Here is a 72,089-nt window from a genome sequence, read left to right as displayed (position 1 = left end):
AACTACTTTCTTGTACACGCATGGTTCCTTCGGGTTCTTGATGAAACCAAAATCTTTTATTGTTTCATCAAATTTCTGGTTCCAACTTCTTGATGCTTGTTTGAGACCATAGATCGTTCTCTGAAGCTTGCATACCTTATGCTCGCTTCCTATGGATGTGTATCCCTCAGGCTGCGTCATATAGATCTCTTCCTTAATGTTTCCATTAAGAAATGCAGTCTTCACATCCATTTGCCATATCTCATAGTCATACCAAGCAGCTATGGTAATAAGGATTCTTATGAACTTGAACATTGCAACTGGTGAAAAGGTTTCATCATAGTCAACTCCTTGTCTTTGAGTATAACCTTTCGCCACCAATCGTGCCTTGTAGGTCAATACCTTACCATCAGGCCCAAGTTTTCTCTTGTAGATCCATTTACACCCTATTGGAACAATTCCATCGGGAGGATCTACTAAAGACCAAACTTGGTTTGTATGCATCGAATCTATTTCCGACTGCATAGCTTCAAGCCATAAATTTGAATCCGCATCAGAAATTGCTTCCTTGAAGTTTCTTGGATCACATCCAACGTCGGGTTCATCTTGATCCCCTTCAAGAAGAAGACCATATCGAATAGGAGGTCTAGAAGTCCTCTCGGATCTTCTAGGTATAGGCGTGTCCATTAATGGTTCCTGAGGTGTAGGATCATTATTTTGTATTTTGGGTTCTTCTCGAATTTCTTCGAGTTCCATCATCACGCCTTTCTTATCAAATAAGAACTCCTTCTCCAAGAAGGTGGCATTCCTTGAAACAAACACCTTTGTTTCAGCAGGATGATAGAAATAATATCCGATTGAATTCTTTGGATACCCTACAAAATAACATAAGGTGGATCGACTATCCAACTTATCTCCCACTGTCTGCTTCACGTAAGCAGGACATCCCCAAATCCTCAAGTACGAATACTTAGGAGCTTTGCCATTCCATAACTCGTATGGTGTTTTTTTCACTGCTTTGGTGTGGACGTTGTTCAACAACAACACCGTCGTTTCAAGCGCGTAGCCCCAAAACGAAGGTGGAAGCTCAGTGAAGCTCATCATGGATCGAACCATGTCCAACAAAGTTCGATTACGACGCTCCGATACACCATTCAGCTGAGGTGTCATAGGAGGAGTCCACTGAGAGAGAATCCCATTCTCTTTTAGATAGTCCAAAAACTCGGTACTTAAGTATTTTCCACCTCGATCCGATCGAAGTGCTTTAATACTTTTACCTAGCTTGTTTTCTACTTCAGCCTTGAATTCTTTGAACTTTTCAAATGCTTCAGACTTATATTTCATTAAATATAAATACCCATACCTAGAATAATCATCAGTAAAGGTAATGAAGTAGGTGTGGCCGAATTGAGTACCAATTCTAAATTGACCACAAACATCTGTATGGATCAAATCCAACAGATTTTGACTACGCTCAGGTTTCCCCTTAAAAGGAGATTTAGTCATTTTTCCTTTCAGGCAGGACTCACAAGTAGGTAGAGAGTTAATATCAGACATATCAAACATGCCCTCTCCCACTAGCTTGTTCATCCTCCTTGAGGAAATATGACTTAGCCTAGCATGCCAAAGGTTTGCCGGGTTTTGACTATCGATTTTCCTTTTGTTTGTTGTTACCGGTTTATCAACATAATTTATTGGAACGTCTTTTAATTTTAAGTTATATAGATCATTTTCAAGTTGTCCATTTCCAATCAAACATTCATTCTTGTAAATATTGCAAATCCCATTCACAAAATTGCAAGAATAACCATCTCAATCAAGCATAGAAACATAAATAATGTTTTTAATCAAATCTGGAACAAATAAAACATCTCTCAAAAGTAACTTAAAACCGTTCTGCAAAATTAAATAAATATCTCCCACAGCTTTAGCTTCAACTCTGGAACCATTTCCGAGCCTCAGCTGGGTCTCACCCATTCTAAGCTTGCGACTTCTTGTCATCACCTGCAAATCATTGCAAATGTGAGATCCACATCCGGTATCCAATACCCAAGAAGTAGTATTAAGTGAAACATTTATTTCAATATAGAACATACCCTTCGCAGTTCGCAACTGCTCTAGATATTCCTTGCAGTTACGTTTCCAATGACCGGGTTTCTTGCAGTGATGGCAAACATCCTTGGATTTTTCCATGTTTGAAGCCTTTGTCTTGTACTTCTTCTCGGGTCCGGTTTTCTTGGGTGGGGCAGAACGTTTCTTACCCTTTGTACTTGGCCCCTTCTTAGCAGAAGAAGAGGAGCCCACCAAGAAATCCGGTTTATCCTTCTTTAAAGTGGATTCATATGTTACAAGCATATTGACCATCTCTTCAAGGGAGGCCTCTATCTTGTTCATATTGAAATTCACCACAAATCCGTCAAACGAAGAAGGAAGAGATAGAAGTAATAAGTCCACGTTGAGTTCATGCTCCAACACCAAATCAAGCGTTACCAACTTCTGTATGAGCCAAATCACTCGTACCCCATGATCACGGACCGAAGTCCCTTCACGCATGCGACACGTCATTAGCTCTTTTACAGTAGCGAACCTTTCAGCTCTCGATTGAGCCCCAAAAAGTTCCTTGAGTTGTACGTGAATGTCAGCAGCATTCACGGTCTCCTCAAATCGCCTCTGGAGTTCATCAGACATCGAGGCTTGCATATAGCATTTGGCCTTGATATCATGGTCCCACCATGTATCAAGTTTGGCCAACTCTTCCGGACTTATATCAGCTGGTGCTTCCTTCGGAGGAGATTTTTCTAACACGTAGAGCATCTTCTCTGAAGTTAAGACAATCTTCAACTTATGGAACCATTCCGTATAGTTTGCGCCAGTCAGTTTATTTTGTTCGAGAATAGAGAATAGTGGATTGCACGAATTCATCTTTATGAAATACTGAAAATAAACAGACAATTATCAGTGATTGTTTAATTAATTTACTAAGACATAAAATAAGCAAAATTTATTTTATGAATCTTACTCCCACTATTTTAACGATTTCACTACCCTCTAGTGAAAACGGGAAACTATTTTCCTTAGTGGGAACATGGAGTCCAATTGACAAACTATGGTCCCGAATAATATCAGCCAACCATAATTTTCAAAAGGTAGAGCCCAATTGCTTCCAAAGCAACCTCCACGTTTTTACCTCATGTCCAATAAGGGCCCAATAATATGACGCCGTTTATTGTGACATGTCAAGATGACCCATCACTATTAAGTTGTGATGGACGGTCGCCATGTGGATTCCCCAATAATATGAGCCGATCCCATGGGAGTTCCACCCAACTTACAACATGTGTCGATCCAATGTACAGCTTTCCGACGAACGGGCCCCCCCAATAATATGAGCCGGACCGTATCTGCGGGTAGCATCTCATACATTGATCGTTGATGGAAGGTAGGAACATTTAAACAATATTTAAATTTCCTTTATTTATCTTGATATCAATTTTAAATCATATTTAAAATGAGGGATTTTAATTTTGAAAATTTGTCTCATCATTTTAAAATTTGTATGCTTGCGGGATTCATACAATTTTGTCTAAAACATGCATACAACTATAATATCATATATTATATAGGATGATCGATTCCATTTCTAATCGACCCGTGGTTGCCAATCACGAGTCTAAGTCCAATCCTAGGTAATATGCAGGTATGCAATGCAATCCTATTACATTGAGCTTCCAATTTACATTTCTTCAGTCTTTATTGTCTGCTGGGCCCACCTCCGTCTTCAAATCTTCATCTCCCACTAAGTCTAATGTATTTACAATAAATAACCATGACAAGTAGGGGATACATTTTAAGGGGTGGGAACGGGCCATAAACCAGGCCCACTTTTATTACATATGACAATTCATATTGGGCCATAAACCAGGCCCATTAATAAATCCAACAACAATAAAAACAAATGTAAATTCCTAACATACACCTACAAAATTGGTCATGGCAATCGATCATCCTTATCCAATAATATTTAATTCAAAATTAATTTATTGGATAACATGCAATGACAATTTAAATTAAAAGGATAAAATCATATTCCATATATAAAATCTTATTTTACATACAAAATCATATTTTATCTTTTTATCAAATAAAATCATATTTTACATATAAAATCCAATTTTATACATAAAATTATATTTTACTCAATATTTCCATAAGATCATATCTTATCATCAATTGTACCAAAAATAATTAATTTCATAAAATCTGATTTAACGGATAAAATCTATAAATTTTCCAAAAATTCAAATTTATCCAAAAATCAATTTTAAAATTTTCGGACTCGAACAATTCGATCCGACGCCTCGTGGACCAATCAAAAACAATTTTTGATCGGACCAAAAATAGAATTTTAACATATTAAAATTTTAATTTAAAATTAAAAATTAATTTTTCCCGGGCCGCCCGGGATGCTCCCGGGCTGCCCGCGCCCCAAAGGGGCTCGGGCCGGGCAGCCCGTCGCTGCACGGCGCTGCCCTACGCAGCGCCCAGCGCTGTCGCTGCCCGTGTTTTGCCTGGAAATTTTTTTTTTTATTTTAAAAAAATTTATTTTGTTTCAAAAACCGAGGCTTAAAATTTTTTTGTACAATCGATTAATTTAATCGCTTGATCTGAGCAACCTGGCTCTTGGTACCACTGTTGGAGAATGGTGATCAGATCAATCAGGATTGATACCCGGTGCAGCGGAAGTTTAAAATTTTTATATGGAACGATTCCATAATGGGTATCAAAACTTTACGATTAAATTGTGCGTGTAAAAATTAAATAACAATTAAATTTTTACCTCCAATCTCGAATCGAGATTATGGACACCAACAGATTACTCTGCTCTTGTTGTGTATCCCAGGAACTGATGGACGAACAATTCTTCAATCAGGTCCACGAACAGAGATTTAATCCCTCTGATAGATTGCACTAAAAAATCTATCAGAAGTTTCTACGAAGAGAATTAACGAATTTGATCCGTTAAACCAGACTGTAAATTCAAAATTCACAGGCTGGATTTTCCCGAGCAGAGAGGGAGAGGGGGGCGGCCACTTATTAAAAACACTGCTAGGGTTTTTCGAAAATTGTGAGCCTCTGTTGTATAATTTCTGTACTGTAATAACTTATTTATAATGTGGGCTGCTAATAGCTTAGGGCCCATTAGTCATAAGTTCAAGACTGACAAGCAAAGCCCGCATGTTCAGAAATTAATATAAAATTCATCGTGACTCAGATTTATAAACCAATTTCACCAATGTTCACAGAAACCATTTCTGCATCTTTTAGAGTCAAGATAAATTTTTTGAATCCGAATTCAGTGGTTTCCAAAAAATGCCCATCCCTATGTCATTTTAGGAAATCTTACTCCTCTACTCTTAAATAAGAAGTCCCACTTCTTTGTTCATTAAATTTAACTCTTTAAATTTAACTATCTCAACGGGAATTAAAAATCCATTACTCTGTGTGACCCTCAATGGTTCAGGGATATAGCTAGGCGTGGGCTCACAACTCCTTGTGACTCGGAACAACAATTTCCGACTTGCCCATCGAATCATGGTAAGAGCGCCTAGCAACATCGTTCCATGATTCCCTAGGTATCACTGATAGTGCCTGCAAGAACCAATAGATTTTGGTTAGCGTACAGTACGGTCCCTTTATCCATATATCCCGATCAAATCAACAACCATTGGTAAATCGAGAGTCGTTCTAGATTCGATAACTATGCAATGCATCTTGAAGATCAAATAGTGACATCGCATGCATTACTAAGAAACCATTTCTTAAAACACATCATGTACTCTGGCCAGAGATTCGTCACACTAATATCTCCTCAGATTGCATAGGATATCCACACTCGCAAGTATGTGGTGAATCCTTGACAACAAAGCATCGACTCCTATATGTGTCGTAACTGTACCCAATCCCGACACCTGATGACCCCAATAGAGTCGGTAAATGAGTCAAAGCACAGTACTAGCATATATAGTCTCAATGATGTTTCAAGTAGTAAGGACTAATGGTGTACAACCAAAACCGCGGACTTTATCCACTCGATAAGTGATAACCACTTGGAAAGTATGAATAGGGTAGTTCGATCATTCATCATATGAATATCCATTTGCATGCTTTGAACATCTCTATGTTCCATACCAATGAAACGTGGTACTCGGCATCGCAAATGCTAGTCTCAATCTCGAGCGATCCTTATCCTTATTAACGGACGGCTCAATCGACTAGGAACTGTTTAGAATATACAGTGACTATAAGATGTGTTTCATGATAGTCATCCCCATGTACTACCACATCTTACATACACTATAGTATATTCAAGGTCTTTATCAAAACAACAACAGTATATCACAATATAACAATATGAAGAAAGATAAAGTCATTGCCATTAATAAAAGTTTAAATTATATTAAACAAAAGATTGTTTATACAAAGAGTCATCAAAGCCCTTAGCCACAAGTTGGCTCACCGGGCACCCACTCTTTCAGACTTCGGATCCCTCAAAGTCCCATCAGTGATGTCACCAATGACGTAATATCTTCGGAGCCTCCGATCCGAGTTCGGATCCTCCGAACTCGTTTGGATCCTCCGATCCAGTTCGGAGCCTCCTAACCCGGTTCGGAGCCTCCGAACCATCCGAACCCTCGAAACCTTCCCAGCCATTTTTGAGTGTCCTGGATCCATTTCTGGACTCCGTTAACCCATTTGAAGTTTTCTTAATCATGTTTTACTAAATCTAAACATGATCACATGATTAATTACTCATTAATCGTTAATTCTGGATACGGGTCACTACAGTCCTTCACTGCTTCAGTCAAATTGCAATAAAATTTACGAACAAGTGTCCTGCGATACGGACCACCAGTGGTAACAGTGGACAACATGTTTCTTACCTCAAAGAACTTCACCATGTTCTGAACTTGATAGCTTTCCACATCAATGTTGTGTTCCTCAAGGAACTCTCCATTAGCATACTTATCCCATCAGTCAGCAATTTTCTTGGAATAAAAAGTTGAGGAATATGAAGAATTTACTCGGTAGTCTTCTCCTAAGGTGTTGTCCAGGGTGTCGGCAACACCTTCCTTGGAATCTGCTTCTTCTTCCTTAAAGTCACCAGAATCTGACTCTTCATCCAATTCTTTCACAGCATCTGAGTCTTCACTTGAGTCAGTGCTGGAACTATCAGAGGGGTGAGGACGGTTATCAGCAAACTCTTCCAATATTTCTTCATCGGGTTCATCATCGGATTCATGATTAGGTGCAGTAGCAGCAACAGTAAGCTTCTTGATTTTGGACTTCTTCATCTTAGTCATGAACTGGGCTATTGAAATTTCCTCATCATCAGAGAACTCAAGAGGAGCAGCAGTTGATGGTTTCTCAACAGTAGGAATAGATGCAGATGCATCTTTCTCTTTAGCAGCAACAGATGGAGTCTCTGACTCTGTAGAATCATCACTATCCTCAGACAAATCACCTGCTGATTTGCTTTCAGCAGCAAACGGAACCGGAATAGCTTCTCCCGAAGGTTACTGGGTACTTGATTTTCGCCTTTTTCGGCGTACAAGTTTGAAATCTTCATAAGAGCTTTCATCACCAGAGGAGAATTTAGTGTCCACCAGAGAAGGTCTAGATGATTGACCCTTCCCTCGAAATCTTTTTGAAGCGGTGTAATCTGGATTATAGCCAGCCTGTCTCTTGGATATACGGGTCAAGGGTTTCAAAGGAAACACCTTGTTCAATACGCTCATATCTGGCAAATTCTCTACATAAATCTCATTGTCTGGCTATCCTGGAGCGATGGAGTCCAGGGGCACTGGTTCTTCAGCAACAGGAACTATGGCTTGCTCAATCAGAGGGTATGATGACGGAGGTGTTGTAAAACCTTCAGTAGCATCCTCTACGAAACCCATCTCAGAACGAATATCTTGAGAGTCAAATCCCTTTCCTGCCATTTAAAATTTTCTAGAGTGAAAATACGAAAAAAAAATTTAGGGAATTGATAAACAGGGAGCACTGAGAATAAGAAGGTGCGAGATGAAGCAAGGAAAGAATATATTTCCATAAACAGATAAAAACCCAAATATATAACACACCAAACCTTTTCTTATTCTAACTCGGATTCTCAGTAGGCCCCAACGGTAACAAAATCCCAATGGAAACACTCCAAAACGGTAACAAAACAAATTAAATTTGGAAACAAATCTCTTCGATTTTCACTGATAATCTAGGCTCAAAAACTTCAGAGTTCCTGCCGTCAGGTGCTGCACTCCCCATATCCCCTCAGACTGTTTCACCAAATATTTCCAATTTTAACTCCTCATTAGAATATAACACCACTGAAACAAAATCCAATCCCATTCAAATTCAAAAATTCAAAGGATAGGGCAAATTTCAAAATTTTTGTTTGATTAGAATTCATAACCTTTCGGCGCAAGATATTCACAAATTAAAAATATGCATGTCCTAATTATGTCTAAAACAGAATGTGACAATAATTAAAATGCAATCACATGCAAAATTATATGTTGACAAATTGAGGTGTTTTCAACGATGTTGGCAACATCTTTCAGCAACACTTCAGGATTCAGAAAAATTTTGGTATCCAATTCATTAATACAGAAGTGGTAGCCTGCACACTAAATAAAACGATCTTCAATGGACCTCTTTAGGTAAATTTTTCCATTTGCTTCTGATTTTCAATCAAATTTGATGATTGATACAATTCAAGTTTAATCATTCTTGTTCTTCTGTGATTCTGATTTTGCAAAGTCACTTTTCATTTGGAACAAGATCATGTAATACACAAACGTCCCTCCACTACTTCATGACTTAGTCAGAACTCTTCTTCAATTAATCCAAATTAAACTGTAAAATATTTTGCAAAGAATCCTGAGTGAAAAATAGTAGATGGTTACAAAGTATCCAACACTTGTAACGCCCCGTTTTTATCTTAATTGAGCTTATTTGAGATAATCAGAGTTTCCAAAGTTCAAGAGCCGACTTGATTTTGATCAGGGTCTATTTTGCAAATTTTGGAAATTTCAGGGACTAAAACGCAAATACTAAAATTGTTATATTATCTGGCATGTGTTGACTTGTCAAAGCACTCCATCTTCCTTCCCCAACCGAGAACCTCCATTAGCAATGCCCCTTTGGGTTTTTCAAGCTTTCAATTTCAGTCCGAGCTCGATCGGCCGTTGGAATTTACTTCTAAAGGCAGTTTAGCGATCACTGCAGCGAGAGCTCCGTTTTATCGTAAGTTTTTCTACGATCAGATACAATCTATTTTTGGGATGTTCTTAGAATCATTCGAGATTCGAGTATGTCATTTTTGACAGAGTTATAAGCGTTTATTATCTGTCGGTTTTGAAATAGAGCGACGTTCAGAATTGTTATGATTTTTGAAAGTATATTTTCGAAAATGAAGTTTTGAGATTTGTTGGAATTGCCTTGTTATTGTTGTATTTGCATTGATATGAGTTGATATTGATATTGAACTGTTGTCTGCGTTTCCGGTTTGTTCAATTATAGCCATTATGCCGCCGGTTTGAGTTTTTGGAGTTTGAACCGTTTAGAGTTGTTGATATTTGGCTTGTGAATTGATCGTCGTTGTTGATATTTTATTTGTATCTAAACAGTTTTTTAGGAGTTGTCAAGCCCGGTGTTAACAGCATTTGATCGTCAAGAGATTGGACGAAGAACGGTAAAGAGATCTACCTTGAACCGTATTTGTTGTTTAGATTGTATAGTCTTTGATACAATCTTTTGTTGTAGCTTTTCCAGAGTTGGAAATACTTTCCTTGAAAGCTAAAAGCAGTCATCGTTAGCGGGATAGCATACTCGGGACAGTTGGTTCTCGAGTTTCCCTTAAAATCACATACTTGCATCAATACTTGTTCTAGCATGTGGAACTTGTATTTTGTTGATTGAGTGAGCTTTTGTTATGTGGCTTATGTTTTATGTTTTGTTATGCATTCATCTTGAGCCAACTTTCTCGAGTTTCCCTTAAAATCACATACTTGCATCAATACTTGTTCTAGCATGTGGAACTTGTATTTTGTTGATTGAGTGAGCTTTTGTTATGTGGCTTATGTTTTATGTTTTGTTATGCATTCATCTTGAGCCAACTTTGATTTCAGCGGGCAGAACAGCCCTTTTTGTTTAGACGTTTTGGGGGCTATGTTGCGAGTGGCCTGGGTTGTAGAAGTTCACTTAGTGTCAGCATACTCCTCATAGTCGCACCAAAGTTTAGGGGAGTGGGATACGTGGCACCACCTCGATTGGGAGAGTCGGTGAGCCGCTACGTAATCTCATCCTCGGGATCCCAAAAAGCACAACTCCAATCCCTCGTTTATCAGAATTGATATCCCGATTTAAAGACATGCATTTCATTACATTGATATTGGTTACGTTGTTACCTTGAAAGCATGTTTGTTGTTGCATTACTTGTTATGTTGCTTTTACTGGGATTATCATTCTAACCGGTTTATCCGGCTGTTGCTTTGTTTTGTATGTGTACTTGGCAACAGGAAGGGCAGGATCAAGTCAGCGTAGACCTGGTTAGCATCAAGAGCAAGGGATAGAAGTGAGACTCGGTTTAGAAGTCGAATCAGCATGTCAATCTAGTTTATGTTTTGCGAGCATGTTTAGAATTTCGAACTTCTTGTAATTTATTTTTTAAGCAAGAATTGATGTAGGTACTACCGAATCGAATGATTTTCATCACTAGACTCTCCTTGAATTGTTTTTGTTTTGTCAGATATTTTATATACAAGTGTTTAGGTTTGGTTGGGTTTCTTTTCGGTGTTTAGGCCTTTCTGGGCGAGAGGACGGCGCGGGCGCGCGGCCTTTTTGTGAGTTCAGAGCGCGGGTGCGCGCTCTGAGAGCACGGGTGCGCCTGGATCGGCGCGGGCGCGCGGTCTTGTCTTTTTTTTTAAAAAAAAAAACTTCTTGCTTTGTTTTTAGCCTTGGATCTTGTATGCTTAATTGTTGTTTAATCCGAGATTACTTGTTTAGAACCGAGGTCTCACATTAAGTGGTATCAGAGAGTTAAGATTCTTGGGTTGAACTAGAGTAAGCGGGGTAGTTCGAGTCCGCATGTATTGGCTCCTCGCATATGTTTGAATTAATTAACTGTTTATTTAATTCCATGCGAGCATGATTTATTGGTGGAGAATTAATTGAATTACAATTTTTTGTGATTTAATTTTTAAAGCATGAACTACTTGAGATATAACTGCTTCTGTTATCGACTGGTATCCGGTATTCTGAGCGGTTGAGATGGGCACCGAATTGTAGCGATTGAGATATCTTGTGTCCTAACCTTTGATTATCAGATGGGTCCCCGTCGAGTAATAAACAGAAACCCACCGCCAGTTATTCCTACGACTGAGCAAGCTAGCACTGAAGTTGATCAGTTGGATGCTACAGCGACGCCAATGGAAACCTTGCTGAAGAGGTTTCAGTCATTTAATCCACCATTTTTTTTGGGTACAGAGAATCAAGTTGACTGTGAGAGTTGGTTGGACGACATTGATCAGTTGTTTGATTCCCTTGATTACTCTGACGACTGCCGAACCAGGTTAGTCATTCATCAGCTTCGTGGTGTTGCTAAGAACTGGTGGATCACGACGAAGAGATCCATGGAGAATCTAGGTACAGTTGTTGATTGGTCTATTTTCAAAACTGAGTTTTATAAGAGGTTTTTCCCTGTTTCGTACCGAAAGGACAAAGAAGCAGAGTTTTCCAATCTGAGGCTAGGGAATCTGAACATTGAGGAGTACGTAGCCAAGTTTGACAGTTTGCTGCATTTTGCACCACACATTTCCGACAATGAAGAAGACAAAGCCGATCAGTTCATCAACGGCTTGAACCCCGACATCTTCACATTGGTAAACACTGCTAGACCTGATAACTTTGCAGATGCCATGAATCACGCAAAGGGAGCTGAAGCGGGTTTGTGGAGGCAGAGAGGAAATCAGATGGTACATCAGCAGCAGAGACAGTCTCAAAACCAACCGTCTCAGTATCAGAATCAACCACCTCAGTATCAGAACCAACATCAGAGGTATGAAGGTGGAAGCAGTGGGGGAAACAGAAATGATCAGTACAAAGTAAGAGGGAAACAGTTCAAGAGGTAGGGGAACAGTTCTTCTAGTTCCATTGGTTCCAAGCAGTTCGGTTCAGGACAGAGTTCTGGATCGTCATGCTTGTATTGCAGCAAGTGTGGAGGTAGACATTCGACAGATCAGTGTGTAGGAGTCTTTGGGAACTGAAATACCTGTCAGCAACCGGGACACTTTCCAAGGTGTGCCCTCAGCATAACAGAGATCGAGCTCAGAGTGGAAGTTCATCTCGACCTACAGCACAGCCTGAGAGACAGTCTTCTGCAGTGCACTCTTTCCAGCCACAGCAGCAGAACAGACAGGGAGGTAACTCTAGTGCAAAACCAACCTCCGAGACAGCAGGCACGAGTCTTTGCTCTGACAGAGGATCAGGCTCAGGCAGCACCTGATGATTTTATAGCAGGTAACTGTTCGATTTTTTGTTATTCTGCTCATGTTTTGATAGATACAGGTGCTTCCCATTCCTTTATCTCTGAGAAATTTGTGTTGTTGCATGCTTTGCCTACTGAGTTTTTACCTACTGTAGTAGCTGTTACTTCACCTTTGGGTGGAGGAATTGTTTCTATTAGATTAGTCAGGAATTGTGAACTTTGTTTTGAGGGGAATCTGTTAGAGTTTGACTGTATTGTGCTTGGACTGTCAGATTTTGATTGTATTGTTGGTATAGAAGCTTTAACCAAGTACAGGGAAACAGTCGATTGTTTTCTGAAGGTTGTCAGATTCAGACCTGAATTGGCAGACGAGTGGAAATTCTTTGGTAAGGGTTCTCGATCTAGAATTCCTTTTATTTCAGTGTTATCTATGACTCGTTTGTTACAGAGAGGTGCAGAGGGATTTTTGGTTTATGCATTTGATGTACTGAAATCTAGCCCTGAATTGGTTGATATACCAGTGGTTAGAGATTTTGCGGATGTGTTTCCGGAAGATGTTTCTGGATTGCCGCCTATTCGAGAGATCGAATTCAGCATTGATTTGGTGTCAGGTACTCAACCTATTTCCAAAGCTCCTTATCGTATGGCACAGATTGAATTGAGAGAGTTGAAGGAGCAGCTTGAGGATTTGATTGCCAAGGGATACATCAGACCTAGTGTATCGCCTTGGGGTGCTCCTGTTCTGTTTGTTCGGAAGAAGGATGGTTCTATGCGGCTCTGTATTGACTACCGTCAATTGAATCAGGCTACAGTCAAGAATAGGTATCCTTTACCCCGAATAGATGACCTTTTTGATCAGTTTCAAGGTTCTTCTGTCTATTCGAAGATTGATCTGAGGTCAGGTTATCATCAGATGAGAGTGCAAGAGGAAGATGTTCCTAAGACCGCATTCAGAACGAGGTATGGTCATTTCGAGTTTATAGTCACGCCGTTCGGTTTGACTAACGCTCCAGCAGTTTTTATGGGTTTCATGAACCGTATCTTTCAGCGTTATTTATATGATTTTTTTATTATCTTCATCGATGACATTCTTATCTACTCGAAGAACCATACTGACCATGCAGAGCATTTGAGGACCGTATTGGAGATTTTGCGAGTTGAGCAGTTGTTTGCCAAGTTGTCTAAGTGTGAATTCTGGTTGGATCGAGTTGCCTTTCTCGGTCATATTATTTCTGGAGATGGGATTTCTGTCGATCTCAGCAAGATTGAAGCGGTTATGAATTGGCCTAGACCGACATCAGTGCTTGAGATCCGAAGCTTTATAGGTTTAGCTGGTTATTATCGCCGATTCATCGAGGGTTTCTCGTCAATTGCCAAGCCGATTACCCAGCTGACACAGAAAAATGCGCCCTTTGTCTGGACTGTAGAGTGTGAGGCTAGCTTTGTTGATCTGAAGAGGAGACTGACCAGTGCTCCGATTCTTTCTATTCCGAAAGGTACTGGAGGTTTCACAGTCCATTGTGATGCTTCTAACCGTGCTTGGGATGTGTTCTTATGCAGCATAGGCATATGATAGCATATGCATCGAGGCAACTAAAACCGCACGAGACTCGTTATCCGGTTCATGATCTTGAACTAGCTGCGATTGTTTTTGCTCTGAAGATCTGGCGTCACTATCTTTATGGTGAGTCTTTCGAGATTTTTTCTGACCATAAGAGCCTTAAGTATTTGTTTTCACAGGAAGAACTGAATATGAGACATAGAAGATGGTTAGATCTGTTGAAGGATTTCGACTGTGAAATCAAGTATTATCCGGGAAAGTCGAATGCAGTTGCAGATGCCATGAGCCGTAAGCTTTGTTCTTTATCTCTTTCTACTATCGGTGTTTCTCAGTTGATCGACGAATGTTGCACTTCTGGTTTGGAGTTTGAAACATATAGGAAGACTATCAGAGTGTTTTCTATTCAAGCCGAGCCGGAGTTATTTATTGCGATCAAAAAAGCACAGAAGTCTGATACGAGCATTCAGGTTTCAGTAGAGAAATTTAGATCTGGGCATCAGTTTGAATTCCAGGTTAGAGATGACGTTTTGTTTGTGAATAACCGTATTGTTGTGCCTGATATTTCAAATTTGAGACAGCGTATTCTTCGAGAGGCTCATTGCAGTCGGTTCAGTGTTCATCCTGGAGGTCGTAAGATGTATAACGATCTGAAGAATCAGTTTTGGTGGAAGAGAATGAAGAGCGATGTTGCGAGGTTTGTATCTTGATGTTTGAACTGTCAGCAAGTGAAAGCAGAGTGGAAGCGTACGGGTGGTCTATTGCATAGTCTATCTGTTCCTGAATGGAAATAGGATCACATTTCTATGGATTTTGTCACGAAGCTACCGCGATCTGTTAGAGGATGCGATGCTATTTGGGTAGTGATCGACTGATTGACGAAGTCTGCGTGTTTTATTTCGTATAGGATGACGTATCATCATGATCAGATGGCTGAGCTGTATGTTAGCAATGTTGTGAGATTGCATGGTGTGCCAAAGTCGATCGTTTCAGACCGAGACCCTAGATTCACTTCGCACTTTTGGCACAGTCTTCAGGAGGCACTTGGTACTCTATTGCATCTGAGTACATCTTATCATCCTCAGACCGATGGACAGTCAGAACGGACTATCCAAACGTTAGAGGATATGCTTCGAGCGGTAGTGCTAGACTTTGGCACTAGTTGGCAAGATTCTTTGCCTCTTGTCGAGTTTTCTTACAACAACAGCTTCCAAGCGAGTATCGGTATGGTGCCTTTTGAGGCTTTGTATGGCAAGAAGTGCCGATCTCCGTTGTTTTGGGATGATTTGTCCGAGTCACCTGATTTGGGGTCGGATTTGCTTAGAGATATGGCAGAGCAAGTAAAGGTCATTCAGACTAGAATGAAGCCAGCTCAAGATAGACAGGCGAAGTATGCGAATGTCAGACGTAGAACTTTGAGTTTCGAGCATGGAAACCGTGTATTCCTTAAGATTTCTCCGTTTAGGAGTACTGTCAGATTTGGGAAGAGAGGGAAGTTATCTCCAAGATTCATCGGGCCGTACGAGATTCTCAAGTAGATAGGCAATCTTGCCTACAGACTTGAACTTCCTCCGTCTTTATTTGGTATTCACGAAGTTTTTCACGTCCTAATGTTGCGGAAGTATCATCTAGATCCTTCTCATATTCTTTAGCCTGACGAAGCCGAGTTAGATGAGACTCTGAGCTATTTTTAATGGCCTATTCAGATCCTTGATCGAAAAGAGAAGAAGCTCAGAACCAATTTGATTCCGTTGGTGAAAGTGCAGTGGAGCCATCACGGGGTCGAGGAAGCGACTTGGGAGACAGAATCCAACATGAGACAGTGTTTTCCTGAGTTATTCAGATGACGTGAGTTCTTCTTATTGTCTTTAGTTCTTTATTCTATCTTATGAGTTGTGATTCTGTTTGATTTTGGGGACGAAATCTCTTCTTAGAGGAGGAGAATTGTAATGCCCCGTTTTTATCTTAATTGAGATTATTTGAGATAATCAGAGTTTCCAGAGTTCAAGAGCCGACTTGATTTTGATCAGGGTCTATTTTGCAAATTTTGGAAATTTCAGGGACTAAAATGCAAATACTAAAATTTTTATATTATCTAGCATGAGTTGACTTGTCAAAGCACTCCATCTTCCTTCCCCAACCAAGAACCTCCATTAGCAACGCCCCTTTGGGTTTTTCAAGCTTTCAATTTCAGTCCGAGCTCGATCCGGCAGTTGGAATTTACTTCCGAAGGCAGTTTAGCGATCACTGCAGCGAGAGCTCCGTTTTATCGTAAGTTTTCCTACGATCAGATACAATATATTTTTGGGATGTTGTTAGAATTTTTTGAGATTCGAGTATGTCGTTATTTACAGAGTTATGAGCGTTTATTATCTGTCGGTTTTGAAATAGAGCGACGTTCGGAATTGTTATGATTTTTGGAAGCATATTTTCGAAAATGAAGTTTTGAGATTTGTTGGAATTGCCTTGTTATTGTTGTATTTGCATTGATATGAGTTGATATCGATATTGAACTGCTGTCTGCATTTCCGGTTTGTTCAGTTATAGTTGTTATGCCGTCGGTTTGAGTTTTTGGAGTTTGAACCGTTTAGAGTTGTTGATCTTTGGCTTGTGAATTGATCGTCATTGTTGATCTTTTATTTGTATCTGAATAGTTCGTTTGGAGTTGTCAAGCCCGGTGTTAACAACATTTGATCGTCAAGAGATTGGACGAAGAACGGTAAAGAGATCTACCTTGAACCGTAGTTGTTGTTTAGATTGTATAGTCTTTGATACAATCTTATATTGTAGCTTTTCCAGAGTTGGAACTATTTGCCTTGAAAGGTTAAAGCAGTCATCGTTAGCGGGATAGCATACTCGGGACAGTTGGTTCTCGAGTTTTCCTTAAAATCACATACTTGCATCAATAATTGTTCTAGCATGTGGAACTCGTATTTTGTTGATTGAGTGAGCTTTTGTTATGTGGCTTATGTTTTATGTTTTGTTATGCATTCATCTTGAGCCAACTTTGATTTCAACGGGCAGAATAGCCCTTTTTGTTTAGACATTTTGGGGGATATGTTGCGAGTGGCCTGGGTTGTAGAAGTTCACCTAGTGTCAGCATACTCCTCATAGTCGCACCAAAGTCTAGGGGAGTGGGATACGTGGCACCACCTCGATTGGGAGAGTCGGTGAGTCGATACGTAATCTCATCCTTGGGATCCCAAAAAGCACAGCAGCAATCCCTCGTTTATCAAAATTGATATCCCGATTTAAAGACATGCATTTCATTACGTTGATATTGGTTACGTTGTTACCTTGAAACCATGTTTGTGTTGCATTACTTGTTATGTTTCTTTTACTGGGATTATCATTCTCACCGGTTTATCCGGCTGTTGCTTTGTTTTGTATGTGTACTTGGCAACAGGAGGGGCAGGATCAAGTCAGCGTAGACCTGGTTAGCGTCAAGAGCAAGGGATAGAAGTGAGACTCTGTTTAGAAGTCGAATCAGCATGGCAATCTAGTTTATGTTTTGTGAGCATGTTTAGAATTTCGAACTTCTTGTAATTTGTTTTGTAAGCAAGAATCGATGTAGGTACTACCGAATCGAATGATTTTCATCACTAGACTCTCCTTGTATTGTTTTTGTCTTGTCGGATATTTTAAATACAAGTGTTTAGGTTTGGTTGGGTTTCTTTTCGGTGTTTAGGCCTTTCTGGGCGAGAGGACAGCGCGGGCGTGCGGCCTTTTTGCGAGGTCAGAGTGCGGGCGCGCCTGTTTTTAGGCGAGACACGGGCGCGGGCGCACGGTCTTGTCTTTAAAAAAAAAAACTTCTTGCTTTGTTTTTAGCCTTGGATCTTGTATGCTTAATTATTGTTTAATCCGAGATTACTTGTTTAGAACCGAGGTCTCACACATCACAAAACAGAATGAATGCATGAATGCAATATGCCTAATGAATCCTAAAAATGCACATGCATGAAAAGGTGTTGTCACAGGGTGTTGGCAACACTCCTGACAACATCTAGGTTCTGTCTATAATGCACACATACTGAGAGACTTCCTTAGACTGGAGAATCTCTCGAAATCCAAAGCTTTTGTGAATATATCAGCTAATTGGTTATTTGTTCCAACAAACTAAATTAAGATCATGTTTTTCTCGACCAAATCTCGAATGAAGTGATGTCTAATGTCAATGTGTTTGTTGTACTGGATTTTTGGATATATCAATGGAACTAGAATTATCAAAGTACACAATAGGAGTATCACTCTTAACACCATAATCATTTAGCATTTGATTCATCCAAAGGAGTTGTGAGCAACAACTACCAACAGCAACATACTCAGACTCGGCAGTAGAAAATAAGACACAGTTTTGTTTCTTACTATACCAAGACACTAAGTTATTCCCAAAGTAGAAACATCCTCCCGAAGTGCCCTTTCTCTTATCTAAATCTTCAGCCCAATCATCATCACTAAACCCTACCAAATTCGAATTGGTTTCTTTAGTGTACCATAAACCCAAATTCATCTTTTAAAGATTCTTCAACCTTTTTGGGTTCAATGTTTGACACGAAGCAAGAAAATCTTACCTGAGAATGTAGAACTCATGCACATTAAACCTGCCATCTTTATAAACCACTTTCTCTTTCCTTCGAGTTTGCAAGTCTCCATGTACATCTCCAATTACTTGTGAGGTTGGGTGATTCTTTTGAATTCTGCTAGGAACATTCTTTCCAGCTTCGTTTACCTCACTGTTCTTATCAATATTCTCATCAGTAGGCTTTTAAACTTTTGTTTCTGAAATTTCTGCAGGAGGTATTGTCGGAGGTGTTGTAACACCTTGGACAACATCTGAATTTCCAAAATTATCCGGCAGATCATCAACTTCATCCTCGCCTGTTTTCATTTATAGATCTGCAAAATCATCAAATACAACATTAATAGACTAAAAAATAGTCCTTTATCTCAAGTTATACATCCTATAGGCTCGGCTATTTGATGAATATCCCAAGAACATACACTTATCACTTTTTGCATCAAACTTATCAAGATGATCTCTATCATTCAAAACGTGACATACACATCCAAAAACATGAAAATATTTAAGGTTTGGCCTCTTTTCCATGAGAATTTCATAGGATGTCATAGTAGTACCATTTCTCAAATACACTCTATTTGAAATATGACATGCAATATTCAAAGATTCAGCCCAAAAACGTTTTGAAATATTTTTCGAACTCAACATCACTCTTGCCATTTCTTGCAAAGTCCTATTTTTTCTTTCAGCAATTCCATTCTGTTGTGGAGTTTTAGGAGCAGAAAATTCATGAGAAATACCTTTTTTTATCACACAAACTAGCAAAAAAAGATTTTTCGAACTCTTTACCATGATCAATGCAAATTTTTATTACCTTCAGATTGTGTAGGTTCAAAATCTTAGTGAGAAGTTTCTTGAAGGCATCAAATGTGTCTGATTTTTCTCTATAAAAATTTACCCAAGTATATCGTGAAAAGTCATCCACACAAACAAAAGAATATTTCTTACCACCAAAGCATTCTACATCCATTGGACCCATCAAGTCTATATGTACAAGCTCAAGGCAGCGTGTTGTCACAGATGTTGTCAACACCTTGTGTGACACCCTAGTCTGCTTCCCTTTTTGACATGCTTCACACACGAATGGAATACCAGATTTTAAGTTATACATACCTCTGAAAGCATCTAACTTACTTAGGATCTTTAATGTCTTGAAATTTGCATGACCCAATTTTTGATGTCATAGATCAAACTCATTCACTTTTGTGTGTCTACAAGTCATCTCTTCTCCGAGTTGATAGCAATTGTCGGATGACCTAGTACCTGTCATGACACAGAGATTTGAATCATCAAAAACTTTTCATAATTTCTTATCAAATTGCACATGAAAATTATCATCACAAAGTTGGCTTATGCTTATTAGATTTGCAGTTAGTCCTTCAACATGAAGCACATTGTGAAGCTTAGGCAAACCAGCAACATTCAGAGTTCCCTTTCCAACAATGTTTCCCTTTGAACCTCCGCCATAGGTTACTTTTCAACTTTTCTGTTCAACATAGTCAGTGAGAAACTTCTTGGAACCTGTCATATGACGTGAGCTACCACTATCAAAGTACCAAGCACCTGAAACATTAGTTTTCAAAACAGTATAAATCATATGATAGTGATTATCAGCTTTTGGTACCCTGTAGCGACCCGACCCGGATCCACTACCTAATCAGAGTTAAGAGCATAATTAAGCATGCATTAAATCAAATTGCTGCGGAAGACTAAATACAAGTAGACCGGCAAAATACAACCGGCTAATCAAACTCGATTTATACAACCCAATCGAATTACTTTAAATAAAACCTACAGCTAATCCTGCTGTCTTCAAGGTCACTGGCTATTCCAGGCTCCTGGTGCTCAATCTTGCACCTATACCTGCCCCATCGAATAGGGTATCCAGATACACAGAAAATACTGGACGTGAGCTCTAAGCTCAAAACGAATGCACGGATAAACATACAAACATGATGCATGCAAATGACCGGGTATCCATATCTGGGATAACTATATACAAACTGCTCAAACAAGCGCCTGGGATATAAGCTCGTCACATCAGGGTAGCTAACCATGTGTGCGACCACTCATTCCCGAATCCCGGACGCGAACCGTGGAGTCCTCGAGGTATCAGTACCTAAGGGTACTCGATATCAAACGTCCTAACAGGGCTGAGCAACCCTAACTGGCTCATCTCGAAAGATATACAGATGTACAGGCACAAGATGATATGCACATGCCGCATAACAATAATAACATGCAAACACATAAATGCAACATATAAGCATGCATATCCGCTGGCAATCTCAGTCAGTACTTACGTACCTTTCTAAGGCAGTCCTAGTAGTCCCACTCTAGGTTCCAAGCCTATCATCAAGTCTACAATGCAAATACCCATGCATCATTCAATAAGCGCTAAAAGCCTTAACTAAGCTATTGCATACTCCTAAATAATTTAAGGAGACCATAGCTATACCTGTGTCCGTCGTCAGCCCACTGATGGCGACTATCCCGCAACTAGGGCACTCCCCTGCTGCGAATCCACAGCCTCGAACACGGCTCTACAACACGAGCACTGCTCCGCTACTATGTCAGACACCGTCTGACTATACTAAAACAAATATCCTACTCCAACTCTAGAATAAGAGTACCCAAAGCCTTAAAATAGGACCACGAGGGCGAAGGAGAGAATTCGGAATTGGCAAGAAATGAATGCCTCGGACCTTATATTTATAGGCATCGATCGGAACCTTCGATCCTCGATCGGAACGTCCGATCCTGCCATCGGAGCTTCCAAACATCCTTATCTGTCACATGTCAAAATCTCACTGGTTGACTTCGGATAGGGCGATCGGAGCTTCCGATTCCGATCGGAGTTTTCGATCCTGCCATATGTCATGCATGACGTAATATCGATCGAAGCTTCCGATCCTGCATCGGAGTTTCCGATCTCACCTTCGGAGCTTCCGATCCTTCAAATACCAAATTGGTTTAATTAACATAATTAATCTCTTAATTACCAATTTCGATTACGGGGTACTACATTCTCCCCCACTTAAGATATTTCGTCCTCGAAAATAGATCTTAAGTACCGAATGCAATACAAGGTACAGAAACATTTCTTATTCAAATCAAATGTTACAACCGAATACAACTCACAACTGAAATCAAAACAACTCAGGATGGTCTTCACGCATCCTTTCTTCAAGCTCCCAAGTAGCTTCCTCAGTGCCTCGGCGCTGCCACTGAACTAAAACCAAAGGAATGACTTTTGTTCCGTAAAACCTTATCCTTATAATCCAGGATACGAATAGGTTTCTCAGCATAGGTCAAATCCTTGCTCACTTGAACCTCAAACCGCTGCAGAATATGAGACTCATCCGCCACATACCGTCGCAACAGTGATACGTGGAACACAACGTGAATAATGGAAAGATGCGGTGGCAAAGCTAGTCGATAAGCGAAATTGCCAATGTTCTCCAAGATCTCAAACGGACCGATAAACCTGGGAGACAACTTGCCTTTAAGACTAAATCTGAGAATCTTACAAAAAAGTGACATTCTCAGAAATACTGTCTCCCCCACTTCTTTCTAGAAGAATGGATTATGACAAGTCGCCCGTACAACGCCTCAACAGGTGTCCTCCCAATGCTACGATGGTACCTATTGTTGTACGCGAACTTAATCAATGACAACTGATCTGACTAAACTGAACTAAAAATCCATAGTACACGCCCAAAACATGTCCTCCAAGGTATGGATAGCGCTCTCCATCTGACCATCTGTCTCTAGATGATATTCAGTATTTAAACTGAAAGCAGTGCTCGTAGCACGCTGGACACTCCCCCAGAATATGGAAGTAGAACGATCTTTTGGATGTATAACCGAGCCTTACGATCAATAGAGTGCTCTCGACTGCTCTTCGAATACCCACTGTTCCTACGAACCTTAGCAGTGATAGTTCCTCGTCAAGTATACCACTTGATATCGACTATCCCTCTTGCTAGAATCAGTTCGTACTAACGAGAAGACCAGATACAACCAATCCCAAAAGTTCCTAGCATCGACAGACTTACATTCCGTACATATTTTCTTCGATGCTGACTAATATTCTCAAAGAATATCACCGCTATAATGCTGAACACATAGATGGGACCGCAACATCTACAACATTAGTAGTCTAGATTAAAGATCACCACTATCTCGTCACTCGAGATATCAATTGAATTTGCAACAGTGTTTATCCAACCAGAGATAACAATCCCAAGTCACACTTGACTTGCTACCAAGATGAACAAAACTAGTTCACCTCAACCCTTCGCGCAATCCATGACACATGCGGTAAACCAACGAATTTACCCGATAGACCTCGGTCGATCCCAACACCTCAATGGCATAGCACATTAGAACGTACTGGGAAATCACCGACAACAATCTCACTAGAATCTAAACACAGTCTCACCTGTCGTATCATCCCACGAACAAACAACTGATATCGGCCTGCTAATGCTCATTGAATTCCGCAACACTCGTCGAATCACAATTTAACGAAAATCCTCCGAGAAAACTGCTGGAAATGCCTAAACAATTATTCGGCTAACAGTTCCCAAAACTGTAATCCAATAGCATGGAACAATTCTATTTCCAAAACTGGGTCAACCATTGCTAATACCAAGCAATGTTCAGATCAATTATGTCTTCTCTTACCACTGATATCTTTACCCGAGTTATCGAACTAGCCATGACTTACCAAAGTCAAAACATGCAATCACCTCCCGTGATCTATCGAACTTGAAAGTCCAAACGACTGCACTCCGAAAATTTCAACCACGCAAATAATTCTCTTACTGTTCCGAGAAATTTACTTAAAGGATCCAAACTCATAAGCACGACGGCTTATAGTATCGTCCCAAGTATCTCTCGGTTCATGATATCTTAATTACTGATCTGCTCAACCAATCGATCTCGTCGATAAGTTGTGACTATCACACAACTTGTCAGTACCAACCAAATTATAGCAACCATCCGCCAGGTCTTGTTCATTTGAAATCTCACATGGCTCGATCAATAATCATGATCTCACGGTCATACATCCACATATCCCAAATACTTGAAATCAAAAGAATCACAGCTGATTCAACTCACCTATCTCTGACAAAGTCAGACAATAGCTATTAGTAGTCACCAGTACCAATCTTGCATCGATACTGACTCACTACCAACAGTCGTGAAACTTGCTCCTGATAACTATATCTTTTGCTAAGACTGCAACAAATCGAGACTGAGGTTACTTGCCGCGGTGTCCCACCTGAAATCACCCCCAAGTGTACACTGGCATAAATCACACTATCCTCATGCCTCAAATAGTCATGTACAATCCTTAGCATCGGATATAATCTATCATTGAAGGAAACCATTAATGCTGAAAACTACTCATCTCCGAGTCAAATGTTTCAGGAATTTCACAAACCAAAACTCCTGGATAGCCCCTATCACAAGAGCATCCAAACCCCGACTAGATCCACTAGTCTAGCAGTATCCAATAGACTAAAACTATCTGTTCAGAGTACGTACTCGTCAAGGAAAATCCCTCCAAGACTGGTCCTTGTGACAAAACTGCAAACCAATATCTCTGATGACAGTCAGACGATATCTAAACCGCTGATACCTAACCAGGCATCCAATCCAATGTCATACCCCGTCGTGACTGTTACCAAAACTTTAGACTAAGTAGCCTTCCCACCGCCAAATCCTGAAGCACGAAGGCTTCCAAGCATTCTCCGAAGTACGAAAGACTCCCAGAGTAACACTGGCATAGGGTCGGGCTCCATCATGTCTAGTCATGGTCCTAGTCCACAACTCTCGGCATATACCCGACTTGGTATCCCGATGAAATCCCATCATCACGAAGTCTCAACCTATGCAGGTCAATCAGAATACTGTCCTAAGGAAACAACTTAGAACAAAAACTCAAAATTCCAAACAAGATCGATATTTCCATGCTCCCAGATGAATTACTTCATCAATGGCACTAACTCAGTCAAACGACTAATTAGGTCAGCCCTAGGAAGACACCTAGACTAACCCCATGTCAATCCGTTACCGTTGACTTACTCAAAATCCATGAGCTATCCTAGTTGATTAGTCAACTAATTCCAAGTCAAACTTAGTAACATTACTTGTAATCAAACACGAATCTTTGAATAAGTAAAACATGTATCATTACTTTAAGTTATGTACAATTTCCTTTATTACAATCCCATGTAATACATACAGTATTCAAAATACAACAAAATGTACATCCAATAACTTGAACTGATACAACCAAATTCTGATGATTCATTACAACTGAAATACTGTTTACAAATACATCAATACAGTATTTAAAATCGTTGAACTTTTCTTCACTCCTTGAGCATGAAGCTTCCAATCGACACACGCATCGATACAAGCATACTTCCGTCCAAGTCTCTCTACATGTTCTCCAGCGAAGAACTCCGGATAAATGGCACGTGATAGCTAACCAGCTATGCTCTGCGTCAGTGCATGTCAATCGACTTCTTCTGCTCACGATCTACCATCAGCATTCTTCTTGTATCTAAATCATGCTTTTGAACATGAAGTTTTCCGTATGCCTACCAAAAGCATCGATACAAGCATACCGGAAAAACCATGTTCTGCACGAGGTTAAAGACCTCACTCTCGAAACCTGTCATGTTTTAGGCACTCGAGGCATTCTCTGGTAAAGGTCTATCTGACAATCTCTCCAACTAAGAGTGGAGAATCTTCAAGGACTGGAACCACATGGATTACTAAACACCATTCGTTCCAAAAAGCCCTCAGAGGTATCTGACGCGATATAACCGATCTTCTCTTCCAGTCTTCCCTGGCTGGAATCCATATGTTCTTCGATTAACATCCCAATGCATCGAATGATGAACCGTCCACAGCAGTCAGTCTATCTATCGATATGCTACTACTGGTGTTCACTGTTGCATTCCTTATAGTAAAAACTTCTGCCGCAAACCTTGGCATTGAAGAACCAAATCTTCTTTCGCTAGCCTCAATCAATCCTTCAAGGATAATCAAGAAGTCTTATTAACAATTTCCTAAGTCCCTTGCATGCAGTGCTCTGATACCATAAATGTAGCGACCCAACCCGGATCCACTACCTAATCAGAGTTAAGAGCATAATTAAGCATGCATTAAATCAAATTGCTGCGGAAGACTAAATATAAGTAGACCGGCAGAATACAACCGGCTAATCAAACTCGATTTAAACAACCCAATCGAATTACTTTAAATAAAACCTACAGCTAATCCTGATGTCTTCAAGGTCACTGGCTACTCCAGGCTCCTGGTGCTCAATCCTGCACCTATACCTTCCCCATCGAATAGGGTATCCAGATACACAGAAAATACTGAACGTGAGCTCTAAGCTCAATACGAAAGCACAGATAAACATACAAATATGATGCATGCAAATGACCGGGTATCCATATCTGGGATAACTGTATACAAACTGCTCAAACTGGCGCCTGGGATATAAGCTCGTCACATCGGGGTAGCTAACTACTGTGTGCGACCACTCATTCCCGAATCCCGGACGCGGACCGCGGAGTCCTCGAGGTATCAGTACCTAAGGGTACTCGATATCAAACGTCCTAACAGGGCTAAGCAACCCTAACTGGCTCATCTCGAAAGATATACAGATGTACAGGCACAAGATGATATGCACATGCCGCATAACAATAATAACATGCAAACACATAAATGCAACATATAAGCATGCATAACCGCTGGCAATCTCAGTCAGTACTTACGTACCTTTCTAAGGCAGTCCTAGTAGTCCCACTCTAGGTTCCAAGCCTATCATCAAGTCTACAATGCAAATACCCATGCATCATTCAATAAGCGCTAAAAGCCTAAACTAAGCTATTGCATACTCCTAAATAATTTAAGGAGACCATAGCTATACCTGCGTCCGTCGTCAGCCCACTGATGGCGACTATCCCGCAACTAGGGCACTCCCCTGCTGCGAATCCACAGCCTCGAACACGGCTCTACAACACGAGCACTGCTCCGCTACTATGTCAGACACTGTCTGACTATACTAAAACAAATATTCTACTCCAACTCTAGAATAAGAGTACCCAAAGCCTTAAAATAGGACCACGAGGGCGAAGGAGAGAATTCGGAATTGGCAAGAAATGAATGCCTCGGACCTTATAATTATAGGCATCGATCGGAACCTCCGATCTTCGATCGGAACTTTCGATCCTTGATCGGAACGTTCGATCCTGCCATCGAAGCTTCCGAACATCCTTATCTGCCACATGTCAAAATCTCACTGGTTGACTTCGGATAGGGCGATCGGAGCTTCCGATCCTGCCACACGCCATGCATGACGTAATATCGATCGGAGCTTCCGATCCTGATCGGAGCTTCCGATCTCACCTTCGGAGCTTCCGATCCTTCAGATACCAAATTGGTTTAATTAACATAATTAATCTCTTAATTACCAATTTCGATTACGGGGTATTACATACCCAAACCTTTCTTACAGAAGATCTGTTTCTGTAGATGTTGTGGAAGGGTATTGGCAACACCTTTGATGCAGATCTCTGTCTGTAGTCTTCCTGAAGCTTAAAAGAGTATGGTTTGATGTGACCAGGTCTATGACAGTAGTGACAAATATACTTACATTTCCTTCTAGACATTGTAGGAGCAGTAGGCTGTGGCTTTGGTTTTGGAGGACCAATTGGTAAGGCCTTTTTGATTGATCTTTCAGTACTGCTAATTTCTTTGATAAACACAGGGCCTTTCGAACTTCCACCAATCTCAAATTTTCTGTTTTCAAAACCTAAACCAGCCGTACCATCTTTTCCCATCATGAGTAGAGAATCAATCTTGGAAGTGCTTGAATTGTACTTGGCCAATGTAGTTTTAGCTTTTTCGAGTTCTTCCTTCATTTGACTTAGTTTCATGTCTTTCTTACTCAGCATAACTTCAAGTCTTGACACATCAGCCTTTAAATCAGAATTTTCTTTTGAAAGAATAGTATTCATCTTATTGCTTTCAATCCAATCAGTATGTAACTCTTCAAACATCATTCGAGCTTCTTCCATGGAGATTATCTCATCACCTGAATCATTATCACACACATTATCAGTAATGAAAGAATTCAAACAAACTGACCTTTGGGAGATGTTACGTCCAGTGTGGCAACACCTACGGCAACACCTACGGCAACACCTAAAGGATTGACTTGAAACTTCTTTTTGCTCTCCAGTAGGGCAGATACGGCAGTGTGACTGTCTTCATCTTTCTGTTCTTCTTCATCAGTCTCTTCATCACTAAAAGACGTATTCATACCTTTCCTAAGCGTGTTAGCATACTAATTTGTATAATGTACAAAGCCTTGACAGCATGACATTGTACCATGTCTAACTTATTTGGTACTGATTTCTTCTTTCCTTTCAGCATCATTCGAGGCTTAGGAGTATCAGTTGGTTTCTTAGGTGACTGTTCTGGTCCATTAATTCTCAAAGGCTTGCTAGGAAACATTGGAGCCTTGAATTTTTGATCCGTCTTTCTTGTCTCTTTCATCTTCTTCAGATAATCATTGAATTTCCTGGTCATGAGAGAGATCGATTCATCCTCTAAATCAGATTTATGAACTTTCTAGTGGAATTGAACATACTCCTTATATGAAGGCTTTGAAACTTGAAGTGCTATTGATTTCCCTTTATCCTTCTCTTGTGCTGTAAGGTTCATCTCAAAAACTTGAAGGATACTAATCAGTTCAATCATCTTCATCTTTGAGGTGTCTTTCACTTTCTCAAGCGCCCAAATCTTCCCATTGAATCTCTTTGGCAAAGATCGAAGAACCTTGTTCACCATACTTTCACTAGCAATAGGTCCTCCAAGAGCATGCGCCTCTGTAGCTATCTCCCTAAGTCTTTTATCATAATCATCAATAGTCTCATTCTCATCCATCCTGATATTCTCGAATTTTGTGTTCAACAATCTCAGTCTTGTTCTTCTCACACTATCAGTTCCTTCACATTGTTCTTGAAGAGCTTCCCAAGCATCCTTAGCAACAGTGCAGTCAGCTATGAGTCTAAACATTCTCATATCCACCGATCAAAAAATTGCATTGAGTGCTTTAGCATTGTAGCTTGAACTTTGTGTTTCCTCGGCGGTCCAAGTTTCTTCTTGCTTGATAATATATTTTCCTTCTGGATCTAACATCTTTGGAGGAGTCCAACCAGCCAGAATGCTTTGCCAAGCACGAACATACATCGCTTTGATAGTATATTGCATCCTAGTCTTCCATAGTGCGAAATTCGTGCCATCAATAACCGGAGGTTTCAAAAAACGAGTTCGCAACAGACGACGAGTCCATCTTATTCCCTATAATAAAATAAACAAACCAAGATCAGTTCTTAGTGTATCAAGAATATGGCTCTGATGCCACTTGTAAGGGAAATGGGGGTTGCACATAAACATTTTGAGATGTTGTTACAAGGTGTTGACAACACCTATAATAACACCTTGAGTAATTTGCAGCAGAATATAATTTAAACGTGAATAAAATAAACAAGCAACCAAATAAATAGACTCAAATGATTTAAGAAAGAGTATAAAATACTCTTGCAGCACCTCAGGACAAAACTTCACTAGAAAATAATTCAAAGAGTTTTACAAACCCTAAAACTAGTGATCATTGTAAAAATCAATTTCTCAAAAAAAGTGAGAAAATAAACCATAAAAATAACTCCTAAAAAATTCTATGCAAGATAGAATAAATAAAATGGAGTAAGAAGTTGAAAATCTTAATGCCAAAGACTTGTAGAGACGAAAACACTCTTCGATCTTTGATCTTCAAGTGTTTTTCAAAGTATCAATCTAGAACACGACCTCAACTAAGCTTTATAAGATCTTCAGAATAACCTATATTGTACGCACAGAAGCTCTCTTAAAAGTATTGCTTTCGGTCTCTCTCTCAATCTCGATCTGTGTCCCTTCCTTTTGTACGCCTAACGTCATATATATATACAAGACTCCTTCTTCAACATATTTCCTTGTAGGCGTAGGATTCTTGTGATTTGATCATATCAAATCTACACAATTAAAGCAAGATATATATTAGATATGATATGATAAATATTATAATAAGCTTATCAATATTTCAAATCAACTTATTCTAGGAAATAAATAACTTGTTACTTCATGTCCAAGAAAGGCAAAAGATACCAATTAAAATCTTTTTAAAACTTGAGAATTTTAAGGAATAAAATTAAATATTCCTTCCACTTGGAAACTAAAGTTTTAAAGTAAATCATGTATGTTGTAAAATTACAGAATAAAATAGAAATGGTTTGAGGTGGTTCCAATCTTGCACGCTATAGAGTAAACTACAATGTCCAACAAAGAAAATAAATTTATTTTCCAGAATCCTCAAATCTTTCAGTAACCAAAAGACAAACTGAAACATTCAAAAAAAGATCAATGTAAATAATTTTCTTGAGATGGACTCGTCAATTAAAATTCCCAAAAACTGCAAGCAAACTCATGAAAATTAATTCGAGCATTCATGACAATATGTCATTCACAATCTACATATTTAATTTCTACTTTATGCAGACATGGCTCATGCTTCACAGACAAAAAGATGTTCCATAAACCTAATGTTATTTTAAGCAAACCACAGCCAGCAACAAAAATAGTAAAGCACAAGCAATCCATCCAACGTTTATGTACCCATCCCTCATTTCAACTCGAGCATACCGAGAATTAACTTCATTCTCATTTTCACCAGTGCAAAATTTACTTCTAATAGGGGTACTCCATGAACGAGATTCGTTGAACACCTTGTTAGATGGAGCAACACCAAGAATCCATGAAGCATAGTCTGGCTTGCACCATTTGAAGAACCCGCAGTGGTTGGATGAGCAACAATAAGATATCCCTTTGGTTTGCTTACTCTCAAAGCTACAACTCTAATATCGGATCGAACTTGACAAGAACATATTGGCGCATGGGAAGTCGATGTTTGGTTTCATGTGACCTTTTCGACCTTTGCTCGAAGACTCCATTTTTTCCCTTCTTTGCTCAAAAAATTTGGTGAGGAAGGAGAAAAATGGGTATTCTGTTGTGGGAGTATAATTTGAGTAGATCAAAAAGAATTACAAAAGATATTTTCATGCCAATAACTTTGTTTTGTCAAAAAAATTGGTTGCATAGACTCAAACAACACTCGTGATCAACAATCTCCGTGTTAAAGGTAAAACGTGCAAATTTTTTTAAAGTTAAAGGATTATATGCCTATTAAATTTTCACAAAAAAAAACTGCATATTTTGAATATTTCACAGAATATTAGTGCAAATAACTCTTTTTTTTAACTAGCAATCAATCAGACATTTTCCCGGCAAGAGCATTGTGGATTAGCCAAATGTTTTACCAAAAGTATAGTATGAATGGATCCCCATCAACAGATGATACAACACAAAAGTAGCAAAACGAAATTAGAATGTGGCAGGACTGTACAGAAACAAGCAAGCTACTTATGCCACCAGTTCAAAAAAGGTAAGATAGACGATCATCAAGCCATCATTCGAAACATGCTCGTATCCTCCTAATTTCCCGTGCTTGCTTCTGCTGATAGAGTAGCTTCCTCCCGTTGCTCTTTATAACTGGGGTTTGATTCATGGGTTGATTTGTCTTTGTCAAACAATGCTTGACCAATATCGGGTGAAGAGTGTGAATTTTCTTGGCAGCTCTTGGGGTCACCCTCAATCTTGCAATCCCTGGTATCAGTGTAAGCATGATAGGAGGTTGGCTCATTCTTAGATACTGATGATCGAGCCTGTGCCAACATAGATTCATGGTAACTGATTCGGGTGACAGTACCAGGTGCCCCCTCAAATCTCTCACTGCTACGGCTTCGACTGCGAGCTCTGTCATGGTTATCACCCCAACCTGAGTTTCTGCTCGGGCTTCTGCCGCGACTTGGGTTTTCCTTGCTATTCTTTGCAGCAGCAGCAGCAGCAGCCATCATGCTCTCATGAAAGCTCTTGTAAGGACTGCTCCCAGTGGCATTTGAATCTTGCACAGCAGAGGATTCGAAACTATGTGTACGAGTATACAAACAAAGTCAAATATATAACAAGTACAACCAACGTACACAAGAAAGTTGTTTCCAAATCAACACAGGCTGCAAAAAACAAAAAGCAGCCAAGACAACATACCTAATTTGCTGTCCATAGTCATTATGACGGCCACCAACTCTATCTGGAGATGATGACATTCCCCACCCACCCCTTCCTCCATATCTTCCACTGTATGAAGAATCATGACGTCCACCTCCATGACCTGTATCATGTTCACCGGGACCTGAGCTCCATCTTCTTGCCCTTCCCATTCCTCCACCACCACCATAAGAAGCCATATCACGAACTTCAGGAGGAACACGTTGATTTGCTCCTTCCAGGAGTTTGACTAGCTCTGGTGCATGCTTCGAATCCTGGTCACAGAAAAAGGTGTAAGCCACTCCAGTGGCACCTGCCCGTCCAGTTCTTCCAATCCTGTGAACATAGTCCTCTATTCCAGTAGGAAAGTCATAATTTATCACTACCCTGAGAAGAGAAACTATCATAGCATCAGATTATTCACAAACACAAACAAAGAACGATGGCACTGTAAATTATTGTAATACAATAAGCAAGTACTAAAGAAAATGTTTCCGGTAAAGTCACGGACAAAGCAAATAGAAGTTCAAGATAAAGGCAGGTGATCAACAAATGATAAACCTGTAAGGATAACCTACAATACTACCAGACAACTAAATCTGCAAGATCAGAGTAACACCACCAACCTGATGTCCTTAATGTCCAGACCACGAGCAGCAACATCAGTAGCTACAAGCACAGGAGAACTTCCATTGCGAAACTGACTCAAAACATGATCCCTCTCACCTTGAGATTTGTCTCCATGAATAGCAGCAGCTCCAAATTGAGAGGTCAAGCTCCCTGCAAGAATATCGCACATTTTTTTGGTAGAGCAGAAAATAATTATCTTCGATCCAGGTTCTTGAGACCTCAATATCTGTTCCAGCCGCTTGCGCTTCTCCATTGATGATAATACCTCAACATACTGCATTATTAAGAGAAACTACAAATTTCAGTTACCGTATATCAAAACAAAGAGAATCAAAACGTAATTATTTTCTTAAACGACAGAATATTCTGGTATATACCTGGGTTATAGCCTTGTTCGCAACAAGTTCATCAACATTTCCAATGTTAACCTGAACAGGGTTAACCAGTAAATCAGCAGCAATTCTTCGAACCTCCTTTGGCCAAGTTGCTGTGTACATCAAGGTTTGCCTTCGAGAAGGCACTTCCTTGACAATTTTTCTTATCTGGGGTTCAAACCCCATGTCCAGCATCCTGTCAGCCTCATCTAACACCAAATATGAAACTTGATGGAGGGTGACTCTTCTCATTTCCAGAATATCATTTAAGCGACCAGGAGTAGCCACAACCATATCAACACCTTTGTCTAGGTCTCTCAGCTGAGGACCTTTAGGCGCACCTCCATATAAGCACTTCACATAAAAGTCAGAACTAACATCAGCAAAAAAAACTCAGAGAAACATAAAAGGTTGTCAGTAACAAAGTGATTACTTGTTTAATGATTTAAAATGGAACTGGAACAGTTTCAGAAAATTGTTGGCAAATATAAGGATCTGATTCAACCCCAAAAAGATGGCTACTCGTTTGACTACAAAAAAAGAAAACAGTAAAGAAAAGATATTTGAAGACAGAAATAGATGTACTTAATTTAAACCAGTTAGTGATACCAAGAGTTTATGACAAGTATCTATGCATAAAGTACAAGCAACTTTAATTATGATTAAAAGTCATTCAAGCAGAACAGAAAGTAACATTATAAAACCATACTGTGCAAGATATTTTAGATGATCTTCCAAACTTCACAGCTTCATCTTGTATCTGAGTAGCCAACTCTCTTGTTGGTGAAAGCACCAAAACCGTTGGACCTAATCTAGGATTATTCTGGCGTTTTTTCAGATGAATAAATCCAGGAATTAAGTAACCCAACGTCTTCCCAGAGCCTGTCTTGGCAATGGCTACTATGTCTCGATCTTGCAAAGCAATTGGCCATGACTGCGCCTGTATTGGAGTAGGAGCAGAGAAGCCTGCACTTTGAGCCTGTAAAATGAAACAGAAAAAACTAGTCATTATGATTCAAAATTTCCGATTCATTTCTCTAGGACAAGGGAAAGATGAAGCTTCATCTCCTAATAAAGTCATGAACTGCTTGCTTCAAAAGCAAGCAGAATGGAGGAACTGCCTCTTCTTCCATATTGGCCAAGGGCAGGACAAACTGAATCACCACTAACAGAAGTCCCAGCCCAGCTTGAACAATTTGGAAGGCTCATCAAGAAATTGGTCCATCAATAAGGGCAGTCCAAAGCAAGCATAATGGAGGAACTGCCTCTTCTTCCATATTGGCCAAGGGCAGGACAAACTGAATCACCACTAACAGAAGTCCCAGCCCAGCTTGAACAATTTGGAAGACTCATCAAGAAATTGGTCCATCAATAAGGGCAGTCCAGATACATACAAACCACCGGAAGGCAGTACAATCTACGACATTGGCTCCTTCCTGGAGCAAATATCGCACCTACGCCAAAAGGCATGCATGTATAAACTGCAGAGATCTCCTAATCAACATTATATACCTCCAACAGTACTTGAAAATAACAGATATTTTGTTTGAAGCAGCAGTTGGACTTATGAATGTTCTAGTTGTCAAAAAAATTGGAAGTAATTAAATTCATACCTCCCTCAATATCTCTGAAGGAAAACCAGTGGCTTGAAATGAGGTAAAAGGCTGGGGAACATTATCTCCCTAGTCAAGTGAAGTAGAATCAGTGAGAGAGAGAGAGAGAGGAGAAGGGGGGTTGCGCAGAAATAACATAACACATACTCGCAAAGTGGGGGATGCATGTAAAATAACTGATGGGAGGTGCACATTTAATTTGACTAACAATGAAATGAAAGTGACTGGAGTCTTGACATAAAAACTGTGAATCGATAATAATCAGACTTCATGGCAGTTTCATAGTTCCAGCCAATAATTTCATTTGAGTTTTAAAAAATCCAACTATAGGTCCTCATTCTAACCACCTAAAGCGAAACAAACATCATTAGATAAACTTATACCAATTACTGTTTCAGAAAAGCATAAGTTCCTTCATTTTTGTTCTGAATACATAAAAATAAAGTAGCACAAAAAAATATAGGATAAAGCTAGCAGCGGAACAAACTTTAAGGTTCCATGTATTATATGCCAGAATCTAAACGGTTAAATTAATTCACAGCCAAAATTTCAAGACTTTAACGAGAATGAAACCTTTCGAAACCAGGTTGGGGCAGAATGAAGGGTCCTCGTAGGTATGGCTGATTTTGTTAAAGAGTTGGACAATTGGGTGAATTCCATCTCTTCGAGAATTAGAGCAGATTCACAGTTGGAACTAGATGTGGAGAAAAGCAAATAAATACTTACATTTACAGTTATTTCATGATGGCGGCGATAAGACTCTGTGGACAAACTACATTCTGCACTTTTAGAAGAATATGACCCATGTCCAGCGCCAGCTTTGGCATCTGAATCATTCAGTGAATAATCTGATTTGCTTCTGGCATTCTTACAAATTGTAGGGGGAAAAAAGATGAGTTCTTTTAAGATTACAAAATCACAATGCACGATTGATACAGACAAAACAAGCTTTAAGCAAAAGAACAAATAAGTTTTTCACGATCAAGTAGCCCAAAACATATATTTCAAAGCTGCTTCAGTGTTGGATTCAATACATATGCACCCAACTAGAATAGATAATTATGGTATGTGGATACCTAAAGGATAAAGAACAGTCAAGGCAAAGGAGACGAGCACTTTCTGACTTTCATGAGCCAAAATTAAATGACAATTTATGCACAAAATCTCCATCTTCAGTAATCTGAATTCAAATGAGCCACCCACCTTCTTAACACACAAACTATCACAACAGCATATCACAAGCATGCTCACATATAAAGACTGATCCAGCACTACCAAAATTAGAAACAATGAGAGCCTCAAATAGAAGAAGGAAATCAATAAAAATATATGACGACTATGAGATGATTAATGAGATGTGAAAGCATGAAATAATCTCACTTGCGTACCATAGTCCATACAAACTAGCAAGACATCACAAGGGTATGTTCACATATAAAGACTACTAGCACTAAAAACATTATAGACAAGGAGGAGAACAACAAAGTAAAGAAAGAAAAGAAGTTAAAATAAAATGGAGCAATGATTAATGAGATACAAGAACATGAAAATTTTTACTGAGTTTTAGATTCTTATAAAAGTTTAAGTCCAACACAAAAGAGAAGAGTAACCGAAAATGAGAAAAAGTGATATTATATTAGTCTGGATATCGACTGAACCAACACAAGGCATGACAACAAACCTTGTAGTGGTTATTTCAGTTCAAAATGTGCAAAATCATCAGTAATTATATTAATGTAAACTGATGCAGAAAATTTATGAAAGAAACTCTTGAGACACCTGACATGTTCCCGCACTTGCCTCAACCTTTGTTGGGCCACCAATGCTACCTTCACCATTTCTTTTATCATCAATGTCATTATGGTGTCCTTGAAGAGACTTTTCCACAAATGAAATTAAACATTTCTGAGATGGAACACAGCTTGCACGCGAGGAGTCAACAGGCCTCTCATATTGGGTTGTGTTTGTCTCAGGATTCCAGAAGTACAGATATCCAGTCTTATCATCAACCAGGCCCCTCCATGGTTTTGGAAGTGTTGGGTCATCTGGCGCATACCTCACACGGGTGGATGAGGAAGTTGCAGTAGCCGCCATAATAAAGTTTCTCCTCAGACACTCTATGAGGAAATGAAAGACCCTAAAAAAGAAAACTCACGAAATAACAAGAAGATAAAACCATAGCCTAAAGACTAATGTCTCAGAACAACAATCTAAATAGTGGAACATTGTCTCAGAACAAAATCTAAATGCTTACATATTTATCAGCCACGGTGCTTTTCATGTTGCTCATAATTGTAATGGTTAAAATAAAAAAAAAAAATAGACAGCATAATAGCATTTTTAAAAGCTAAGGAATTAGTTATCATAAAATCATGATTCCAATTTAAAGAATTAAAAATGCATACATATTCGCTCGTGCATAATAAATATCATTTATAAAAGCTAAGGAACCAGATAGTTTACAATCATAAATCCAACTAAAAAATTGAAAATGCATATAAATTCGCTCTTGCATAAATAAATATCCCACTACTTACATGAAAAGAGTGAAGGGAAATTTTAAAAATCACCTTCTATACTGTCCCAAAAAAAGGGCAGTTCATACAGTAGTCAAACAACGGATTATAAGAACAAACAAATAAATATCATTTCATCCCAGAAAGGAATAAAAGCCTAGATAAAGAGAAAAAAAAATGGACATACGGATTGCTTAAAAATTAGATGCAGCAACAAAACGCCAGAAACATTCACCCGAAGATTCATATCCAAAACCCTAAAAATAGTAAGGTACTGAAATCCACCGCAAATATCAAGCATTACACACAGATAGATAGAGAAAAAGGTAAAAATAGAACATGCAATAGCAAAAAAAAACAGCAGAAATGCGGGTGAAAAGGGGAATGCGAACCCCTCTGTCAACGGATTGAAACCCTTTATCCACCGATCCCTCACACTCTTGAACAAACGATCAACAACGGCTCATACGTAGAGAGAACCACGCTTCCGAAAAACCAGAAGCGCAGGTGAGACAGAGTGGAGACATTCATTTACTTAATCAAATAAAAACCCTTGTGGCTGTGGGAAAAGAGCCCCGCCAATTTTCCCAAGTATACGACGTCGTATATGCCTGGTGATTACAATTTACAGCCTCCGCTTCTCAAATTGGGCTATATTTAAATCTTTTATTAGGCCCAAGTATATATATATACTAGCAATTTGCATTCACAATACGTACGTTTGTTAATGCATATGTTATTATTATTATTATTTTTTTTTTGGAAAGTTAATGTTTGTATTATTGAATTATCATTTTAGAGGATAAAATATATGTAATAGTTATTATTATTATTATTTAAGCTATTATTATTATTATTTAAAAAAACCTCAAATAGTTAATTATATAGTGGGAGTTATTTTTCAAATTTTGAAAATCATTTGAAATTATTGAATTGCACATTTGATTTTAAAAAATTGCATTATTAGATGGAAGATAATTTTAAAAATTTACTTAAAAATACCAAAAACAGTTACTATATCATCCTCTCACTTTATTAAATAGTAAGAGATATAGAAATAATAATTGGATTAACCCATATAACTGATGCTAAATTCTCGGGTCACTCTTTATATTTGGGATACTTCCCTTCCAGTTCAGACTCAAAAAATTTTAATGAGCAGATTAAAATACCAAATCTTTCAACTTTTTTTTTAATCTCAATTCACTATTTTCTGTCTATTTAGGGTTAAATGAAATGAAAAAATGTTTGGAACATATGTATTTCAGATGGAAAAAATCTCCAAATTTGTAACTTAAATTGATTTTCTCCCCAGTGAAGAAGACCAAACCCCTCGTCTATTTGCTGACAGACGAAACAAGTCTGATGCTTACCAAAATTTCGCTCGGGTTCGGCCTGGTAGAGTAGATCTTCAATTCTTTCACAAATCAGGTCGGGTCGGCCAATACGTAGTTCTACACAGACAGAAACAAGGTTAAGGGGCGCCAAAGGTGTGTTCGGCGTGACCCATTCGATACCTAAATTAGTGCTCAAAAGACGAAGAGCGTAATGAAAGTGAGAGAACGAGAAAATATGAATAAGTAGATGCATGAGTAAAAAGTAAATGCGTAAAATAAAAAAAAATATATATCAAGTATATATAGGGCAGGAGGGGTAAGTTACCTATAGAATTTCTGTTGGGACAAGACTCCACCCAAGGTAAGAGATTAGTGTCGGTAAGACTCCATCACCACGGTGGCTAGGTGTAGTGACATTAACCTGGATCCACCACATAAAATATTTAAGCTTGATTAAGCATGCAATAAATGATAATCAGAGATAAACAGCGGAAAACATAAATAAATGCTAAACCGGCAGAATACAACCGGGTAAATAAAAACTAATAAACAACCCAATTGAAATAATTCAATATCCTAGCTATTACTCCTGCAGCTCTGTTTGGTCACCACCTAATCTCAAGTCTTGGTGAAACACCTGCAACTGTTCCGTCGAATATGGTGTCCAGAAAACACCGAACGTGAGCATTAAAGCTCAGTACGAAAGTACGAATATACACATGCTATGAATGCAAATACAAATACAAGTGCAGTTAAACGACCCAAACTACTAGATACTAAAATTTATATATATATATATATATATATATATATATATATAAATAATAATAATAATAATAATAATAATAATAATAATAATAATAAAATAATACATATACGCTGATACATATATGTATAAATACTTGAAATAACTATTTAATTAAAAAATTGTTAAATAATTTAATTATGTATCAATAATATCTTGAAATAAATAAACACTAAAATAAATCTCAAAATCATCGATTTGTACTAAAAAATCATCAAATATTTTACCAAGCGAGCATTATAAAAATAATAATTTCAATCAACCATAAAAATAAATAATATGCGGAAAAACTTGTTCAAAAACTGATAACATCCCATAACATCAATGAAATAGCACTGGTCACGGGCGCCGTCTACAAGGAAGCTCATAGGCCCTCACCGCTGGTCGGAGCAATCGTGTCACCAAAATCATCATACTCAACTGCAACATATAAACGTAGTGAGCCTAGAGGCCCAAATGTTTTATCTCATAATAACAATGTTTAAAAATCATACATAAGCACATAATCATACTAATACATATATTTCTCATGAACATGTATGCATGATCTTAAAATAATGCATCGTAAAAAAGTTTTCTATGTCATAACTTTCATCATAAAATAATATCCATGTGTTATATCATATAATACAACATAATTTGAGCATGCCATAATCATAAAGAACAGTGTAGGTTATATCCATGAGTGTGGCTCGTAATCATGAGCGACTGATCAGTCTAAGAAGCATCGTACGTGGCGGTGGCTAAATCCACCTCTATACTGGTAGTAAAACTACACTGTGTTTGGTGGTAAAATCACATCTATAACGATAGTAAACTACCTCTGTGCTCGGTGGTAAACCACCTCTATGCTGCCACATCACTTCAATTTTCATAAAATATTTTTCATGCTTAACATTAAACATATCATTCATCATAAAATTATTTCATGTATGCATGCACTAAAATTTGGTCCGAAATATATATTTAAATAATTTTCATAATATTAATACTTAGTAGCCCATTTGAGCCTACATGTATATGAGTACTTTGAGGTATAGAAAAATTTGAATTTGTTGAAAAAAATCATCGTTTACTGCTGATAATTAATCTTTTTTGCACTGATTGGAATTTGTATGATTTAATTGTGGATTGAGACTTGTCTAGAACTAGTTCGGACACTCTTCGAGGCGAAATACGGGCAAAAATGTGATTAGGAATGATTTAGGCAATTTTTCTGAATTCGTTTGAGCCTTTCAAGCTACCCATTAATTTATGTTATCCCTAGTACCTTGTTTGAGCCTTATTGAAAATCGAATGGCATGCGTGTAAACGTGTGATAAAACCCCCATTCGTCATTATTTCAAGATCCTACATTGACTACCTGAATAGCCTAAAAACTAATTCCTACCTTTAATGGAGTAATTTGAATGCTAAAATGTTATATTCTTCTAGTTTTATTTGTGAAAAATGGAATGGTGTGGTGGATGAATTGAAAAGAAAAAGGTAGTAGAGAAAAAAAAATGTGGTTGAAAAGTTATGAAAAAATTGGTGGTTGAAAGAGTTGTGAAAAAGACGTTGTGAAAAAGTTGAAAAAATCATTGAAGTGAAGAAAAAATAAGTGTGAAATTATGAATGAAAATGAGTTGAAGTTAAATTAGAGCATAAGTATAAATTACTCCTTATTTAGAATTCTTATTTCTTCGTTTGTAGCCATAAGTCAGGCCTTACATTATAAGCTGATTAAGTTCTATTGACCGAGTCTCAGTTGCCCAATATACTAGTGGAGAATAGTTGCGAGAATTTAGCCTATGGACTGTTGATTGATAATTTAAATGATTATGAATTTTTGATCAAAACACGCACACACTATTATTCTTTGAATTTACCTATTTGTGAGTGTTTTTTGAGTTATATCCTATATTTGATCTCATGCTGCCTTGAAAAGTCCTCATGATCTATGAATATTTGAATTGAATTTGGATAAGGGTGTTTTGAACGTGAGTTGCGAAGATTGTAAGTTTATGCGGTTATTTTGTTATGACTGAAACTTTCAAGTGTTAGTAGGTTAGATGGGATTGGATTTGAATTTTTGAAATTATTTTTGAGGTCATTGCTCCATAGTATTTTTTGGCTATTCTTGTTGGTTTTTGGGTGAGTATTAGTTTTTGGAATTTGGTTTTTATTTGTTTTGCTCGGGACTAGCAAAAGTCTAAGTTTGGGGGTATTTGATAAGTGTATTTTATACACTTAATTTATGTATGATTTTAATTGTTAAATGTTTGTTTCGAGCAGATTTATGTGGGTATTTTGTTGTTTTTGTGCTTACAGAGAATTATTGAATTATTTTGGAAGAGAAGAAAAAACTAAGAAGTTGAGAAGAGGAAGTAATTAAAAGAATAAAAGAAGAGAAAATTGAAGAGAAGAAAGGAACGATCAGATCATATGAGGAACAATCGATGGGCTTTCCTATTAGGCTTGAGTCATCAGCACTTCTTTAAGCGCTAAACAGATAAAAGGGAAGAGCTATCGCGCTTGTGAAGGTGAAGATAGAATTCGAGATTGAGGGGCGCCCGCGCCGTGTACTGAGCGCCCGCTCCGATTGTGATTTGGAAATTTTATTATCTCGGGCAATTAATTTTTATGGGCTTTATTATTGGGCTGTTTTTGTGATCGTATAAAAAGAAATCTGAGCTTGAAGATTTAGGGGAGCCGCCATACACACATATCGTACACATCAGAGAAATACTTTGGGAATTGATTGTGTGATTTTTGAAGGAATTTCTGGGCTTAACTTGAAGAACGAAGACGGAGTTCGATTGATCGGACATGGCGTCGACGACGGATTTGTTTCCTTTATCTTTTATTTATTTTATTCTGAATTTATGTTTGGATTTTTGAACATGTTTTGTTTTATTCAAAATTTTATTATGAACTAAATTTTTAGAGTCTAGAGGTCGGATGGAACCTGGTGTAGACACTTTCATGAATTTTTGATTTTATTGAATTGAGTTTCTTCTAGATTAATTGTTTTTTCTAGAATTGATTGTCTTTTCAATTATCTGATCAATAATTGATTTGTTATATTTATTTGAAATCTGGCACTCGGGAGAGGAGATTTTGAATATGCCCATTGGAAAATACATTGTTAATTATTTATATAGCTCGGGAGAGTGTATAAATTTAACAGAGCTTTTAAAAAGAACATTGTTTTGTGATAGATCACTGCGATAAATTCTTAATAGGGATATTGGAAATTAATTGTAGTTGATAAAAATTATTTGTTTCTCGGGAGAGGGAAATAATAAACTTAAGTGTTCTTGGCTATTAATTGACTGGAATTCATGAAACTAAATTAATTAGGATTGATTGTTGTTGAAACCAGGTAAAATCTAAACCTCTAGACCACTTTTTTCTGATTGATATTTATCTTAAAGTTGTGTGTGTGCTAATCAAAACTTCATTGCTATTTTATTTTTCTGCGAAACTCTGAGTTATTGATTTTCTAAATAAAGTTTAGACTATTTTAATTACAAGAACTGAATATTTTCAATTTACTCCCTGCGGGATCGATATCTGATTTTATCACTATATTAAAACTTGACACTCGTACGCTTGTGAGGAATTTTCACAACAACATGTCCGGACCCCGTGCCACCTCCGTGCATACATATGTGTCAGCGCGCAGTTTTCTTGAAAAAAATCATATTTTGAGTTCTAGCCGTTGGATTGAGCCGAAATTTGGACAACAGCTTTAAAACATCTTGAACTTGATTTTGAATGGTGGAGATCAGATTTGGATCTCTCTAAAATTAAATTTGATTTTTCGAACAAAGCTGCTCCGTAATTCACACTTCAAAAATCCATTTTCCTACAAAATCAACCCGAGGAGTGAAATACATACACATGCACTAAAACACATAAAAACACATAAAAATAATATGAATGCACACAAAATAGACATAAACCTATCACAAAATAATGCATACAAAATTCACTTATCAACACCCCCATACTTAAATCTTGCTCGCCCTCGAGCAAGACAAACAATGCAACAATAACACAAGAAAAACAACAAAAATAAAGTAGGAAAAATTCATGAGAATTTGCCTCAGAGAAGTCACATGCCAAATTAAAAACCACAAACGCCCTCAACACTTCACGATACACCTTCGGTTTAACGTGAACGTGTGTGTGTAATGTTATTCCAGTTACATGCAACTTAAAAAAAATCCATTTTAAGACTTCTTAGCGACCTATGGCATATTAGTGCAAGTTTCTCAATCAAGTGTCTCTTCCTCCCAACAACCTCTAGCATAAACACACCTCCCTTGAGAATAATTACGCACCGTCAGATTTTGCACCGACATTTTTAAGCCCCAATAATTACCCGTAAACTTAGCTATATCTTTCATAGGATTAGAATTTCAATCCCCTCATCTATAGCCCGGATGGAGCTACAATCCCATGAAACCCGCAAACTTAGCTATGGAAAAGTGATTAGGATTTCAATCACTATCCAAGCCCGGATGGAATTGTTATTAAAAATTCATGTTATTTTTAAGAGAAAACCCCCATTTTATCCGCAGAATTAGCCATAGACTAGATAATTAGGATTTCAATTCCTAGTCCACAACCCGGATGGAGGTGATTTTTTTTCATAAAGTTTGCCAATTTTAATTTTTCAAAAATTTAGGTGCGCTCAAGATAATAAGTACAATGCTATACAATCATTGAAACTCAAAGAACACAATCAAGATCAACAAACACTTATTATCGTGAAATGGTCAAACAAACATAACATCATCAATTATATCACTACAATTCATCGGTCTAACATAAGTGCTTAAAAGAATATTTACGGTTCAACCTACGGTTTCTCATGTCAAGTCAAGGGCAAAAACAAAAAAAATTTCACAAAAATCATGACTTCAAATCATCATTGGCTCTCATTCATTATCCTACTTAATACAATGCACACAAAGACGACAAACAACCACAAAAAACGACAAAGATGCAAACAGACATGAAACAAAACAGATGCAACACAACACAAAACATTAAAATAAACTAGTCTATCCCCCATACTTATCCAAAGCATTGCCCTCAATGCTTTAGAAACAATGAACAATATGCAGAAACAAACAAATGCCAACAGGACGAACACAAATACAATGAAAACAAAAATAACACTCCCCTGGTTTATAATGCGTCTTCTTCCTCCATCTTCAAAATTTCACAGCAACTTTCCTTAGCGGGGCCACATACTGCACATATAAAAGAGACGGGCAAGGCATTGGATTGCAAAAAATAAAAATAAAAAAAAAACAAAAAAAGAACAATAATAAAAAAATTAAAGGAAAGAAAACACTGGGTTGCCTCCCAGTTAGCGCTAAGTTTATAGTCTACAGTCCGACTATGCAGAAAAAACGATCAAAGAGCGGTTGCCGCCCATAGTAAGAATCACACGACTCTACATATGGGTCTTGATTTCCTACGCCCTCAAGCTTGGCGAGATATTGACATTGAAAGCTCGTCACTCCAACAACACTCGATATGAACTGATATTCCTCTTCATCATCAAAATTCACTTTTGGCTCATCTTCGCATGAGAGCTGGTGGGTAAACCTTGTGAAAATCCGTCGATTAACCATCTCCAAGTACCTCCCAAGGTAAAATAAATAATTAAATAAACAAAAGAAAAATAATAATAATAATAAAAATAAGTCTAGACTCAAGCAAATAATCTATCCTAATATTAACTAAACAATCCCCGGAAACGGCGCCAAAAACTTGATCGCTTATTTCGGTATTAAAAATAATTACTGGAAAGCGTACCAGGTCAAGTTATAGTAAGTGGACAAAGAGTTCAAGTATCGATCCCACAGGGACTGTTGTCAATTCTCAAGAATTAATTATTTTACTTAATCTAGACAAAATAATGAATAGGAGACAATAAATTAAATAAAAATTTAATTATTAAAAATAATAAGAAATAAAATAGCTAAAAGATAAATTTAATTAAATTGAGACAACCAATACACACGAAGGTACCGAACAATTTTTGCAAACAAGTGGCAAATCTAAGATCCAGATTTAATCTTAAATCACGAAGAATTATCTATCTTGTTTAACAGTCTATTTCTAGAACATGTTAAACCTATTCAAGTTATGACGGATTAATTTTCATAATTCTAATCAAACATGAATGCATTCAATATTTGAGATAATTCAGTTTTCACCTAAAACTGCATACTGAAACCGAATACTATTTCTAGTCGGTTTAACCATATGTCAATTATTGGAGTGATCAAAATCAATTCATAACCTTTCGACTCGAAATTAATTAACAAGCAAGTAAATAATTGATCAAGTTATTCACAAGACAGAATTTAAATCCAATAATCAATAAATTGAAGAAAGATCTAAAAATCTCAAATCAAAATCCACATATTCAACATAAAATTGTTCGGCCCAATCTCTCCGTCTTGGTTGAAAAAAAACTAATCTATAAACAAAAAATATAGTTCAAACAAAAGTTTAATAATCAAAAGAACAAGAGAAGAAAAACTCGAATGGAGCGTTCTTCAATCTCCAAGCCTCCTAGCCGCCGTCTATCTGATGCGATTCGAATCCCCCAATCTAATCTCAACTCTCCTATTTATATGTCTTTGAAAGCCCACGAAATAAAGCCCGGAAAGTAAGACTTTTAATTGCCGAAAATTTTATTTTTCTGATTCTGCGACATGCACGGATCCTGGATAAGGGTCCGTGCCCACCTCCGGGTGCCCTCTGCCTCAAATTAATTTTTTCCTCGCGACATTTCCGGACCCCGTGCCACCTCCGTGCATGGGTCCGTTCATACATAGGTTCCAGCGCGCTGTTTTCTTGAAAAAAATCATTTCTTGAGTTCTAGCCGTCGGATCGAGCCGAAATTTGGATAGCAGCTTAAAAACATCTTGAATTGCTTTTGAACGGTGGAGATCAGATTTGGATCTCTCTAAAATTAAATTTGATTTTTCGAACAAAGCTACTCCGTAATTCACACTTCAAAAATCAATTTTCCTACAAAATCAACCCGAGGAGTGAAATACACACACATGCACTAAAACACATAAAAATAATATGAATGCACACAAAATAGACATAAACATATCACAAAATAATGCATACAAAATGCACTTATCAACACCCTCATACTTAAATCTTGCTCGCCCTCGAGCAAAACAAACAATGCAAAAATAACACAAGAAAAACAACAAAAATAAATTAGGAAAAATTCATGAGAATTTGCCTCAGAGAAGTCACATGCCAAATTAAAAACCACAAACGCCCTCAACTCTTCACGATACACCTTCGGTTTAACGTGAACGTGTGTATAATATTATTCCAGTTACATGCAACTTAAAAAAAATCCGTTTTAAGACTGCTTAGAGACCTATGACATATCAGTGCAAGTTTCTCAATCAAGTGTCTCTTCCTCCCAACAACCTCTAGCACAAACACACCTCCCTTGAGAATAATTACGCACCGTCGGATTTTGCACCCGACATTTTTAAACCCCAATAATTACCCGCAAACTTAGCTATATCTTTCATAGGATTAGAATTTCAATCCCCTCGTCTATATCCCGGATGGAGCTACAATCCCATGAAACCCGCAAACTTAGCTATGGAAAAGTGATTAGGATTTCAATCACTATCCAAGCCCGGATGGAATTGTTATTAAAAATTCATGCTATTTTTAAGAGAACACCCCCATTTTGTCCGCACACTTAGCCATAGACTAGATAATTAGGATTTCAATTCCTAGTCCACAACCCGGATGGAGGTGATTTTTTTTCATAAAGTTTGCCAATTTTAATTTTTTAAAAATTTAGGTGCGCTCAAGATAATAAGTGCAATGCTATACAATCATTGAAACTCAAAGAACACAATCAAGATCAAAAAACACTTATTGCCGTGCAATGGTCAAATAAACACAACATCATCAATTATATCGCTACAATTCACCGTCTAACATAAGTGCTTAAAAGAATATTCACGGTTCAACCTACGGTTTCTCAAACCCTAATTGGATATTTTGGGAATTGTGGAACTCAGATTATTTTGGGCTACATTGGATATTATTTTGGACGAAAATAAGGGAGGTATAAAAGGGAATCAAGCCCTAATTAGAGAGGACTTTTGACGCTTAAACTTTTGCCAAATTCGAGATTGGACGGCTGAGAGGAAACAAAGAACACAAGCAAGATTTAGAACCATCGCTGTCATTTTCTTTATTCTTCTTTTTCAGTTTTATTTAGTCATGAATTCAAACATGAAACTTTTGTTTGATTTTATTATTATGGAGTAGTCGTCTTTTTACCGGGGCCACAATAGGGCAGACTATTGATTTTTGTTCATGGAATGAATTGGTTGAATTTTGATTTATGAAATATTTATTGATTAATGTTTGTGCAAAATTCTTGCTTTTGATCTGGCCAATTAATTGCATGTCTGTTGTTCGATCTGGACTTGAAAAAGAAAAGATTGAAATTAGCTTCAAAAATATTGATCAACACATGGTTAAACCAACTAGAAATAGTATTCGATTTCAGTGTGCGATTTTAGGCGAAAGCTGAAATTTCATAACTCGTGAATGCGTTTTTGTTTAATTAAATTCAATTAGAAATAATTGGACTGTTAAATGAAAATAGTATTGTTAATTCTAGAAATAGATTAATAATTATTCTAGGGAATTTTGTCGTAAATATGAATGATTCTTGCTTGATTAAATCCAATACGTGGCAATCATCGATGTTTGGTACCGTTGTGTGTTCCTGGTCGTTTTCCTAAAATTTGAATCAGTCTTAAAGCTTTTCTGCTCTTTTAATTTAATTTAAACTTTTGCTTTAGAATAATTTATTTTATTTTAATTTAGTAGTTAATTTATAAAAATCTCTTATTTTAATTAGCCTAGATTAATTTGAATAGTCTATGTCTTAGTATTTAAACATTAGTCTCTGTGGGATCAACTTGGACTTTGTCCAACTATATTATAACTTGACCTATTTCACTTGCTAAAATTTTTCTCAACCGAAATCTTCGGTCAAGTTTTTGGCGCCGTTGCCGAGGACTATTCGTTTAATATTATGATTGATTATTTATTTGAGACTAGGTTTTTATTTGTTTAATTTTTATTCAAGTGGTTGATTTGTGCGCTTTAATTTTTTTTTCAGGAGTATATCTCATATTATATGAGCCGTGCTCGAGATTTTGAAGACCTCATACCGCTTGATTTGGAGATTGAAAGCACTCTTCGTCGTATACGTAGAGATCGAAGACAACATAACTTAGCCCTTAATTTTGAATCTGAAGAGGATTTAGAAGATATGGCTGAAGCAGAGAACAACCGCACTCTGATGGACCTTCATCGACCATTAGTTGGAGGATATGGATCCAGCATTGTTCGCCCTGCAGTTCAGGCGAATACTTTTGAGCTCAAACCGTCCATCATCCAGATGATTCAGATGCAAGTCAGATTTGGAGGGACGCCTTCTGAGGATCCGAATGCTCATCCGGAGCAATTCTTGTCAATCTGTGACACCTTCAAATTTAATGGAGTGACTTTTGATGCTGTTCAGCTGAGACTATTTCCGTTTTCACTACAAGGAGAAGCGATAGAGTGGCTTCGAGATTTTCTAGAGGGATCAATTACTACTTGGGATGGTCTAGTTGAATTTTTCATGCATAAGTATTTTCCACCTACCACAGTTACACAACTTCGGAATGCAATCATGTCGTTTAGGCAGAAAGATGGAAAATCACTGAATGCCGCATGGTCGAGATTTAAAAACATGTTGAGAGTATGTCCTGTACACGATCTCTCCATAGGCCAACAAGTAGAGACTTTCTACTACGGGGTTGATTCATCTGTGCGTTCCATGCTTGATACAGCTGCCAATGGAATCCTCTATAGAAAAACTCCTGCAGCAGCACTCGAAATCATCTCAAATATGGCTGAAATCAGTGTTGGTTGGCAAGACAACATGAGAGAAAAGAAAGTTGGATTTCTGGAGATGGATGCTTTGACAGCAATTACAGCAAAACTTGATGGACTGACCCATCAAGTATCTCAACTGCAAGCAAATAAATCTACACCATCAAAGCATGTGAATCAAGTCCAGGGAAGCACTGAGGCAGTTGAAGGATCAGCGAGTGGCATTCCATTCATGCCCGATTCATTTTTTGATGGACCGCCAGTTTTTGAAGGTGATTCAGTGAATTATGTGGGGAACCAAGGGCGACAACAGTTTAATCCATACAGTTTCTCATATAATCCGGGTTGGAGAAGTCACCCAAATTTTGGGTGGAAACAGGCTGAAAATTCTGTCGAGCCGCAACATTTTAATCCACCACAGCAGCCTGCACAGCAAAGGCCTCCTTAGCAAGCAGTTAGACCTCCACAAGGTGCTGGAACTTCTATGCCGCCAGGTTTCAAGCCATCTGAGAATAAGTCAAATCTGGAAGACTTGCTTGCAAAATACATAGCTGGGAATGAGATGAGATGGTAGAATCACGATGCTATGATGCAAAGAGTGGAAATCCAATTGGGTCAGTTAGCAAACCAGTTCGCTACACGGGCGCCAGGCTCACTTCCTAGTGACACAGAAAAAAATCCAAAAAGTGTCAATGCAATCATAGTAGCTGAACAGGTGAAGAAGGAGGAGGTTGAGGTTGAAAAAGCTATCAAGGAGAAAGAATCAGATAAGCAGCAAGGTGAGAACTCAAGGGAGAAAGGTAAGTTTCTTAACTCCAATATTGATATAAATTCTCTCTCTTTTCCCTAAAGAGCAAAGCAACTGCAACTTGATACTCAATTTTCAAAATTTCTAGAGATTTTTAAGAAGTTGCATATTAATATCCCGTTTGCAGAAGCTTTGGCTCAAATGCCCTCTTATGCTAAATTTTTGAAAGAAATTTTATCAAACAAGAGAAAATTGGTGGACTTTGAAACTGTTAAGCTTTCGGAGGAATGTTCGGCAATTTTACAAAATAAATTACCTCCGAAGCTTAAGGATCCTGGTAGCTTCTCTATTCCTTGCACCATAGGAAATTCATTTTTTAGAAAAGCTTTGTGTGATCTTGGTGCAAGCATTAATTTGATGTCATATTCTTGTTTTGAGAAGTTAGGAATTGGTGAGGTGAAACCAACTACAATTTCCCTACAGTTAGCAGACAGATCAATTAAATACCCTAGGGGAATTGTAGAGGATGTCTTAGTTAAGGTCGATAAATTTATTTTCCCAGTGGACTTTGTTATTTTGGATATGGAAGAGGATCGTGAGATTCCTCTTATTTTGGGTAGACCATTTTTGGCCACTGGAAAAGCTTTGATAGATGTCCAGAAGGGTGAATTGGTGCTAAGGTTGAATGATGAGAGGGTAGTATTTAATGTGTTTCACTCTATGAAATATCCCTCCAATGTTTCTAATTGTTTTAGAATTGATGCTACTGATGAGTTTGTTGAGTGTGATGTGCAAGAATTTATCTGTGAAGATCTCTTGGAGTTATGCTTGACACATCCAGCACCAAAAGAATTGGATAAGGAGGAGAATGAGGAATGCATACAGTATTTGGACGCCGGAAAACCACTCTCAAGGATGGTAAACTCAAGGATTGGGGAGCTTGGACATGTTCCAAGAGCATTAAAGCCATCAGTTGAAGAAGCCCCGATCCTTGAGATGAAACCTCTCCACTCGCATTTAAAATATTTATTTTTGCTTAATAATGATAAACTGCATGTAATTGTTTCTTCTACTTTGACAGGGGATGAAGAACAAAAATTGACTCGCGTGTTGAGGGAGAATATCAAGGCCATTGGGTGGAGCATAGCGGATATAAAGGGGATCAACTCTTCCATGTGCATGCACAAAATTTTGATGGAAGCCGATCACAAAACATCAACCCAACCTCAACGGCGGCTCAATCCTGCTATGCAAGAAGTGGTCAAGAAGGAGGTAATCAAACTTTTGGATGCAGGAATTATCTATCCCATCTCAGATAGTAAGTGGGTTAGTCCTGTCCAGGTTGTTCCGAAAAAGGGTGGGATTACTATTGTGAAAAATGAGAATAATGAATTAATTCCCACTAGGACTGTTACGGGTTGGCGTGTTTGCATAAACTATAGAAAACTTAATGATGCAACCCGTAAAGATCATTTTCCCCTAACCTTTATTAATCAAATATTGGAAAGATTAGCCGGACATCCTTTTATTGTTTCTTAGATGGCTATTCGGGTTATATGCAAATTCCCATTGATCCTGTGGATAAAAAAAAAAACCACTTTTACATGTCCTTATGGGACTTTTGCATATAAACGAATGCTATTCGGTCTTTGTAACGCACCGGCTACTTTCCAACGATGCATGATGGCAATTTTCCATGGCATGATTGAGGATTTTATTGAAATATTCATGGATGATTTTTCAGTGTTTGGCTCTTCATTTGATGCTTGCTTGCTGAATTTATCTAAGGTTTTAGAAAGATGTGAAGAGTCCAATTTAGTTTTGAACTGGGAAAAGTGTCATTTTATGGTGAGAGGGGGAATAGTTTTAGGACAAAAATTTCTGAAAGTGGAATTGAGGTTGACAAAGCGAAAATTGAGGTGATTAAGAAACTTCCTCCGCCATCAAATCTGAAAGGGGTGCGTAGTTTTTTAGGACATGCTGGATTTTATAGGCGGTTCATTAAGGATTTTTCTAGCATCGCCAAGCCGATGACTAATTTGCTTATAAAAGATGTACCGTTTGATTTTTCTGTTGAGTGTGTGCAGACCTTTCAGATTTTGAAGAAGAAATTAATCACTGCACCGGTGATTGTAGCACCTGATTGGGAATCACCTTTTGAGTTGAAGTGCGATGCGAGTGACACGGCGCTTGGAGAAGTTTTGGGGCAGAAGCGAGACAGATCCATACACGTCATTTACTACGCCAGTATGACGCTATCAGCTGCCCAACGAAATTATGCTACAACTGAAAAGGATCTTGTGAGGACCCGGATTCTAATCTCTCGAACATAAATAAATCATGTAAATCAAAAGAAATAAAAATAATCAATAAGACATTTAGCGACGCACATCTTACATTTGGCGACGCAAAACCACGTCGCGAAAAGTAGGTTTTTTTTTTCTTTGGGGTGACGCGCGGGCGCGCCAAACGAGACACAGGCGCGCATGACGCCCTGTTCGGGCCTCCGAGACAGTGCAAGACGCGCGGGCGCGCCTTCCGGGCTGCGCGGGCGTGCATGGCCTGCTGTTTCTGCACCAAAAATGACTCCAAAAGTGTAATGTCATACCCATATGGACTCTAGCATGATCCAACTAATATTTTTCCAACAACGAGGTATTCAAATACATAAAAAAATGTAGAACAAGCGTCGATTCTAAGTTCTACAATTCAAAATGGAATACACGGGAGTTCGAATACAAGGTATGACTTCTAAAACCAATTCCTCACTCTATCATTTCCCACTTGATCTAGTCATGCAGCTCTTGACTCGATCCTGCCTCACCTGCCGTCAAGTACACATACAAACAAAACGACAGCCGGATAATCTGGTGAGAATATAATTCCCAGTAAAAGAGACAAATCAATCAATTCCAAATAATATATCAAATCATGTTATATAGAACAACGAATCAATCAATTCAACAAGGCCTATCAGCACTCAACTCGAAATGCATTAAAATGCAATGCATGACTTCAAAACTCGGGATTATCTAATCGGATAATCGAATATCAATCGGTACTCGGTTGGGATCCCGGGGTCAAGTTTTTACGAACAACGCACCGACACACACATTCGGGGTGGATGTCGCTCAACTCAAACCCCTAGACTTCAGAGCAACTATAAGAAGTATTCTAGCAATTGGAAAAACTCAAAATCCAAAGCCACTTCACTATAGCTCCCTAAATCGTCTAAGTTCAAAAAGAATCGAATCATCGGCTCAAGATGTATTCAAGTGAAAATAAACTCATCCAAGTTAAAATAAAATAATTCAAATAGCATACAAGTATGTGATTTCTTTTGTGCACTCGAATTAAATCAAATTCGAGTTAATCGTCCCATTCATTCAATTGTCGTCTTCTTACCTTCTTAACTTTATCGGGGATTTAAATCTGAAAATGACAACGAATTCAATCAATATCGAATCAAAACTAGTCGAGCCATCTCAAGAAGTTCAATACTATACCGTTCTTCAATTCTCGAATTGATTCAACTTCCAAGTTCGATCCAAACCCGAATCTTTCAACTCAAATCTGAAAATGTGAAATACGGATTTGATATAAATCTTCTAACTCAAACAAACCCGGAAATCAAACCGAATAATAAAACCGATAATCCAAAACTCGATTTCGACGGCATAACGGCTATAAACGATCAATCCAAAAATCAACAAACATCATCAAACAACTCAAACTATCTCATATCATCTTCCAATCCATCAAAAACAACCAAATCCAACCAAAATCCAAAGACCCATTTTTGAATTTAAGCTCCAAAAATCATATAAAATCCAAACTTCGTTCTTTTTCCGAACCGACTTCAAATACACGATCTATGCTAGCTCGAGAACAGCATACTCCAAGATTATCAAATTCTAACAACCCAACAAAATTCAAAGTTCGTGGATCGTAGCAAAACTTACGTCAGAATGAAGCCCTCGTTGCGGTGATCATGAATCTCAACTCGGAATGAAAATCTGACGGTCGGATCGTGCGAATCAGACGGAGCAAAAAGCTTGAGAATCGATCATGGCTTTCTCGGTTCTCTAGCGTGAGGGAGAAGGAGGAGGAGAGAGGAGTAGGTGATGGAGATGAGGGGTAGATATTATATATCAAATAATATATTAATTCCCATTGACTAGTCAACCGGCTTATTTGCAAACCGGTCCCTGAAACTCCAAATTAAATCAATTCAATCTCGACTCAATTAATTCCCATCAATTCAATTCTAATAATTAATAAATTCCATTAATCCCAAAATAATTAATTTCAGGGCCTTACAATTCTCCCCCTCTAAAAATCGATTTCGTCCTCGAAATCAAAGCAGTTCAATCTCATAAAAACAAGATAAAGTTCAAAGACTGCTATAATAATTCTTATTTTAATTAAATCTAAAATCTTGGTTCTAATCAAACTCCGCTACTTGTATCGTTTCTTCAAATTCGTATCGGCTCAACTACACAACTCATCTGAATCGGTCTCGCTAAAGAGCTGTTGCTATGTTCGGTCAACTCTGAATCGGTCGTCTCAACAAAGCTGGCGACTCATCAATTCTCGTCTCAATCTCAAAGAAATTTGAGAATTTGGTAACAAAATACGTGATGCACGTCGAGAATACCCGAAGAATACGGAGAAACAAAGTGATGGAAACAAGGAGAACTGAAGGAGTAAAAGTCGGTAGGCGAGATCGCCTATCTCCTCTAGAATCTCAAAGGAACTCGTGAGTTCATTGAGATAGTTCTCTCTCTTATCATAACTGCCACAACCTCGAACAGAGGAATTTTCTGAATTACTCGGCCTCCCTGAACCTAAGTACAGAGATCTGCGCCGAAATTCGAACACTTTATTCTTCCTTCTTCTCACTCTTCTTCATTATAGACAGAAATCTCCATCCGTCTGTCGAACCTCAAATCAAATCTGATCCCAAGTCAGGGGACTCAGAAAAAAATCATCACAATTCAATAAGGGTTCTCATTTCTTCTCGTACAACTCATTTACAAAAATTGATATCAAGACACTCGTCTGATAGCTGTTGTACAAAAACTTTGCAAAAGATGAGAAATCCATCCAGCTAGTGCCAAAATCAAGCACTACAGCTCATCATATACTCTTAAAGTCTATATCGCTTATTCTTGGCTGTCCGTCGTTCTGAGGATAATAAACTGAACTCAATTATATCCGATAACAAAAGTCTCTCAAGGACTGAGTTCAAGGTGAGAGTTAACTCAAAATCTCATTCTGAAAGGACAGACTTTGACAAGTCAACTATCTGAAATTCCTCCTGACGACAATCCCAATCATAATGTCATGTCTGAAATCCATTCTGTACGAAAACAGAAGCAGACTACAGCAATATCTCGATTCTAATCAGATAGCATCTCCAAATCAGACAGTTCTATACTCCATGACCACATGCCGAACACTCCCAATTCTATTCTGCACGGATAAACTACGACAGAGCAAAACAATCTGAAATTATTTCTGACCAACTTCTCAACATCGGGTCGAGTCTGGAATTCATTCCGTATGGAGTACAGTAGCAGATTTCTGCAATCGGTCTATTAAAGCTCAGGTGGCTTCAAATTTCCAGACTGGTCGATAGCTCCAAAAAGGTATTCGTCAAAAAGTAATCTTCTTTTCATTCTGACAATTAACTGTACCACAGACAGTCGGTTCCTTCTCTCTATCAGCTATCAAAATTGGACAGACTAGCAATTATGAAATCATACTTCGAACCTCATTCTTCATCTGTTCCTATAAAAGTCGATTCCCCAATCCTCTGAATATCTTTCGGTCATCTGAAAGAATAATGAATAACTGCAAAGTGCCAATCTCAAGATACTCTGTCTCAATCAAAATCTCTGGCACAAAAAAACAATTACTCACAACTGAGGTATCGTCACTGTCCTGAAACTCAGACTGTGCCCAGTTTTGACTCTTCTTCATTAAATTCTCCAATTCGAATCTGTTTTCTGCGCTATCTCCATCTTCTAAATCAATTCTGGCTCAGTTTGGATAAAATAATTCTGATTGACTTCATATCTATTCCAGACTCTAAATCAGAAGTGCAACACTCATCGGTCGGCGAAGTCAATGATAGTAGATAAAATAAGAACAGATCCATCGGCTCAAAGAGAATAATGGTAGTAGATAAAATAATAATAGATCATTCTGTTCAAACCTCAGTTGCTGCATTGTATTACTTCGGATCATACTGGAATTCACCATTAGATTCTTCATCATATCCAATATTTTCCTCAATCTCAAAATCAGTTCGGTTGTGAAACTCATACTTTGACTTCTCATTTCAGAAAAGACTTCGAAAATTTCACTGGAGATAGTGATGTCCGATCTAACAAGCAATAAGATTACTGACAATTCAATATCATGAATCGGATGTTGAGTCTCATACTGCTTCAGCTGCTACTATGACTAAGATATCACAGACTTCCTCTGAATAAGAATACCTCCAGAATCTGAATAAGAAGATACAATGCACTGAAGATTATCAGCACAGAGGAAATAAGAAATACTGGAGCTCTGGTCGATCTCTTCTTCATGTCAAACAACTGATCTCATAAGATTCGGTTCAGGTATAAGAGCATTCTCTGGAGTTAGATGAGAAATCGGCTCCACGACGATAATAATCTCTCGAAAATCTGCTATAGAACTCAAAATCTTCAATTCTCAGATACAGATGCCGGTTTGGCTTCAATCAAAACAGCTTCGATCTTGCAAAATCACAGAACTTCCAGCTCTAGAATTAATATGATCAAGGAAAGGACATCTCGATACAAGCACTATTCAGACTTCAATAGCATGAGATGCAATGTCTAGGCACTCAATTCTGTAAAACCATTCTCCCATATTATGTATGATCAGTACTATTCTTCAAAAAGAACCAAAAAGATCGATAAGAATTTCTACTTCCATCTAAATACCTCTTATAGATTCAGTTCGAATGATCTACAATACTGTAGACGAGTTTCACTTCAAACGGTACGACTATACTCCCAAAGCAGTCATACCTCGATCCAAATCCAGTCTTCAATACTTCTTTCTATCAAACTCTCAGCAGATGATGTCTGATCTCAAGTCATTGCTGAATCTAACCTCATGACTCAGAGGTAATCCAAAAATCTCATCTGGATGATAACAGCAACTCTCTAACCACTGGTTTATCAACCAATTCAGGCTAGATTCTAGAAAATCAGCTGTGAACAAGAGAATTCCTCCGCGAAATTCTAAAATCATAAGGTCATTTGGCAGATAAACTAACAAAGAATCCTGAAATCGAGAATCCTTACCGGATGATTTCCGTTTGTCTATTGACTTGGATATGAATCTGTCAACTTCCTGAAACAATCCACAGTAGTCCTGTACTGGATAAAGCAGCTAACAGACAATCAAATCAAAATCTGATAACTGAAGTATGATACTGCTAAGTTACAATCAAATCAAAATCTCAATCAAATCTGAATGTGAAGTACAATATTGTTTGGTTCCAACTTATTCCATCAATTCAAAGAATTGAGACTACTGCTAATCAAAATTCAACAACCGAGATGCATCAATAAATATCGATAAGAAGAAAGATAAGGTGCGTAACCGATCATATTAGAATAAGAATAGAAACCAAACTCTACTGTTTCCTGCGATCATCATCGGTGAAATCTAAGTCTGGTCCTCGATAAGGGTACAACTAGAATCTGTTGCCTCGAATATTGATTCATCATATGATTAAATTCTCATAGATTCTGCTATTGCGGACGAAAAGAACAAATGAAATGGCTAGTACCTTTGTCGGAGTTAAAGACGCAAGGAAAATCCCTTCGGAGATCTTTCGATAATATCATGATGACGAACTCTGGCATAGTGTCCGGGCTGATGACAGACCTGACAGCGTCTTCTGATCTCAAGGCACTGCTCACTGATTCCATAAACTGTTTTCTATTCGATTGATGATGGTCTTTACGTCCCTCTAACTCTAATCAAACGGTGAAAAGGAATCTGTCGAAGAAATTCGGGTGGAAGCGGATTCTAAAATGATCGAACCTTGATTCTCTAATGCTCTCTTCTTCAAGTTCTACCAACTTTTATCGATCCTCTAAGTTGGTACCACACTAACCGAATTCTTCGGTCATCTGTGTAGTTCAGAGAATCATCCAACTGATCGATCTATTCCATTCAACTTCTGCGTCCACAGAATTCTCGGTACTCTTCAGAATTGGTAATCTAAGCGACTAAAACCTCCTCGGTAGTACTCCCATTGGTGTCAGAGTGAAATCTATCAGAGCAGTGGTGGTACGATCTAGATTAGTCGAAGGAGTTACAGCTGGTTGTCGTCCGCTAAAATTCTTCAGGGGACAATTATGATATTTAGTATGAAAAGGATACCAAATCTTCATCTCAAAATTCGGTGTTCCACATCTCTGTTCGAAAAGTTTGTTCAACTACAAATTACTGAATTTTCGGATCTCAATCAAATTCTAATTCTCATCGTGAACAATCTGTGATCTGCTAGCTCAAGCAGATGGTGGAACTCGGATCCGAAATTAAAGTACAGTTCATATTTCAAGTAATTTATGCTTTAAAATTTAAATCACATAATCATGTAATTCCAAGTAACTCATAGATAATAAAGCATGCTTCCAATCAAATCAAATAATCGTGCTTCGAAAATTAATCGCAACTCATGTAATTCAAGTAATTCGCAATCAATAAAGCATGCTCGCACGTATTTAAATAATCATTTAAATAAATCAATCACATGCGAGAATTCAATCCATGCAGACTCGATCTACCCCGCTCACTCTAATTCAATTCCAAGAATCTTATCTCTCTGATACCACTTAATGTGAGGACCCGGATTCTAATCTCTCGAACATAAATAAATCATGTAAATCAAAAGAAATAAAAATAATCAATAAGACATTTAGCGACGCACATCTTACATTCGGCGACGAAAAACCACGTCGCGAAAAGTAGTTTTTTTTTTCTTCGGGGTGACGTGCGGGCGCGCCAAACGAGATGCGGGCGCGCATGACGCCCTATCCGGGCCTCCGAGACAGTGCAAGATGCGCGGGCGCGCATGGCCTGCTATTTCTGCACCAAAAATGACTCCAAAAGTGTAATGTCATACCCATAAGGACTCTAACATGATCCAACTAATATTTTTCCAACAACGAGGTATTCAAATACATAAAAAAATGTAGAACAAGCGTCGATTCTAAGTTCTACAATTCAAAATGGAATACACGGGAGTTCAAATACAAGGTATGACTTCTAAAACCAAGTCCTCACTCTATAATTTCCCACTCGATCTAGTCATGCATCTCTTGACTCGATCCTGTCCCACCTGCCGTCAAGTACACATACAAACAAAACGACAGCCGGATAATCCGGTGAGAATATAATTCCCAGTAAAAGAGACAAATCAAGCAATTCCAAATAATATATCAAATCATGTTATATAGAACAACGAATCAATCAATTCAACAAGGCCTATCAGCACTCAACTCGAAATGCATTAAAATGCAATGCATGACTTCAAAACTCGGGATTATCTAATGGGATAATCGAATATCAATCGGTACTCGGTTGGGACCCCGGGGTCAAGTTTTTACGAACAACGCACCGACACACCCATTCGGGGTGGATGTCGCTCAAGTCAAACCCCTATACTTCAGAGCAACTATAAGAAGTATTCTAGCAATTGGAAAAACTCGAAATCCAAAGCCACTTCACTATAGCTCCCTAAATCATCTAAGTTCAAAATGAATCAAATCTTCGGCTCAAGATGTATGCAAGTGAAAATAAACTCATCCAAGTTAAAATAAAATAATTCAAATAGCATACAAGTATGTGGTTTCTTTTGGGCACTCGAATTAAATCAAATTCGAGTTAATCATCCCATTCATTCAATTGTCGCTTCTTACCTTCTCAAGCTCATCGGGGATTCAAATCTGAAAATGACAACGAATTCAATCAATATCGAATCAAAACAAGTCGAGCCATCTCAAGAAGTTCAATACTATACCATTCTTCAATTCCCGAATTGATTCAACTTCCAAGTTCGATCCAAACCCGAATCTTTCAACTCAAATTTGAAAATGTGAAATACGGATTCGATATAAATCTTCTAACTCAAACAAACCCGGAAATCAAACCGAATAATAAAACCGATAATCCAAAACTTGATTTCGACGGCATAACGGATATAAACGGTCAATCCAAAAATCAACAAACATCATCAAACAACTCAAACTATCTCATATCATCTTCCAATCCATCAAAAACAACCAAATCCAACCAAAATCCAAAGACCCATTTGTTGTAGAACGACGATCAGATCAATCAAAATTGATACCCGGTGTAGCGGAAGTTTAAAATTTTTATATGGAACGATTCCATAATGGGTATCAAAACTTTACGATTAAATTGTGTGTGTAAAAATTAAATAACAATTATAAATTTTTACCTCCAATCTCGAATCGAGATTATGGACACCAACAGATTACTCTGCTCTTGTTGTATATCCCTGGAACTGATGGACGAACTATTCTTCAATCAGGTCCACGAACAGAGATTTAATCCCTCTGATAGATTGGACTAGAAAATCTATCAGAAGTTTCTACGAAGAGAATTAACGAATTTGATCCGTTAAACCAGACTGCAAATTCAAAATTCACAGGCTGGATTTTCCCGACAGAGAGAGGGAGGGGGCGGCCACTTTAGAGAGAAAAACAACTAGGTTTTTGAAAATTGTGACCTCTGTTGTGTAATTTATGTACTGCAATAACTTATTTATAATGTGGGCTGCTAACAGTTTAGGGTCCATTAGTCATAAGTTCAAGCTTGACAAGCAAAGCCCGCATGTTTAGAAATTAATATAAAATTCATTGTGACTCAGATTGATAAACCAATTTCACCAATGTTCACAGAAACCATTTCTACATCTTTTAGAGTCAAGATAAATTTTCTGAATCCGAATTCAGTGATTTCCAAAAATGCCCATCCCTATGTCATTTTAGGAAATCTTACTCCTCTACTCTTAAATAAGAAGTCCAACTTCTTTGTTCATTAAATTTAACTCTTTAAATTTAACTATCTCAACGGGGATTAAAAATCCATTACTCTGTGTGACCCTCAATGGTTCAGGGATACAGCTAGCCGTGGGCTCACAACTCCTTGTGACTCGGAACAACAATTTCCGACTTGCCCATCGAATCATGGTAAGAGCGCCTAGCAACATCGCCCCATGATTCCCTAGGTATCACTGATAGTGCCTGCAAGAACCAATAGATTTTGGTTAGCGTACAGTACGGTCCCTTCATCCATATATCCCGATCGAATCAACAACCATTGGTAAATCGAGAGTCGTTCGAGATTCGATAACTATGCAATGCATCTTGAAGATCAAATAGTGACATCGCATGTGCTACTAAGAAACCATTTCTTAAAACACATCATGTACTCTGGCCAGAGATTCGTCACACTAATATCTCCTCAGATTGCATAGGATATCCACACTCGCAAGTATGTGGTGAATCCTTGACAACAAAGCATCGACTCCTATATGTGTCGTAACTGTACCCAATCCCGACACCTGATGACCCCAATAGAGTCGGTAAACGAGTCAAAGCACAGTACTAGCATATAGAGTCTCAATGATGTTTCAAGTAGTAAGGACTAATGGTGTACAACCAAAACCGCGGACTTTATCCACTCGATAAGTGATAACCACTTGGAAAGTCCGGATAGGATAGTTCGATCATTCATCATATGAATATCCATTTGCATGCTTTGAACATCTCTATGTTACATACCAATGAAACGTGGTACTCGGCATCGCAAATGCTAGTCTCAATCTCGAGCGATCCTTATCCTTATTAATGGACGGCTCAATCGACTAGGAACCGTTTAGAATATACAGTGACTATAAGATGTGTTTCATGATAGTCATCCCCATGTACTACCACATCTTACATACACTATAGTATATTCAAGGTCTTTATCAAAACAACAATAGTATATCACAATATAACAATATGAAGAAAGATAAAGTCATTGCCATTAATAAAAGTGTAAATTATATTAAACAAAAGATTGTTTATACAAAGAGTCATCAAAGCCCTTAGCCATAAGTTGGCTCACCGGGCACCCACTCTTTCAATCTCCCACTTGCCCTAAAGCCAACTAGTCATACTACGTAGACCCATTGCTTCGCGATGTTTGTCAAATAATGGTCTTGGCAAGGGCTTAGTAAGTGGATCAGCGATATTGTCTGCAGAGGCCACTCTTTCGACAGTGATGTCTCCTCTTTCCACGATCTCCCGGATTATGTGGTATTTCCTCAGTACGTGTTTGGATCTTTGATGAGACCTTGGTTCCTTTGCCTGAGCAATGACACCCATGTTGTCACAGTACACCGGGACTGGACCAACAACTTCAGGAATAACGCCCAACTCTTGGATGAAATTCCTCATCCAAACGGCCTCTTTAGCAGCAGCTGATGCTGCAATGTATTCTGCCTCAGTGGTGGAATCCGCTGTGGTGTCCTGCTTGGAACTCTTCCAAGAGACAGCACCGCCATTGAGCATGAACACAAATCCAGAGGTTGACTTCGAGTCATCCACGTCACTTTGGAAGCTAGAGTCGGTATAACCTTCCAATTTTAGTTCTCTTCCTCCATATACCATGAACATATTCTTAGTCCTTCGTAAGTAGTTAAGAATGTCCTTCACGGCTTTCCAATGAATTTGACCGGGATTAGCTTGATATCTGCCCGTGACACTCAGAGCAAATGCTACATCCGGTCTGGTAGATATCATCCCATACATGATACTACCTATGGCTGACGCATATGGTACATGTGTCATTTTCTCTATCTCTTCATCAGTCTTGGGACACATAGACTTGGATAGAGAAACTCCATGACACATAGGTAGATGTCCTCTCTTGGACTCATCCATTGAAAACCGTTTCAATATGGTGTCGATGTCGGTTGCTTGAGTGAGTCCTATCATTCTCTTAGATCTATCTCTATAGATCTGTATCCCTAGAATATAGGATGCCTCACCCAAATCCTTCATCGAGAATCTACCTGATAACCATATCTTTGTTGACTGCAACATCCCTACGTCATTTCCAATGAGTAGGATGTCATCAACATAAAGTACTAAGAATGTCACAGCATCCTTAACTACTTTCTTGTACACGCATGGTTCCTCCGGGTTCTTGATGAAACCAAAATACTTTATTGTTTCATCAAATTTCTGGTTCCAACTTCTTGATACTTGTTTGAGACCATAGATTGATCTCTGAAGCTTGCATACCTTATGCTCGCTTCCCATGGATGTGTATCCCTCAGGCTGCGTCATATAGATCTCTTCCTTAAAGTTTCCATTAAGAAATGCAGTCTTCACATCCATTTGCCATATCTCATAGTCATACCAAGCAGCTATGGCAATAAGGATTCTTATGGACTTGAACATTGCAACTGGTGAAAAGGTTTCATCATAGTCAACTCCTTGTCTTTGAGTATTACCTTTCGCCACCAATCGGCCTTGTAGGTCAATACCTTACCATCAGGCCCAAGCTTTCTCTTGTAGATCCATTTACACCCTATTGGACAATTCCATCGGGAGGATCTACTAAAGACCAAACTTGGTTTGTATGCATCGAATCTATTTCCGACTGCATAGCTTCAAGCCATAAATTTGAATCCGCATCAAAAATTGCTTCTTTGAAGTTTCTTGGATCACATCCAACATCGGGTTCATCTTGATCCCCTTCAAGAAGAAGACCATATCGAATAGGAGGTCTAGAAGTCCTCTCGGATCTTCTAGGTATAGGCGTGTCAATGGTTCCTGAGGTGTAGGATCGTTATTTTGTATTTCGGGTTCTTCTCGAATTTCTTCGAGTTCCATCATCTCGCCTTTCTTATCCAGTAAGAACTCCTTCTCCAAGAAGGTGGCATTCCTTGAAACAAACACCTTTGTTTCAGCAGGATGATAGAAATAATATCCGATTGAATTCTTCGGATACCCTACAAAATAACATAAGGTGGATCGACTATCCAACTTATCTCACACTGTCTGCTTCACGTAAGCAGGACATCCCCAAATCTTCAAGTACGAATACTTAGGAGCTTTGCCATTCCATAACTCGTATGGTATTTTATCCACTGCTTTAGTGTGGACGTTGTTCAACAACAACACCGCCGTTTCAAGCGCGTAGCCCCAAAACAAAGGTGGAAGCTCAGTGAAGCTCATCATGGATCGAACCATGTCCAACAAAGTTCGATTACGACGCTCCGATACACCATTCAGCTGAGGTGTCATAGGAGGAGTCCACTGAGAGAGAATCCCATTCTCTTTCAGATAGTCCAAAAACTCGGTACTCAAGTATTCTCCACCTCGATCCAATCGAAGTGCTTTAATACTTTTACCTAGCTTGTTTTATACTTCAGCCTTGAATTCTTTGAACTTTTCAAATGCTTCAGACTTATATTTCATTAAATATAAATACCCATACCTAGAATAATCATCAGTAAAGGTAATGAAGTAGCTGTGGCCATATTGAGTACCAATTCTAAATGGACCACAAACGTCTGTATGGATCAAATCCAACAGATTTTGACTACGATCAGGTTTCCCCTTAAAAGGAGATTTAGTCATTTTTCGTTTCAGGCAGGACTCACAAGTAGATAGAGAGTTAATATCAGACATATCAAACATGCCCTATCCCACTAGCTTGTTCATCCTCCTTGAGGAAATATGACCTAGCCTAGCATGCCAAAGGTTTGCCGGGTTTTGATTATCGATTTTCCTTTTGTTTGTTGTTACCGGTTTATCAACATAATTTATTGGAACGTCTTTTAATTTTAAGTTATATAGATCGTTTTCAAGTTGTCCATTTCCAATCAAACATTCATTCTTGTAAATATTGCAAATCTCATTCACAAAATTGCAAGAATAACCATCTCTATTAAGCATAGAAACAGAAATAATGTTTTTAATCAAATCTGGAACAAATAAAACATCTCTCAAAAGTAACTTAAAATCGTTCTGCAAAATTAAATAAACATCTCCCACAGCTTTAGCTTCAACTCTGGAACCATTTTCGAGCCTCAGCTGGGTCTCACCCATTCTAAGCTTGCGACTTCTTGTCATCACCTGCAAATCATTGCAAATGTGAGATCCACATCTGGTATCCAATACCCAAGAAGTAGTATTAAGTGAAACATTATTTCAATATAGAACATACCCTTCGCAGTTCGCAACTGCTCTAGATATTCCTTGCAGTTACGTTTCCAATGACCGGGCTTCTTGCAGTAATGGCAAACATCCTTGGACTTTTCCATGTTTGAAGCCTTTGTCTTGTACTTCTTCTCGGGTTCGGTTTTCTTGGGTGGGGCAGAACGTTTCTTACCCTTTGTACTTGGCCCCTTCTTAGCAGAAGAAGAGGAGCCCACCAAGAAAGCCGGTTTATCCTTCTTTAAAGTGGATTCATATGTTACAAGCATATTGACCATCTCTTCAAGGGAGGCCTCTATCTTGTTCATATTGAAATTCACCACAAATCCGTCAAACGAAGAAGGAAGAGATAGAAGTAATAAGTCCACGTTGAGTTCATGCTCCAACACCAAATCAAGCGTTACCAACTTTTGTATGAGCCAAATCACTCGTACCCCATGATCACGGACCGAAGTCCCTTCACGCATGCGACACGTCATTAGCTCTTTTACAGTAGCGAACCTTTCAGCTCTCGATTGAGCCCCAAAAAGTTCCTTGAGTTGTACGTGAATGTCAGCAGCATTCACGGTATCCTCAAATCGCCTCTGGAGTTCATCAGACATCGAGGCTTGCATATAGCATTTGGCCTTGATATCATGGTCCCACCATGTATCAAGTTTGGCCAACTCTTTCGGACTTACATCAGCTGGTGCTTCCTTCGGAGGAGATTTTTCTAACACGTAGAGCATCTTCTCCGAAGTCAAGACAATTTTCAACTTACGGAACCATTCCGTATAGTTTGCGCCAATCAGTTTATTTTGTTCGAGGATAGAGAATAGTGGATTACACGAATTCATCTTTATGAAATACTGAAAAGAAACAGATAATTATCAGTGATTGTTTAATTAATTTACTAAGACATAAAATAGGCAAAATTTATTTTATGAATCTCACTCCCACTATTTTAACGATTTCACTACCCTCTAGTGAAAACGGGAAACTGTTTTCCTTAGTGGGAACATGGAGTCCAATTGACAAACTATGGTCCCGAATAATATCAGCCAACCATAATTTTCAAAAGGTAGAGCCCAATTGCTTCCAAAGCAACCTCCACGTTTTTACCTCATGTCCAATAAGGGCCCAATAATATGACGCAGTTTATTGTGACATGTCAAGATGACCCATCAATATTAAGTTGTGATGGACGGTCGCCATGTGGATCCCCCAATAATATGAGCCGATCCCATGGGAGTTCCACCCAACTTACAACATGTGTCGATCCAATATACAGCTTTCCGACGAACGGGCCCCCCCAATAATATGAGCCGGACCGTATCCGCGGGTAGCATCTCATACATTGATCGTTGATGGAAGGTAGGAACATTTAAACAATTTTAAATTTCCTTTATTTATCTTGATATCAATTTTAAATCATATTTAAAATGAGGGATTTTAATTTTGAAAATTTGTCTCATCATTTTAAAATTTGTATGCTTGCGGAATTCATACAATTTTTGTCTAAAACATGCATACAACTATAATATCATATATTATATAGGATGATCGATTCCATTTCTAATCGACCCGTGGTTTCCAATCACGAGTCTAAGTCCAATCCTAGGTAATATGCAGGTATGCAATGCAATCCTATTACATTGAGCTTCCAATTTACATTTCTTCAGTCTTTATTGTCTGCTGGGCCCACCTCCGTCTTCAAATCTTCATCTCCCACTAAGTCTAATGTATTTACAATAAATAACCATGACAAGTAGGAGATACATTTCAAGGGGTGGGAACGGGCCATAAACCAGGCCCACTTTTATTACATATGACAATTCATATTGGGCCATAAACCAGGCTCATTAATAAATCCAACAATAATAAAAACAAATGTAAATTCCTAACATACACCTACAAAATTGGTCATGGCAATCGATCATCCTTATCCAATAATATTTAATTCAAAATTAATTTATTGGATAACATGCAATGACAATTTAAATTAAAAGGATAAAATCATATTCCATATATAAAATCTTATTTTACATACAAAATCATATTTTATCTTTTTATCAAATAAAATCATATTTTACATATAAAATCCAATTTTATACATAAAATCATATTTTACTCAATATTTCCATAAGATCATATCTTATCATCAATTGTACCAAAAATAATTAATTTCATAAAATCTGTTTTAACGGATAAAATCTATAAATTTTCCAAAAATTCAAATTTATCCAAAAATCAATTTTAAAATTTTCCGACTCGAACAATTCGATCCGACGCCTCGTGGACCAATCAAAAACAATTTTCGATCGGACCAAAAATAGAATTTTAACATATTAAAATTTTAATTTTAAAATTAAAAATTAATTTTTCGCGGGCCGCCCGGGACGCTCCCGAGCAGCCCGCGCCCCAAAAGGGCTCGGGCCAGGCAGCCCGGCTGCCCCTAGGGTAGCGATGATCGCTGCCCTGGGCAGCGATCACGTCGCCGCCCATGGGCAGCGCCGTGCGCTGCCCGTGTTTTTGCCCGAAAAATTTTTATTTTAAAAAAAATTTATTTTGTTTCAAAAACCGAGGCTTAAAAAATTTTTGTACAATCGATTAATTTAATCGCTTGATCTGAGCAACCTGGCTTTGATACCACTGTAGTAGAACTGCAATCAGATCAATCAGAATTGATACCCGGTGCAGCGGAAGTTTAAAATTTTTATATGGAACGATTCTATAATGGGTATCAAAACTTTACGATTAAATTGTGTGTGTAAAAATTAAATAACAATTATAAATTTTTACCTCCAATCTCGAATCGAGATTATGGACACCAACAGATTACTCTGCTCTTGTTGTATATCCCTGGAACTGATGGACGAACTGTTCTTCAATCAGGTCCATGAACAGAGATTTAATCCCTCTGATAGATTGCACTAGAAAATCTATCAGAAGTTTCTACGAAGAGAATTAACGAATTTGATCCGTTAAACCAGACTGCAAATTCAAAATTCACAGGCTGGATTTTCCAGACAGAGAGAGGGAGGGGGCGGCCACTTTAGAGAGAAAAACAACTAGGTTTTCGAAAATTGTGACCTCTGTTGTGTAATTTCTGTACTGCAATAACTTATTTATAATGTGGGCTGCTAATAGCTTAGGGCCCATTAGTCATAAGTTCAAGCCTGACAAGCAAAGCCCGCATGTTCAGAAATTAATATAAAATTCATCGTGACTCAGATTGATAAACCAATTTCACCAATGTTCACAAAAACCATTTCTGCATCTTTTAGAGTCAAGATAAATTTTCTGAATCTGAATTCAGTGATTTCCAAAAATGCCCATCCCTATGTCATTTTAGGAAATCTTACTCCTCTACTCTTAAATAAGAAGTCCAACTTCTTTGTTCATTAAATTTAACTCTTTAAATTTAACTATCTCAACGGGGATTAAAAATCCATTACTCTGTGTGACCCTCAATGGTTCAGGGATACAGCTAGCCGTGGGCTCACAACTCCTTGTGACTCGGAACAAAAATTTCCGACTTGCCCATCGAATCATGGTAAGAGCGCCTAGCAACATCGCCCCATGATTCCCTAGGTATCACTGATAGTGCCTGCAAGAACCAATAGATTTTGGTTAGCATACAGTACGGTCCCTTCATCCATATATCACGATCGAATCAACAACCATTGGTAAATCGAGAGTCGTTCGAGATTCGATAACTATGCAATGCATCTTGAAGATCAAATAGTGACATCGCATGTGCTACTAAGAAACCATTTCTTAAAACACATCATGTACTCTGGCCAGAGATTTGTCACACTAATATCTCCTCAGATTGCATAGGATATCCACACTCGCAAGTATGTGGTGAATCCTTGACAACAAAGCATCGACTCCTATATGTGTCGTAACTGTACCCAATCCCGACACCTGATGACCCCAATAGAGTCGGTAAACGAGTCAAAGCACAGTACATGCATATAGAGTCTCAATGATGTTTCAAGTAGTAAGGACTAATGGTGTACAACCAAAACCGCGGACTTTATCCACTCGATAAGTGATAACCACTTGGAAAGTCCGGATAGGGTAGTTCGATCATTCATCGTATGAATATCCATTTGCATGCTTTGAACATCTCTATGTTCCATACCAATGAAACGTGGTACTCGGCATCGCAAATGCTAGTCTCAATCTCGAGCGATCCTTATCCTTATTAACGGACGGCTCAATCGACTAGGAACCGTTTAGAATATACAGTGACTATAAGATGTGTTTCATGATAGTCATCCCCATGTACTACCACATCTTACATACACTATAGTATATTCAAGGTCTTTATCAAAACAACAATAGTATATCACAATATAACAATATGAAGAAAGATAAAGTCATTGCCATTAATAAAAGTGTAAATTATATTAAACAAAAGATTGTTTATACAAAGAGTCATCAAAGCCCTTAGCCATAAGTTGGCTCACCGGGCACCCACTCTTTCAATATTTTCAAATTTAAGCTCCAAAAATCATATAAAATCCAATCTTTGTTCTTTTTCTGAACCGACTTCAAATACACGATCTATGCTAGCTCGAGAACAGCATACTCGAAGATTATCAAATTCTAACAAACCAACAAAATTCAAAGTTCGTGGATCGTAGCAAAACTTACGTCAAAATGAAGCCCTCGTTGCGGTGATCATGAATCTCAACTCGGAACGAAAATCTGACGGTCGGATCGTGCGAATCAGACGGAGCAAAAAGCTTGAGAATCGATCATGGCTTTCTCGGTTCTCTAGCGTGAGGGAGAAGGAGGAGGAGAGAGGAGTAGGTGATGGAGATGAGGGGTAGATATTATATATCAAATAATATATTAATTCCCATTGACTAGTCAACCGGCTTATTTGCAAACCGGTCCGTGAAACTCCAAATTAAATCAATTCAATCTCGGCTCAATTAATTTCCATCAATTCAATTTTAATAATTAATAAATTCCACTAATCCCAAAATAATTAATTTCAGGGCCTTACAGAGCTACTCGCTGTGATTTTTGCTCTGGATAAATTCAGATCTTACTTAATAGGGAGCAAAGTGATAGTGCACACTGATCATTCGGCCTTGAAATACTTGATGGATAAAAAAGATGTAAAACCAAGATTAATTCGTTGGATTCTCCTCTTGCAGGAATTTGATTTGAAGATCGTTGATAGGAAGGGCACTGAGAACCAAGTGGCGGACCATCTGTCACGCCTGGAGAATCCCATTCAGAGGAGAAGCATTATTCGTGATGAATTTCCCGATGAACAGCTCTTTGAGGTGAACAATTTACCATGGTATGCTGATTTTGTAAATTACCTCTCAAGTAAGTTTCTACCACCATACTTTAATTATCAGCAAAAGAAGAAATTCTTTTCTGACTTGAAATAATATTTGTGGGAAGATCCTTGTTTGTTTAGAATATGCGCAGATGGTATAATTAGGCGGTGTATTCCCAAGGAAGAGGTAAGTGAGATTTTATTTCACTGTCATAAGGGTTCAACTGGAGGTCACTTTGGTGCGACTAGAACTGCATCTAAAGTACTTCAATCCTGCTTTTATTGGCTCACTTTGTTTAAGGATGCGCATGAGTATGTGATAAAGTGTGATGAGTGTCAGCGTACTGGTAATATCTCTAGGAGACACGAAATGCCATTTAATAATATCTTGGTTTGTGAACTTTTTGATGTGTGGTGTATAGACTTCATGGGTCCATTCCCAATCTCTTTTGGGAATAAGTATATTTTGGTTGCTGTAGACTATGTGTCTAAATGGGTAGAGGCGAGTGCCTGCAAAAATAATGATGCAAAGGTTGTCATTCAGTTTATCAAGAAAAATATTTTTTCACGTTTTGGCACACCTAGAACAATTATCAGTGATGGGGGTACTCATTTTTGTAACCGTCAGTTTGACAGTCTGTTAGCTAAATATGGGGTTAGGCATAAGGTGGCAACACCTTACCATCCTCAGACCAGTGGTCAAGTCGAGGTTTCAAACAGAGAAATAAAACGCATTCTGGAGAAGACCGTTGGTGCTTCAAGGAAAGAATGGTCTAGTAAACTCGACGATGCACTGTGGGCTTATAGTACAGCTTTTAAAACCCCAATTGGAATGTCTCCATTTCGTCTAGTGTATGGAAAATCATGTCACTTGCTTGTCTAACTTGAACATAAGGCTTATTGGGCTACTAAATTTTTGAATTTTGATGTCAAAGACACAGTTGAAGAGAGGTTGCTGCAGTTACAAGAATTGAAAGAGTTTCGACTTGATGCTTATGAGAATGCCAAGCTCTACAAAGAAAAGACCAAACGTTGGCATGATCAAAATATTGTGAATCAAGAATTCGAGGTGGGACAGCAGGTATTATTATATAATTCTTGTTTAAAGTTGATGCCAGGTAAGTTGTGGTCGCGTTGGTCAGGCGCTTCACGATTACTCAAGTCTTCCCATATGGCACCGTGGAAATCACTAGCGAAGCTACTGGAAAATTTCAAGTGAACGGTCATAGACTCAAGGTATATCGCGATGGCTCGGTAGTCGATGAGCAGATCACCGTGAATTTACAAGATCCAAATTAAAAGGGAATCAAAGTCGGGCTATAGACTATAAATTTAGCGCTGACTAGGAGGCAACCCAGTTTCTTTTCTTTTTGTTTCTTTATTTCGTATTATTTTGTTTTATTGGTTAATTTTATTTTTGTCTTTGTCTCTTATTTCTTTGATCTCAGTGATTTTTTGTTGGATGCAGATATTTTACTGACGCTGATATATTATTGGTTGCGGAGGAGAGCACGTATATTGTTGGGAATCGTATCATTAAGGGAAGTCTTTGTACATTTATGCATCTTGCGTGCTTGAAAGTTTTAGCTGAAATTTTTAGATGCAAGTTACTTTGTGTGGTTTA

General features: G+C 38.2%; 2 protein-coding genes across 3 annotated transcripts; one reads left to right on the top strand and one right to left on the bottom strand.

The window, feature by feature from the left end:
* Positions 1 to 31,024: 31,024 nt before the first annotated feature.
* LOC140886415 (ATP-dependent RNA helicase-like protein DB10) lies at positions 31,025 to 37,626 on the bottom strand. 2 transcript variants are annotated; one of them, XM_073292990.1, is made up of 9 exons: positions 37,422 to 37,626; positions 36,293 to 36,650; positions 35,240 to 35,380; positions 34,514 to 34,582; positions 33,610 to 33,879; positions 32,904 to 33,254; positions 32,523 to 32,800; positions 31,897 to 32,283; positions 31,025 to 31,776 (listed from the first exon to the last, which is right to left on the bottom strand). In XM_073292990.1, exons 2-9 carry the CDS (start codon positions 36,605 to 36,607, stop codon positions 31,284 to 31,286), a joined length of 2,304 nt encoding a protein of 767 aa, XP_073149091.1. In that variant the 5' UTR covers positions 36,608 to 36,650; positions 37,422 to 37,626; the 3' UTR covers positions 31,025 to 31,283. The 2 variants fall into 2 exon arrangements, with proteins under 2 accessions (XP_073149091.1, XP_073149092.1); XM_073292991.1 differs by lacking the exon at positions 37,422 to 37,626 and having other exon boundaries at positions 35,240 to 35,340; positions 36,293 to 36,430.
* Positions 37,627 to 48,523: 10,897 nt separating this feature from the next.
* Positions 48,524 to 49,579, top strand: LOC140889950 (uncharacterized). The gene has a single exon (XM_073297697.1). It carries the CDS (start codon positions 48,524 to 48,526, stop codon positions 49,577 to 49,579), a length of 1,056 nt encoding a protein of 351 aa, XP_073153798.1.
* The last annotated feature ends 22,510 nt before the right edge of the window (positions 49,580 to 72,089 follow it).

Source organism: Henckelia pumila, chromosome 3 (assembly GCF_033568475.1).
Source record: "Henckelia pumila isolate YLH828 chromosome 3, ASM3356847v2, whole genome shotgun sequence".
Taxonomy (NCBI): domain Eukaryota; kingdom Viridiplantae; phylum Streptophyta; class Magnoliopsida; order Lamiales; family Gesneriaceae; genus Henckelia; species Henckelia pumila.
This window is presented reverse-complemented; position numbering and strand designations above follow the sequence as displayed.

Coding starts and splice junctions, on each gene's coding strand:
- LOC140889950 (XM_073297697.1), top strand. CDS start 48,524: ATGGCTGAAGCAGAGAACAACCGCACTCTGATGGACCTTCATCGACCA.
- LOC140886415 (XM_073292990.1), bottom strand. CDS start 36,607: ATGGCGGCTACTGCAACTTCCTCATCCACCCGTGTGAGGTATGCGCCA. Junction 34,583..35,239: donor ATCATGAAATAACTGTAAAT/GTAAGTATTTAT, acceptor TCACTTGACTAG/GGAGATAATGTTCCCCAGCC. Junction 31,777..31,896: donor GACTATGGACAGCAAATTAG/GTATGTTGTCTT, acceptor TCGTACACATAG/TTTCGAATCCTCTGCTGTGC.